The following is a 72,089-nucleotide window of genomic DNA, read 5'->3' as shown; positions in this document are numbered from 1 at the left end:
AATTTGGAAACCTTCTCGTAATTGGAATCCTCGTCGTAGTAGGAATCCTTGCGACATCAACTCTTCAATTTCGTCCATTCCTTTTGCTCCAAGCATAAGCTATCCAATTTGTGCCCAAAAGTGCTCCAAAAGGCTCCAAAATGCATCCTTTCGCCAAATACGTCTCATGAACCTGAAAATACACCAAAGAAGCTTAAAGAACTAAAATAACTAAGAATTAATAACATAAATGCACGAAAACAAGCAAACTAAGTCGCATAAATATGCTCCTATCAGCTAGGAATGTGCTTAACATCTGGAAGAATTAAATCAAGACATTGAAGATAAGGAATCAGCTAAGAAGAAGGAAACATTATCCAAATTACCTTATCTTATCCAAACCTTATCCAACCTTATCTTATCTTATCCTATCCTAATCTTTTCCTACCTTAATTCCAGCTGCAAAGAGGACTCAACTTCACATTAAATCACCTAAGTATCAGGTTCTAGAAGCCTTATCATCTGCCCTTGTTTATTGCCACATATCTTATCTCCTATTCTTCTAGAAATCTGTCACAACACCCTTTCTAGAAGCTCTAGAATCTGCCACACCATCTCCTTATTTTCCTTGGTTTCTACCATGCACCTAACCCTAACCTTTTTCCCCTACAACTCTGCCGTGCCCTATCCTTGTCCTCCAAGGATTGGCGTGAACCCTAGCCCTATATATACCTGTTTTATGCTGCATAATTACACACCAATGGTAGAAATCATACTTTGTGCCACAACAAGGAGGGAAGGAAAGAAGGTGCTTTGTGCCGTGCCTTGCATCCAAGGATTGTGCAATCTGCCATTGGTGTGCTGGAGCGTTTCTTGGTTCTTTCTACCCTTAGTTTTAGTTCTATGTTTAAATTAGATTGGTTTTGTTTAATTGCAAACATGTGGAACTAATTTCTTTTTAGTTAGAGGTGAATTCAAAGCCATGAACATATATGTGATATGAATTGATTTCCTCCAGTTATTGTTTCGTAAAACATGAATGCAATTTACTTATCTATTTGATTGATAACTTATTCTTGTATGTTGACCAAGGATGCATACTTAGTTTGCATGCATGAATTTGATGCTAAAATATAAGGGAATTTCACCTAATCGTTATGAACTTATATTTATAAGTAGTGGAAGTCATGATAGGAGTATACTTATGCAACTTTGTTAGCTTGTTTCTTTGCATTTAGTAAGTTAGTTTCTATTTATTATAGTGTTTTAAGCTATTTTCGTGTGTTTGTTGGTTTAAATGACAAAGTTGGCAAGAAAGTGCAATTTGGAGCATTTTAGAGCAATTTTGGGCTTGGAATGGATTGCATGATGCGAAAATTAACTTAACACACAAATTAACCCTCTTTTGACAATTGTAGCATATAAATAAGTAGGGATCGTTCTTACACCGGGGATTAGGAGGGATTGCTAAACACTCTAAACTTACTCAAATAAATAAAACTGACATTTAAAACACTTAACTCACTTAAAAAAAACTCAAACAAGTTCACAAGACTCAAAATAGGCTAAAAGCACTCAAAACTGCCTAAAAACACAAACTGGGCAGTTTTGAGTCTAAACACAAACTTGGACGAAAATTGGTTCTAACTTGACTCAAAACTCTTACAAACACAATCTAAAACATATTTGAACCAATTAGACACTCTAAGACAATTGGGGATTTGGTTTTGACGAAAATCAAACAAACAAAACAATAATGTAAACTAGGCAGATTTGGGCGAAATTGATAGAATTAAGTGGATGGGGAGATGGCTAGGAGGTTTTTCTCCACACATGGCATACTTGCATACAACACAATCTTCAGTTGCTTATTCAATGAATTATGAACCTCAACACCCCAAGTTAATTAGGTACGCTTAAATTAACTCTCAGATTTCCCTTAGGTCATTGAATTGAATGGAATTAGCGCATTGCAATCAAATTATTCCTTAAAAGTTTTCTATATGAAAGCGCATAATAGAAAGACAATCAAAGATCATTAGGTTCTATGGAAATCATAGGTGTTGACGAGGCATTTGTAACTATGAAAGCGCATGATACTTATGCCAAGAATTTACTTGACATAATTGTGACCAACAATCTTAACTACTCATGAATATAAGTTCCCAACGATTAAGTGAAGTTTCATTATACCCTAGCATCATATTTATGCATGCAAATTCAGTGTGCACTCTCAATTCATATACATAAACAAGTTTTAATTAAAACAAATAAGTAAATTGAATTCATCATTCATGAAATCACAACTGAAAGTAATCAAATCATCATGCAAATATAACCATGGTTTCGAAATTCCCCCTAGCCAAAAGGGGATTAGTTCCTCATGCTTGCAAAACATAGATTATTGAATTTAAACATTGAAATCATAAGAAAGATTACACCTAAACGTTTCAGCAATTCCAAGATGGATTTGATGCACGGCTTGGCTCCTCTTCCTCCTCCTTGCTGCGGCACAAGGTATGTCTGGTGGATTTGGGGGTTTTGGATGGTGTTTCCTTGTTTAGAGGGATGAAGGATGGTTCATTATGGTGGTGAGGTTGCGGCAGATGTGTATGGAGGTGTATAGAGGTGTATGGAGGTTGAAGAATGGATGATAGGGGTTGCGGCACAAAGGTTCTGAATTGCATAGAGGGTGGTACGAATTTTTGGCTGAATTTATGTTTATATAGTCCTAGGGTTAAGTAGATTAGGGTTAGACTTAACAGATTTTATGGATTAGGGCCCTAGAATTCGGCTATAGGTGATCAAATCCACCTAGGAGGGGGTTTGGCCCACTTAGTTTCATAATAGGCTTGTGTAACCCAAATCCAAAAGGGATTAGGCCTTAGAAATCAGAATCCAAAGGGAATTAGGCCTAGGAAGGTGCGGCACAAGTGAGGGAAAGGGTGGATTGGTTTGCAAGGCAAGGCCTTCTAGAAGGGTTTGATGCGCCACTTTTGTAGGGTTTCTAGAAAGAATGGGTTTTGTGGCTGATTTGGGCTTTCTAGAATAGGATGCTTCTAGAAATAGGTTCTAGAATTATCTATTTAGGTCCCTTTGCAATTAGGATTAAGACATGATAAGGTTTGGATAGGATAAGATGAGATAAGGTTTGGATAATGTTTTGGATAATGTTGGATATGGTTTTAGATAAGGTTTTGGATAGGGTTTCCTCTTTGAGCTACTTCCTTATCCACTTTGTCCTTAGCTTAGTTCCTTCCTTTTCTTATCACATTTCTAGCCTCTTGAAGTCCAAATTCGTCCATCCATGTTGGCCCATATGCAAGCTATCCACATAGTGTCCAAAATTGCTCCAAATTGCCCCAAAATGTACTTCCTTGGTACTTTAACCCATAGGACCTACAAACACACGAAATTGAGTTGTAATACGACATTAACTAAGAAATAATAGCACAAATGCACAAGAATAAGCTAATTAAGTCGCCTAAATATGCTCCTATCAAATTCCCCCACACTTATCTTTTGCTAGTCCTCGAGCAAAATAAACAACAAAAAGTAACAAAACAAACAATCTAAACCTTCCAACGTTCGCCTCAGCGATTTCCAGTGAGACATAACATGTCAAAGATCACTACTCACATAGATTTTAGTAATCCTTACCCTCGAGCATACTTAATCATAGTCACCATTTACTCGCTCACATTTCATCAATTAAAGCAATATTTTGAATGTAGTAACATGCCTTAGAGAATTTTCTCAATTCCTCACCGGATATACTCTCTATTTTCACTCAGATTTTCTGACTACACTCCCTACACTAGGTATATGTGAGAAGATTGATGTAAACATGTAGATGAACACTCACATATGTTATAACAAGGAAAGCATTTTCTGGAATTATTAACATGTATATATATGATCTCATGAATGGAATGCCACTACTTAGACGCGAGAACCAGGGATACCATATGCTCAAACCAATTTTAAACTCCACATATTGAAACACATAACAATCAAGATAGAAGTCTAAGGGTTGTAACGGGGCTAAGGTATTGGCTAACAAAGAAAGGTAAGAGGAAACAAACATTCTTAAAGCAATAGTGAGCAAAGTAATGAAATAGGCACTTAGAATTCCCTTTAGAATGCAGAAGTCAACTTTGATCACCCAAGGGGGAATCACACAAAACTTAGGGCCATATTCAAACTTTTTGGACCCTTTCTTCAACAATCACACTTGTGAGTTCATTCTCACTTATTTTCACTCCTTTTCTTTCTTTTCTTCTTCTTTTTCTTCTTTTTCACAATTTTTTTTTTCTTTTCGTTTTTTCTTTCTTTTTCTCATGCCTCTTTTAAGACTTTGGCACACACACACTCACAAAATCAAATTCCCCCACACTTGTTTTCTGCACAAATGCCACTCAAAAGTAATTCCTTCTAAGTTATGCTCCACTATACTTCAAGAACAAGGGTATGGAAAGTCCTATTCTAGGCTAGGTAAGGGTGATGTGGTTAACAAGAAAATAGGCTAAATAAGGCTCAAAGGGGGTTTAAACCGACACTACAAATGACAAGGGTGGATTCGGCTATTTGGCTATGGTGGTGACTACTACACAACTTCATCTTGTTATTTGTTATGCTAATCAATTTCATGCTTTAAATAAAACGGGTATGAGTTCTAGTATTTGGAACTATAGTGATGAAATGCATTCTAAGTAGCAACCAAGCAAAGAATAATGAGATCATCCAACGACTTTAGAAAACAAGAATGCACAGATTAATAACTCTCCAAATAAACGTTTAGGCTCAAGTTTCTCAGGGATGTAGCGTTTGTTTAAGTTCCTTCCTTCAAGCATGTTACAAAAACTGATTTTATCCTTTGTGATTACATGTGAATTCGTAAACTATAACTACAACCAAGCATAAACCAAGGAGCAAATCAAACTTCCATCATTGTTTGTAACTCTCTTTAACAGTCATGCATTAAAAACCAAATCCTCATCATTGTGTTGGAAGGTACCCTAAGACACAAACAAACACACAAAAACAACTCTTTTTGGCTTTTTCAAAACACTTTTTTCAATTTTTTTTCAAATTTCCGGATTTTTACTTCAACACACACCAAAACAGCTTAAAACGCACTAAAACACTTAAAAACAGTGAGAAACAACATTAGAAGTGATAGGTGATAGAATCCCACGAATTTTGCATAAAAACACTTGTTTACCCCCCCCCCCCCCAACACTTAAATCAAACATTGTCCTCAATGTTTCACACAAAGACTCACATAAAAGTAAACAAATAATAAACAACTAAGCATGATAAAATAAACAACAAGGAGAAGGGTTTAGAAACGCAAATCTGGGTTTGGAGTGGAAGTTCCATCTTCTCGTTGTCAAATACATGGGTTGCCTCCCATGAAGTGCTTGCTTTAACATCTTCCAGCCAGACGAATACGCCATGCTAAGCTTCACTAGTACCCACGACATGGAGGGGTACATCATCCACAACATGCTCCTTGAAATTTTCATAGTATGGCTCTATGAATGGAAGGGGATAGTGATCCTCCCTGATTATGGTGTTTTGGTTCCTAAAGTCCATGTAAATGCTCCCACCACCTTGAAATCGATTGGGTACCTGCACCAAAGAAGGTAACAACCTATTAGTTGAAATGGGAATTGGAATTGGGGTTGGAGACTTACAAACATATTGTGATGGAGGCTCGAAAGTGGCAGCCCTATCAACAATGTCACTATGGCTACTCTCAGACAGATTGGATGGTTTTAGGGCAACCACTCCAATTCCCTCTTCAATGGTGGTTCTTGATGCATCCTTCTTGATAGGTGTGGATTGTTCCTGCCCTATATCCTTATGCACATCAATGGCAAAACAAGAACGAACATCATTAGGCTTCTTCATCGAGTCATAAACATTGAATTTAATTATATCACCACCAAACTCCATTGTTAATACTCCCTTGGCCACATCAATCTTTGTTTCAGCTGTTTTCATGAATGGTCTTTCAAGTAGGAGTGGCAAGGGTGGAGAATGAACCGAGTCTTCCATTTCAAGCACATAAAAATCAGCCGGAAAGGTTAAATGATTGACCTGCACTAAAACATCTTCCAAAACACCCTTTGGATAGGCATTAGATCTATCGGCCAATTGAATAATCACACCATCATTTTTTAACTCACCTAGGTTCATAGATGCATAAATTGAGTACGGCATGACATTAATAGATGCACCTAAGTCTAGCATGGCATGTTCAAAACGATTATTGCCAATAACACAAGGAATTGTAAAACTACCCGGATCTTTGCATTTAGGGGGCATTTTACGTTGTAAGATGGCTGAGACATTTTCACTTACCTTTACAACCTCTTTGTCCGAAATTCTCTTCCTAGTAGTGCAAAGTTCTTTTAAAAACTTAGCATACCTTGGAACTTGCTTAATTGCATCCAAAAGTGGTATATTGACTTGTACTTTTCTAGATGTCTCCAAAATGTCCTTTTCAGCCTCCTCCTTCTTCGATTGCATGAATCTACGAGGAAAGGGTGCATTGGGAGGAATAACATTAGAAATAATCGAATTTGGAACATCCTTACCCTTGGAAGCCGAATGGTGTAGTTTGGGTGGCTGCGGCATGGTGTTTTCTACCCTTGCCGTGGCTTGCTCTTGCTCCCACTCCTCAAATTGCAACTTTTCGTCCTCCATTGGGGCTGATTTAGAGGGTTGTGAGGCCGTTCCAACTTGTTTGCCACTTCTCAAGGTGATAGCCTTAGCGGTTTCAAAACCTCCTTTTGGATTGACGATGGTCGAGCTAGGCAACTTGCCTTGCTCTCTGAATTGGCCCATCAACTCCGCAATCTGCCCTACTTGCTTTTCTAATTCATCAACCTTTTTGTCCCTATTTTGCATTCCCTGCGCCATAGAAGTTAGTAATTGAAAAATTTGATCATTATCTATGGACGAACCTGATTTGGGTTGTGTAGGTTGTGCTTGGGGTGGTGTGGGTGCATACGGCCTTTGGTAGAATCCCGGAGGTTGCTGCCTAAATGTGCTTTGTTGTTGGGGTTGTTGTGGCTCCCTCAATTTGAAATTTGGATGATCTCTCCAACCGGGATTGTATGTGTTAGAGAAAGGATCACTCCTTGGTTGGTTTTGGCTCCCATAACCCACGGCAGATTCCCACCCTCCGTTCTCAATCAATTGAGGGCACTTGTCCGTGAGATGTCCATTTATGGAGCACACGCCACAAATAGCCACATGATGTGAAAATTAACTTGACACACAAATTAAACCCTATTTGTGACAATTGTAGTAGATATGTAAGTAGGGATCGTTCTAGACCGGGGATTAACTAGGGATGCTAATCTATGTAAATAAGACTCAACAACACTAAACTAGACTCTATGGACTCAAAACTAACTTTAGACACTTAAAACAACAACCAATACTCAAAAAGACTCACTTTTAGACTCAATAAAGGTTTTGGACGAAAATAGGACTTGACTTGACTCAAACGACTCAAGTTTTGACTCAAATATGAAGACTAAATAACATGGGGATTGTTTTTGACGAATTTTAGACTCAAAACAAAAACTTTGTAGAAAACACTTTTGAAAAAACGAATTTAAGTAAAGTAAATGGGTGGAAGGCTAGTTAGAGGGTCCTTCTCCACACATGATATATGCATACGAACCAATGTCCAATTATTACTCCTTTAGACTATAAATGACAACGCCCCGAATTAGTTGCATCGCAAAACTAACCCTCAAGTTTTCCTTATTTCATTGAATTTAATGAAAACGCATTACAACCAAATTATCTTTTTCAAGTTCTTTATATGAGATGCATAACAAAGATACATATCAAAAGTCATTAAGCTTTGTGAAAACTATAAGCGTTGACAAGGCACTCATCACTATGAAACGCATGAGATTCATACCAAGGATTTACTTAACGCGATTGTGACTAGCAACCTCCACTACTTGTGAATATAAGTGAATAACAATTACGTGAAACCCTCCTATACTCTAGCATCAAGTTTATGCATGCAACTTAAGTGTTAACCCCCAACCCACATACATAAACCAGTTTTAATAACTTAGATAAGCAAAGCACATTCATGTCTTAAGAAATAATAACCAGACGTAATTAATTCATATAAAACATACAATCATGGCTTCAAATTCTCCTCTAACTAAAAAGAAGTTAGTTCCTCATGTTCGCAAAACAAAGATAATTAAATTTAAACATTGAACTAAGACTAAGGATAAAAAGAACCAAGAAAAATGCTCCACACTCCAATTGCATGCACGACACTCCCTTGGATGGCAGATTGCACAAGTCCTCCTCTCCTCGCTTCCTTGCTTGCGGCACTAGGGTGTTGTAGAATGGATTGTGGTGTTTGATGGATGAAAGTATGAATGAATGAATGAGTGAGTGGATGAATGAATGGTGCAGCATTGATAGGAGCATATTTATGCGACTTAAATGGCTTGTTCTCGTACATTTACGTTATGTTTCTTTAGTTATTTTAGTACTTTAAGCTATTTTCGTGTGTTTGTAGGTCCAAAGGGCTAAAGGAGCAAAAAGATGCATTTTGGAGACTTTTGGAGCACTTTTGGGCTAAGGACGGATAGCTTATGCTTGAAGCCAAAGTGTTGGACGAAATTGAAGACCTAATTGGAGCCAAAGTGTTGGAACCTTGTTCTCTTTAGTTTTAGGACATTTAAACCTTTCCTAATCCCAATCATGCCATGCATAACACACATCCATTCTAACACATTGTCATTGCACATGCATTTCCTTCATTAGTTAACCCACATGCACTTATCACTTATCATCACCACATATCATATCACTTAATCACTTATCACTTATCATCACCACTTAACCACTTATCATATCATAACCACATATCATATCACTTATCACTTATCACTTAACATAACATCCACCTACTTCACCTACAACATCCACTTCACCTACAACATCCACCTACTTCACCTACAACATCCACCCACTTCACCTACAACATCCACCTACTTCACCTACAACATCCACCTACTTCACCTACAACATCCACTTCACCTACAACATCCACCTACTTCACCTACAACATCCACCTACTTCACCTACAAATGACATAGCCATATGTTCCCTCCACTACTCCTATAAATACCCTTGCATTCATTCATTAATGGAGATCTCATTTTCATACACAACACATTACAAACACATTCTCCCTTCCCTAGCCGTGAGCTTCCCATCCATTCCCTTATAATCCAAACACCACTCCTCATCCATTTCCATAATCCCCCAAACCTCACCTTAGACCTTGTGCTACAACAACGAGGAAGATAAGAGGGCCTAAACGTTCATACAATTCAAGTGTGAGTTGTTGGAATGTTTAGGTGTTTCTTTGATTTCAAAGTTTAAATTCAATTCTCTTTGTTTTGTACGTATGAGGAATGGAAGAGAAGAGTGCCTAAACGTTCATACAATTCAAGTTTGAGTTGTTGGAATGTTTAGGTGTTTCTTTGATTTCAAAGTTATGAGGAACTAAACCCCCTTTAGCTAGGGGGTGATTCGAAACTATGTTTATATTTGCAATATGAATTGATTAACTTTCGTTGGAATTTCATAAGTTGTGGATTCAATTTGTTTAACCGTTTGATTGATAACTTATTTATGAATGTTTATTAAGAATGCGCGCTTAATTTTCATGCATAAATATGACGCTAGAATATAAGTGAATTTCACCTAATCGTTATGAACTTATATTCACAAGTAGTGGAGGTTGCTTATAAACAATCGCGTTAAATGAATTCTTGGCACGAGTTTCATGCTCATCATAGTAACGAATGCCTCGTCAACACTTATAGTTTTCATAATGCTTAATGATCTTTGATTGTATCTTTATCGTGCTGTTCACGTAAAGGACTTTTGGAGAATGTGGTGAATTGCGTTGCGCTAACCCATCCAATTCATTAACTTAAGGAAAACTTGACGGTTAATTTAAGCGGACCTAATTAACCCGGGGCGTTGAGTTTCATAATTTATCGAAAGACCAATGATACGAGCATTATACGCATACAAATTAAACCCTATTTGTGACAAATGTAGTAATGATGTAAGTAGGGATCGTTCTAACCGGGGATTAACTAGGGATGCTAAACACTTGACTTAAATAAATAAAACTAACTTTTAAAACACTAAGACAAACTTAAAAGACTCAAAACAAGTTCAAAAGACTCCAAATACTTTAAAAACATAAAATAAGACAAATCAAATGATTAAGACTTAACAAAATAAGGGGGGGGAAGTTTGATTTGACGAAAATTGAAATAACAAAACAAGTTAATAAACTAAGCAAATTGTAAAACGAATAAACGTAAATATGAATGTGATGAAAATATGGATGATGGAATAGCCAAGGGGTTCTTCTCCACACATGTTACACTTGTAATACAAGATTGATTTTCGGTTGGTCTTTCGATAAATTATGAAACTCAATGCTCCAAGTTAATTAGGTTCGCTTAAATTAACTTTCAGATTTCCCTAGATTCATTGGATTGAATGGAATACGCATTACAACCAAATTATTCTTTAATCAAAGTCCCTAACTATGGAATACGCATGATAGAGACATTCAACAAAGATCATTAAGTCCAACGGAAATCATAAACATTGACGAGGCATTCGTTACTATGGAATACGCATGAAACTTATGCCAACAATTCGTTTAACGCGATTCTTTATAAGCGTCATATTCATGCATGAAAATTAAGCTTGCAATCTCAATGAACATACATAAATATGTTATCAATCAAACAGTTAAACGAATTGAATCCACAACTTATGAAATTCCAACCAAAAGTAATCAATTCATATTGCAAATATAAACATAGTTTCGAATCACCCCCTAGCTAAAGGGGGTTTAGTTCCTCATAACCTTGAAATCAAAGAGACAACTAAACATTCCAACAACTCAAACTTGAATTGTATGAACGTTTAGGCACTCTTCTCTTCCATTACAAAACAAAGAAAATTGAATTTAAACTTTGAAATCAAAGAAACACCTAAACATTCCAACAACTCAAACTTGAATTGTATGAACGTTTAGGCACTCTTCTTCTTCGTTATTATGGCACAAGGTCTAAGGGATGTTGTTGGTGTGTTGAATGGATTGGGGAATTATGGAAATGGATGAGGAAAGATAGAAAATGGAAAGAAACCCACGGCAAGGCTTGGAATTTCAGGATGTAAAGATGGTGTGTGTTTGTGTTGTGGTGTGAGAAATGGAGAGATATGTAATGGGGAGTGAATGAGAATGAATTGAGGTGTGTTTATGAATGAGAATGCAAGGGTTTTTATAGGAGGAATGGAGGTGTGAATTAGTATTTGTTTAAGCATGCATGTGGATGGTTAATGATGAAAAACAACAAGGGAAGCATGTGAAAATGGAATTGCATGTGAAAGCCACGGCAAGAATGCTTTCTTGCTGAAAAATGCATGTGAATGCATGGCTTTTGCATGTGAAAGCCACGGCAATGATGTTTCCTTGCTGAAAATTCATGTGAATGCATGGCTTTTGCATGTGAAAGCCACGGCAATGAGAGGTTGTGCATGTGGTTGTAATGTTTGTTGGTTAAAGATGCATGTGGATGTATTATACAATGGGAAAGTATGTGTTTGAATTAAAGGATGCAAAGTGAATGAATCATGAATCATTGTGGATGAAAGGTGGAAGTGCATGTGTTGATGACTAGGTTAGTGGGTGGAAATCTGAAAATGGCATATAGGAAATGGGAACCCACGGCAATGAAGTTGTTTTGTGTTGTGAATTATGATGAATGCATGTGAGTTAAAGAGGGAGAATGTGGTGAAATGATGAAGTAGGAAGGTGGAAATGCATGTGAGATGTTTGGAAAGGAATAAAGAATGAATGGTGGAAATGTGAGTGAATGATATGTTAAGTGATAAGTGAATGATATGTGGTGAATGATAAGTGAATGGTTTGATAAGTGATAAATGAACTAGTTTAAAGGGCTAGGGTTTAAGTACATAGAATGGGCCTAAAATAGGTTGGTTTGTATGGCATAATGTGTTATGTGATTGGGCTAGGGCCATTGTTTTGTGTCTTCAAGTGCATACAAGGCCTTCAAATTCGTCCATCCTCTTGGCTCCATGGATAAGCTATCCAATCCATGCCCAAAAATGCTCCAAATGGCCTCAAAATGCACTTTCTTGCTCCCTAGGCCCTTAGAACCTGAAAACACACAAAAGAAGCATAAAGGACTAAAATAACGAGAGAAACATAACGTAAATGCACGAGAACAAGCCATTTAAGTCGCATGAATATGCTCCTATCAAATACCCCCACACTTAGCTTTTGCTAGTCCTCGAGCAAAACAGAATAAAAACAAATAAACAAAACGACACTAAACACGTAAAACACAACCTAAACCTTCCAACAAACGTCTCAGGGATTTCCAAAGCACATGACAAGTTAAAATTCATTATTCCCACAGATTTTAGCCATCTTCACACTTGAGTACATTCTTAATCATAGTAACCACATACTAGTTCACAATTAAGCATTTAAAACCATGATTTGAATGTAGTAACATGCCTTAGAGAATTTGCTCAAATCCTTACAAGATATGCACTCGTTTTTCACACAGATTTTCTGACTACACACCCTACACTAGTTATATGTGAGAAGATTGATGTAAATATGAATTCTAACACTCACATATGTTATATCAAAGAAAGCATTTTCTGGAATGTATATGAATATGATCTCATGAAAGGAATGCTACTAATTAGATGTGAGAACCAGGGACACCATAAGCTCATACCAAATTCAAACTCCACAAATTGAACACATAACATCAAGATAGAAGTTGAGGGTTGTAACGGGGCTAAGGGTAATGGTTTAACAAAGAAAGGTAAAGTAAAACAAAGGTTCTTAAAGTAATAGGAAGCGAAGTATTGAATTAGGCACTTAGAATTTCCTTTAGAACGCAGAAGTCAACTTTGAACACCCAAGGGGAAGTCACACAAAACATAGGGCCATATTCAAACTTTTTGGGCCCTTTCTTCAACAATCACACTTGTGAGTCCATTCTCACTTATTTTCACTCTTTTTCTTTCTTTTCTTCTTCTTTTTCTCACATTTTTTTTTTTTTTTTTTTTCTTTTTCCCGTGCCTCCTTTAAGACTTAGGCACATACATACACACAAAAATCCCTTCCCCCACACTTATTTTCTGCAACATATTAATCAAAAGCAATTCATTTAAGTCATGCTCCCTATACTTCAAGAACAAGGGTATAGGAAAGTCCTACTCTAGGCTAGGTAAGGGGTGATGTGGTTAGCAAAGAAAATAGGCTAAACGAGGCTCAATGGGGTTAAAACTAATATATACGAAATATGGGTAGTAAGGCTATTTGGTTCTGGTGGCAACTACACAACTTCATCTTGATATATATTATGCAATTCAATGTCATGCTTTGAATGAAACGGATATAAGTTCTAGCATTTGGAACTATATGATGAAACGCCTTCTAAGTAGTAACCAAGCAAAGAATAATGAGATCATGCAATGACTTTAGAAAACAAGAAATCACAGATTATACTCTCCAAAGAACGTTATAGGCTCAAGTCTCTCAGGGTTGTAGCGTTTATTTGAGTTCCTTCCTTCAAGCATGTTACAAAAACGAATTTTTCTTTTATGATTGCATGTGAAGTCATACATTATAACCATAACCAAGCATATACCAAGAGTAAATCAAACTTTTCTCCATGTTAATAACTCTCTTTAACAGTCATGTAATTACAAACCAAATCCTTATCATTGTGTTGGAAGGTACCCTAAGACACAAAAACAACTCAAAACACTCTTTTTAGGCTTTTCAAAAAAAAGTTTTTCAAATTTTTATGTGATTTTCGGAGTTATAAAACAAAACACGCTAAAACAGTTTAAAAACACCTTAAAAATATTTAAAACAACAAGGAACAACACTTGAAGTTATGGGTGATAAAATTCAACGAATTTGCATCAACATACTTAGTTACCCCCCCACACTTAAATCAAACATTGTCCTCAATGTTTTAAGCATAGATTCACACAAAGCATAAGTAAATACACAAAAAGCACTTAAACATACTAAACATGGCAGAATGTAATTAACAAAGAGAAGAGTTTAGAGACGCAAATCTGGTTATAGAGTGTAAATTCCATCTTCTCCTTGATAATTGCATTGAGGCTTTATCTTGGTGATTCCACAGGCTTACTCTTGAACTGGTTTCTGCCCATCGTTGATTTTCCTTTGTGCTACTTCTTGAACTGGGCAGCAGGATGGTTCTTTTGGTCTCCCCCGAAGGTCTGAGCTTATCCCTTTTATCTGTTTCTTTGTTCAATCTGTGCAGGAGTGGTCCCTTCTCTGGAAGTGTATCAACCGTTGAAGATGACTACTCGAGAGCAACGCTAGGTAAGCAATCAGGAATAGATTCCAGGCAGTTGGCTCCAGATCGGAAGACTGACTCCAAGTGCCGGCTGATTGCTTCTTTCACTTTGCCATACGAGTAAGAACAAGGACAAAGAAAAGGACAGGGAAAGAGCATGATATGAGATACTTTTGCTTTTGACCTTGATGATATGAGATACCTTTGCTTTTGAAGAAGCGGTGAATGAATCAGCGTATTTCAATCCGCCGTTTCCTCCTGGGTCATCTGTACTCCAGGCATCTGGTATCATCTTTGGGGAAGAAGAAAGAATTGAGTATTTCGAAAGGCTTTGCTGGGAGTGCTCCCTCAGAGGTGAGGAAGAGTTGGGCATTTTCTTCAGGTTTTACTTTGCCAAAAACAAAATGAAGGTCGACATATATAGAGATAATAGCAAGTGGTGGTACTTTTTACCCTTGTCGACAAACGTTTTGATCCCGCAAATCCGTCTTTTTGAAATAGTGGCGCCTCTTCGATCTTTGAATACGCCTCTTCGATTTCTGAGCAGGCGCCCCTTCGATTTCTGAACGACGCCCCTTCGCTTTCTGAAAGACACGTGGTAGTGCAGATGCGGCTCCTTTTTACAAAGCTGCACGCGTTTTCTGAAAAGCAGAGAAAGCGTCGCCGAACTTTGCGCTTGTCGGCTGAAGAGGTGTAGTTGCGATGATGGCCTCCACGTGCGTCTTCTGAAAAGCCGAGAAAGCAACGCCTAAATTACGCCGGAAATTCCGGCTTCTTGAATCGGTGGACGCGTCGCCTTGGCTTTTTATAGAGCTATCGATCACCACAACAAACACACTCTGAAGACTTCCCATTCTTGAAAATCGACTCCGACCCTTTGAAATTTAACTCCATCCCTTCTCTTTGAACACTTTTGAAAAATGGCAAACTCATCGAACCTTAGCTTGGAATTGAGCCTTAGCAGTGATACGGGCGCGCCGCGTCAAGGTAACGTATGGCGCCCTTCTTTCTTTTCTTCTAACGGTCCTCTCACAGGTGAAGACTCCGTGATGCAGGACGCCACAACAGCTACAATAGTAGCTAAGAACCTCCTCACTCCAAAAGATAGTAGACTGCTGTCAGGACGGTCCGATGAGTTGGCCGTTCAAGAGTCCCTCGCACTTAGTGTTCAGTGTGCGAGCTCTGTGTCCAATATGGGCCAACGCCTGCTTGCCCGCTCCCGTCAGGTGGAATCATTGATGGCTGAGGTGGAAAGTCTCAAGCAAGAGATCAAGCAACTGAAGTATGAGAATAGAAGTTTGCATGTGCTTGCAAACAACTATTCGACGGGCATGAAGAGGAAGCTTGATGAGCTGCAAGAATCCAATGTTCGAATGCAAAGTGACCGTCAAAGTGACCGTCAAAGGCTTTCGGCTTACTTCCAGAGGCACATTTTTCCTGGCTCGTCCAGCGTTTGGCCAAGTATTGGGGCCTGGAATGCTCCCGCTCCGATGCCTTCCGCTCTGATGCCTTCCGCTCCGACACCTTCCGCTCCGATGCCTTCCGCTCCGAGAGTTTTTCCCAGTAGTGGGGCTTCAAGTAAACGCCCTTTGTGAAGGCTCCATCTTTCTTTGTTTAGCAGTGCCTATCAATAAACAAAACATTTTCTTAATGTTATAATCATAGACTCACACAATTAATAAACAAACAAACAATAACAACTAAACAACCTAACAAGGCAGAAACGAAATATCAACAAAGAGAAGAGTTTTTAGGAATCTGGAATTGGAGTGCTTTCTAAGTCTTCCTTTGTTGAATGCATGGGTTGCCTCCCAAGTAGCGCTTTCTTTTACGTCTTGCAGCCGGACGGTACCTCCGTTTAAGCTTGACTAGGTTCCACGGCATGGAGGGGTACCTCCTCCACGACATGCTCCTCAAACGTCTCGTAATAGGGCTTCAATCGATGCCCATTCACTTTGAATTCTTGCTGCGTCCTTGAACTTTTGATTTGTACTGCACCATAAGGTAAAACGTTAGTAACAACAAACGGGCCAATCCATTTAGAACGCAACTTACCAGGAAACAAACGTAGGCGAGAGTTGAAAAGTAACACTTTCTGCCCAACTGTGAAGGTCTTGGTTCGAATCATTTTATCATGGAATGCTTTGGTCTTGGCTTTGTACACCCGGGCATTCTCATAGGCTTCATTCCGAATCTCCTCAAGTTCATTCAATTGGAGCTTCCTATGAACTCCCGCTGCATCTATGTCCATGTTGAAAGTCTTCACGGCCCAATGTGCCTTGTGTTCTAACTCTACGGGCAAATGACATGGCTTACCATAGACGAGCCGAAAAGGTGACATCCCAATGGGTGTTTTGTATGCCGTACGATATGCCCACAGTGCATCATCTAAACGTAAGCTCCAATCCCTCCTTGTTGGTCCAACGGTCTTCTCCAAAATTTGTTTGATTTCTCGGTTAGACACCTCGGCTTGGCCATTTGTTTGAGGATGGTAAGGTGTGGAGACCTTATGGTTGACATGGTACTTTCTTAGCAACGCCTCAATGGTCCGATTGCAAAAGTGAGACCCTCCATCACTTATGATTACCCTCGGCACTCCAAACCTAGCAAAAATGTTAGTTTTCACGAAATCTGCAACCACCTTAGAATCGTTAGTACGGGTGGCTTTTGCTTCCACCCATTTAGAAACATAATCAACGGCTAGCAAGATATAAGTGAAACCATAAGATGGAGGGAAAGGGCCCATGAAATCAATGCCCCAAACATCAAAAATTTCAACATTAAAGACAGGGGTTTGCGGCATTTGGTCCTTGGTACCTATGTTACCCATTCGTTGGCAACGATCACAAGACATACAAAAGGTTCTAGCATCCTTAAATATAGTCGGCCAATAAAAACCACACTCTAGAACCTTGAGGGCAGTGCGTTGTGTGCCAAAATGACCACCACATGCATATGTGTGACAAAAGCTTAGAATTGAGTGAAATTCAGAATCATGCACACATCTACGTACAATTTGATCTGAGCAATACTTCCACAAATAAGGGTCATCCCAAACATAGAAACGTGCATCATTTTTAAGCTTATCACGTTGGTGCTTATTTAGTTCATTTGGAAATTGTTTAGCCACCAAGTAATTCACTAAATCTGCATACCATGGTTCACTTACCTCAATGGATAGCAGCTGCTCATCGGGGAAAGTTTCAGGGATAGGTACGGCATGTTCATGCTCCTCGTGGACCATTCGGCTTAAATGGTCAGCCACTACATTCTCGCTTCCTTTCTTATCCCGGATTTCAATATCAAATTCTTGAAGAAGAAGAATCCAACGGATAAGCCTCGGCTTTGCTTCCTTTTTCGTGAGCAAGTACCTCAAAGCTGCATGATCAGAATAAACGATTACTTTAGTACCAATTAAATATGAACGGAATTTATCTAAAGCAAAAACCACAGCTAGAAGTTCTTTTTCCGTCGTGGAGTAGTTCAATTGGGCATCATTGAGAGTCCGAGAGGCATAGTATATGACATGCGGCCGCTTGTCTCTTCTTTGTCCTAGAACAGCTCCTAATGCATAGTCGGATGCATCGCACATGAGCTCGAACGGAAGGCTCCAATCTGGAGGTACAATAATGGGGGCCGAGACTAGCTTCTCCTTGAGTTGGTTAAATGCCGAATTACACTCTTCATCAAACTTGAATGGCACATCTTTTTGAAGCAATCGGCAAAGAGGGTTGGACATCTTGGAGAAGTCCTTGATAAAACACCTATAGAACCCTGCATGGCCAAGAAACGAACGTACCTCTCTAACCGAAGTAGGAGAGGGTAAGTGACGTACAAGGTCTATTTTTGATTTATCTACTTCAATTCCTTTTTCTGAAACAATATGTCCTAAAACTATACCTTGTTTCACCATAAAATGACATATCTCCCAATTCAAGACAAGGTTAGTTTCAACACATCGTTTCAAAATTAAGGTCAGATTATCCAAGCAATTATCAAATGAACTCCCAAATACACTGAAATCATCCATGAAAACCTCAATGATCTTTTCAACAAAATCGGAAAATATACTTACCATACACCTTTGGAAAGTGGCCGATGCGTTGCATAAGCCAAATGGCATGCGACGATAAGCAAATGTTCCAAAGGGACATGTGAATGTGGTCTTCTCTTGATCATCCGGGGCTATCACAATTTGGTTATATCCAGAGTATCCATCAAGAAAACAGTAAAAAGCATGACCGGCTAACCTTTCGAGCATCTGGTCGATGAATGGCAAAGGAAAGTGATCTTTCCTAGTCATGGCATTTAGCTTCCGGTAATCGATACATACCCGCCATCCAGTCTGAATGCGTGTAGGCACGAGCTCATTCTCATCATTCTTGATAACAGTTACTCCGGACTTCTTGGGAACAACTTGAACTGGAGAGACCCAACGGCTATCGGAGATAGGGTAGATCACTCCGCAATCCAAAAGCTTGATTATTTCCTTCTTCACCACTTCCATCATCGGAGGGTTGAGACGGCGTTGAGCCTCTCGGGATGGCTTAGTCCCCTCCTCAAGAAGTATACGGTGCATGCATGTGGTAGGGCTTATTCCTTTAATGTCGGCCAAAGTCCACCCTATGGCCGTTTTGTGCTCTCGCAGCACCCTCACAAGCTTCTCCTCCTCCATTGCCGTGAGACTTGATGAAATGATGACGGGCAATGTTTCGCCTTCTCCCAAAAACACATACTTCAAATGGTCTGGCAACGGCTTAAGTTCAAGCGATGGTGCCTGAACAACAGAAGGTAGCATCTTAGTGGAAACTGAATTTGAAAGTGAGAGTGGAACCTTACCATATTGTTGTGGCAATGACTCAAGGGCTGCCACAACCTCAATTATTTCTTCACTACAACCCATGGCAAAGAATTCCTCCTCCTTGCCATGGCCTTGCATTGACCAAAATCCTTCATTTTTGCGCTCTATGGCCTTAGTGATGGTTGTTTCCAGGGCGTCCTCGTTCAATTCTTCAAGGTATACCTGCGCCAAAGAATCGATAACATCAATGGAAAAACAAGAATGGTCATCAACGGGATATCTCATAGTTTCAGAAATATTAAAATCAATCACTTCCCCATCGAATTCCATTGTTAAAGTGCCTTTAAACACGTCTATCTTAGTTCGGGCCGTCTTCATGAATGGCCTCCCAAGAAGAATCGGCAAGGATGGAGCATGGGTGGTTTCCTCCATTTCAAGGACATAGAAATCCGCCGGAAAGATCAAATCATTCACCTGCACTAAGACATCTTCCAATACGCCCTTTGGATAGGCATTAGATCTATCGGCCAACTGAATAATCACACCATCATTTTTCAATTCACCAAGGTTCATTGAAGCATAAATAGAGTATGGCATGACGTTAATTGAAGCTCCTAAGTCTAACATAGCATGTTCGAACTTAGTTTGACCAATAATACAAGGGATTGTAAAGCTACCTGGATCTTTGCACTTTGGTGGTAACTTTCTTTGTAAAACAGCGGAAACGTTCTCACTTACCCTTACTACCTCTTTATGTGACGCCCTCTTCCTTGTAGTGCATAATTCCTTCAAGAACTTAGCGTATTTGGGCACTTGCTTTATGGCATCTAGGAGCGGAATATTGACTTGAACTTTCCGAAAGGTCTCTAGAATGTCCTTCTCGGCTTCTTCCTTCTTTGATTGTGCAAATCTGCGAGGGAAAGGAACATTGGGCAGATTAGTGTTCGAAATCACAACATTTGGAACAACATTACCTAAGATGGACGGATGGGAAGGTTTAGATGGTTGCGGCTTGGGTGGTGCTACACTCGCCGTGGGGTCGGATTGCTCATCTTCCTTGTTTTGGGCAGATTCATGTGCTTTGCTTCCCGCTTCTTTTCCACTTCTTAGGGTGATAGCTTTTGCAGATTCGAAGCCACCCTTTGGATTGACCTCCGTAGTGCTTGGTAACTTACCATTCTCACGAAATTGTCCCAAAAATTCGGCCATTTGTCCCATTTGTTTCTTTAGTTCATTCACCTCCTTTGCTTGGTTCTGCATTCCCTGCGCCATTGTGGTTAATAATTGATATGTTTTATCATCATTCATTGACGTACCTGAGTTGGTTTGGGATGATTGTGCTTGAGGAGGTGGTTGTGGTGCCATTGGCCTTGGAAAGAAACCCGGAGGTTGTCGGAATCCACTTTGTTGGGCAGGTTGTTGTGCATCTCTCCATCTGAAATTTGGGTGATCTCTCCAACCTGGATTATATGTGTTAGAATATGGATCGTTCCTTGGTTGGTTTTGATTCCCATAGCCCATGGCATTGGCAGATTCCCACCCTCCGTTCTCAATTAATTGAGGGCATGTCTCGGATGGATGCCCTTGAATGGAGCATACACCACAGATTGTAGCTCCTTGCGCTTTGGGGCCCTCCACAAACTGCGACAACATAGATTGAAGGTTAGCCATTTGGGATTGTAATTCGGAAATAGAACTTACCTCATTTACATGATGTGGCCGTGGGGCGTCTCTCTGCCCAACACCTTCATATTGTTGTGCATTTAGAGCACGATTTGCAATTAGGGTCTTGGCTGCCATAGGTGTTTTGTCCACCAATGCACCTCCCGCCGAAGCGTCGAGCATTTGCCTTTCAATGGGAAGGAGGCCCTCATAGAAGTATTGAAGGAGAAGCTCCTCCTTCATTTGATGTTGAGGACATGATGCAACAAGGGCTTTAAAACGCTCGTAGTATGCCGGAAAAGATTCTCCTTGACTTTGTTGGATTCCGCTAATTTTCTTCCTTAAGAGAATGACTTTTGAAGTAGGGAAGAACTTCTCTAAGAACGCTCTCTTCATGCTCTCCCAAGAAGTAACGGTCCCGGGTGCTAATTCATAAAGCCAATCCTTAGCCTTTTCCACAAGAGAGAATGGAAAAGCCTTTATCATCAGAATGTTCCCATCAACATTTATGGGTGTCATGCTCGAACAAACAACCTCGAACTCCTTGAGATGCTTGTTGGGATCTTCCATGGAAAGCCCATGGTATTTCGGAATGTGGTGCAACAAGCTTGACTTCAACTCGAATTCATCAGTCTTGCCTTGGGCAGCCTCGGGGTATTGAATGTAAAGAGGGGCTGCATTGGCCAAACCCGAGGCAGAAAGCTCTTTGATGGTTCGATTGTCCATGGCCATGGTTGGTATTTCTTCTTTAACCCAATCTGGGGCTTCCTCTTCTACTTCAGGTTCGGGACTAGGAGGATTAGACTCTTGCAATTTCTTGTTCCTTCTCAAAGTTCTCTCGAAATCACCGTCAAAGTCGGAGATATGCTCACGAACAGGTTGTGAGCTACGGGTCATAAACTAGCACCTACACACAAAAGTAAACAAGATAAATAACCAACTTAATAGACTTGGCACAAGTAAGAAAACAAGTTGCCACACACGGCACAAAAACAAAACACATACACACGGTGCCAAAAAAATTAAAACAAAATAGAAACTAAACAATTTAAACAAGACTCAAGACAAGGGATTAGCAATTTTGCCAATCCCCGGCAACGGCGCCAAAATTTGATACGAGCATTATACGCATACAAATTAAACCCTATTTGTGACAAATGTAGTAATGATGTAAGTAGGGATCGTTCTAACCGGGGATTAACTAGGGATGCTAAACACTTGACTTAAATAAATAAAACCAACTTTTAAAACACTAAGACAAACTTAAAAGACTCAAAACGAGTTCAAAAGACTCCAAATACTTTAAAAACATAAAATAAGACAAATCAAATGATTAAGACTTAACAAAATAAGGGGGGGGAAGTTTGATTTGACGAAAATTGAAATAACAAAACAAGTTAATAAACTAAGCAAATTGTAAAACGAATAAACGTAAATATGAATGTGATGAAAATATGGATGATGGAATAGCCAAGGGGTTCTTCTCCACACATGTTACACTTGTAATACAAGATTGATTTTCGGTTGGTCTTTCGATAAATTATGAAACTCAATGCTCCAAGTTAATTAGGTTCGCTTAAATTAACTTTCAGATTTCCCTAGATTCATTGGATTGAATGGAATACGCATTACAACCAAATTATTCTTTAATCAAAGTCCCTAACTATGGAATACGCATGATAGAGACATTCAACAAAGATCATTAAGTCCAACGGAAATCATAAACATTGACGAGGCATTCGTTACTATGGAATACGCATGAAACTTATGCCAAGAATTCGTTTAACGCGATTCTTTATAAGCGTCATATTCATGCATGAAAATTAAGCTTGCAATCTCAATGAACATACATAAATACGTTATCAATCAAACAGTTAAACGAATTGAATCCACAACTTATGAAATTCCAACCAAAAGTAATCAATTCATATTGCAAATATAAACATAGTTTCGAATCACCCCCTAGCTAAAGGGGGTTTAGTTCCTCATAACCTTGAAATCAAAGAGACAACTAAACATTCCAACAACTCAAACTTGAATTGTATGAACGTTTAGGCACTCTTCTCTTCCATTACAAAACAAAGAAAATTGAATTTAAACTTTGAAATCAAAGAAACACCTAAACATTCCAACAACTCAAACTTGAATTGTATGAACGTTTAGGCACTCTTCTTCTTCGTTATTATGGCACAAGGTCTAAGGGATGTTGTTGGTGTGTTGAATGGATTGGGGAATTATGGAAATGGATGAGGAAAGATAGAAAATGGAAAGAAACCCACGGCAAGGCTTGGAATTTCAGGATGTAAAGATGGTGTGTGTTTGTGTTGTGGTGTGAGAAATGGAGAGATATGTAATGGGGAGTGAATGAGAATGAATTGAGGTGTGTTTATGAATGAGAATGCAAGGGTTTTTATAGGAGGAATGGAGGTGTGAATTAGTATTTGTTTAAGCATGCATGTGGATGGTTAATGATGAAAAACAACAAGGGAAGCATGTGAAAATGGATTTGCATGTGAAAGCCACGGCAATGATGTTTCCTTGCTGAAAATTCATGTGAATGCATGGCTTTTGCATGTGAAAGCCACGGCAATGAGAGGTTGTGCATGTGGTTGTAATGTTTGTTGGTTAAAGATGCATGTGGATGTATTATACAATGGGAAAGTATGTGTTTGAATTAAAGGATGCAAAGTGAATGAATCATGAATCATTGTGGATGAAAGGTGGAAGTGCATGTGTTGATGACTAGGTTAGTGGGTGGAAATCTGAAAATGGCATATAGGAAATGGGAACCCACGGCAATGAAGTTGTTTTGTGTTGTGAATTATGATGAATGCATGTGAGTTAAAGAGGGAGAATGTGGTGAAATGATGAAGTAGGAAGGTGGAAATGCATGTGAGATGTTTGGAAAGGAATAAAGAATGAATGGTGGAAATGTGAGTGAATGATATGTTAAGTGATAAGTGAATGATATGTGGTGAATGATAAGTGAATGGTTTGATAAGTGATAAATGAACTAGTTTAAAGGGCTAGGGTTTAAGTACATAGAATGGGCCTAAAATAGGTTGGTTTGTATGGCATAATGTGTTATGTGATTGGGCTAGGGCCATTGTTTTGTGTCTTCAAGTGCATACAAGGCCTTCAAATTCGTCCATCCTCTTGGCTCCATGGATAAGCTATCCAATCCATGCCCAAAAATGCTCCAAATGGCCTCAAAATGCACTTTCTTGCTCCCTAGGCCCTTAGAACCTGAAAACACACAAAAGAAGCATAAAGGACTAAAATAACGAGAGAAACATAACGTAAATGCACGAGAACAAGCCATTTAAGTCGCATGAATATGCTCCTATCAACCAACTGAGAATCAATCTTGTATGCAAGTGTAACATGTGTGGAGAAGAACCCCTTGGCTATTCCATCATCCATATTTTATTCACATTCATATTTACATTCTGTTTTAATTGCAATTTGTTCATTTAGTTTAATTTTGTCAAAACCTAAATCCCCCTTTACTTTAATGTCAAATTAGTTAGAAATCAATTTAGTTTGTGTTTTTAAGAGTTTTGAGTCTTTTGAACTTGTTAGAATCTGTTTAGTTTATGTTTTAAAGTATTTTTGAATTCCTTGAGTCTAGTTTAGTGTTTTATATTGTTTTTACGTTTTTAAGTCAGTTTCCAAGAGATTAACAATCCCTCCTAATCCCCGGTCCAGAACGATCCCTACTTGCACCTATACTACAATTTGTCAAAAAGAGGGTTTAATTTATGCGCGTATAATTCTCGCATCAAATTTTGGCGCCGTTGCCGGGGATTAGCAACTTTGCTAATCTCTTGGATTGTTTTATTTTCGTTTGTGTATATATATTTTTTTAACGCAAGACATGGCACTTGATAGTGCTTCTCTTTTGTCACAGCTTATGGAAGAGTACCAAACGCAAAGAGTTGGTACATTTGATCATAATCAATCAAGGAACGACGTGTTTTCCAATACTTACAATTCCGATTGGAGTGATCATTCAAACTCTATATGGGCTTACAAAATCAAGACAATGAGGCTCAACAAGAAGGATATTGTCAGCCGTATGAGGAGTTCTATTCAACGCCTATGCAGCCACCACAACCTGCCCAAAGTAATGTAGGTAATTCAAATGATAATGATACGATTTTTCAATTACTTACTACTCTGGAAAAGCAAATTGGGCAGATAGCGGAATTCGAATGACAATTTTGCGACCAAGGCGAACTCCCTAGTTCAACCATTGCAAATCAGAAGGGAGAATTTGAAACCACCAATGCTATCATGTTGAGAAGTGACAAGGAGGTTGGAACGGACCCTCAACCATCAAAATCAAATCACAAGGAAGAGGAATACACCCAACCCACGGAAAGGGTGGAAACACCTTTACCGGAGGCACCTATTGCTCCTATGCCATCTAATACAGGTATGGTTGTTCCAAATTTCATTATTTTTAATCCCGTTCCAACAAGTATCCCTATTCCTTGTAGATTCATGACTTCCAAGGAAGAAGAAGGTGAGAAAGACATCTTGGAAGTCCTTCCAAAGGTGACAAGTAAGGAATGTCATGAATTCATCAAAGAGGACGTTCTTGAAACCAAAAAATCCAAAGAAGTTAAATTTGATGACATTGGACAAGTCATAACCATCATTTGCAATCTGGCCAAGTCCAATATCCCTGAAACTTTCAAAGGAGTGGTGTTTGTCATTGAGTTCTTGTCGGACAAAACAAGTAAGTTTTCTTTTCCAAATTCCATTAGATTTTATACTAACTTACTATTTTTTTTTAATCAGGCACCTACACTAGAATTCAAACCAATGCCGGTTCACTTCAAGTATCACCTTCCATTCAAGGACCAATTCCATGCCGTTTGATTTTATTTATGTAAAAAAAAAAAAAAAAAAAATAAAAAAAAAAATAAAAAATAAAAAATAAACATGGAGAAAGGTGGAGCTTCACAAAGGATGTTTGCGTGAAGCCCCACTACGAGGCGTCGGAGCGGAAGGCATAGGAGCGGAAGGCATAGGAGCGGAAGGCATAGAAGCGGGAGGCATAGAAGCGGGAGGCATCGGAGCTAGAGCATTCCAGGCCTCAATACTTGGCCAAGCGCTGGATGACCCAGGAAAAATATGCCTCTGGAAGTAAGCCGCAAGCCTTTGACGGTCACTTTGACGGTCACTTTGCATACGACCATTGGATTCTTGCAGCTCATCAAGCTTCCTCTTCATGCCCGTCGAATAGTTGTTTGCAAGCACATGCAAACTTCTATTCTCGTACTTAAGTAGTTTGATCTCTTGCTTAAGACTTTCCACCTCCGCCATCAATGATTCCACCTGACGGGAGCGGGCAAGCAGGCGTTGGCCCATGTTGGACACAGAACTCGCACACTGAACACTAAGTGCGAGGGACTCTTGAACGGCCAACTCATCGGACCGTCCTGACAGCAGCCTACTATCTTTTGGAGTAAGGAGGTTTCTAGCTACTATTGTAGCTGTTGTGGCGTCCTGCATCACGGAGTCTTCACCTGTAAGAAGACCGTTAGAAGATAAGAAAGAAGGACGCCATACATTACCTTGACGGGGCGCAACCGGATCGCTGCTGAGACTCAAATCTAAGCTAAGGTTCGATGGGTTTGCCATTTTCAAAAGTGTTCAAAGAGATGGGGTGGATGGAGTTAATTCTCAAAGGGCCGGAGTCGATTTTCAAAGAATGGGAAATCTTCAGAGTGTGTTTGTTGCGGTGATCGATACATCTATAAGAAGCCAAGGCGACGCGTCCACCGATTCAAAAAGCCGGAATTTCCGGCGTAATTTTGGCGACGCTTTCTCGGCTTTTCAGAAGACGTGTGCAACTTTGTCAAAAGTTCACGTGGAGGTCATCATCGCAGCTACACTTTTGCCGACAAGCGTAAATTTCGGCGACGCTTTCTCTGCTTTTCGGAAAACGCGTGCGACTTTGTCAAAAGAACTCAGACAGAGCCGCGTACGCACTACTACGTGTCGTTCAGAAATCGAAGGGGCGTCGTGCAGAAATCGAAGAGGCGTCCGTTCAAAAATCGAAGAGACGTTTGTCGACACGGGTAAAAGAACAATACCACCACTTGATATTATCTCTATATATGTCGACCTTCGTCTTTTATGGCAAGGCAAACCTGAAGAAAATGCCCAACTCTCCCTCACCTCTGAGGGTGCACTCCCAGCAAAGCCTTTCGAAATACTCAATTCTTTCTTCTTCCCCAAAGATGATACCAGATGCCTGGAGTACAGATGACCCAGGAGGAAATGGCGGATTGAAGTGTGCTGATTCGTTCACCGCTTCTTCAAAAGCAAAGGTATCTCATATCATCAAGGTCAAAAGCAAAAGTATCTCATATCATGCTCTTTCCCTTTCCTTTTCTTTGTCCTTGTTCTTACTCGCATGGCAAAGTGAAAGAAGCAATCAGCCGGCACTTGGAGTCAGTCTTCCGATCTGGATCCGACTGCCTGGAATTTATTCCTGATTGCTTACCTAGCGTTGCTCTCGAGTAGTCATCTTCAACGGTTGATACACTTCCAGAGAAGGGACCACTCCTGCAAAGATTGAACAAAGAAACAGATAAAAGGGGAAAGCTCAGACCTCCGGGGGAGACCAAAAGAAGCCTGTTGCCCAGTCCAAGAGTAGCACAAAGGAAAATCAACGATGGGAGCAGCGCAGTTCAAGAGTAAGCCTGTGGAATCACAAAGATCAAAGCCTCAATGCAATTACCAAGGAGAAGATGGAATTTACACTCTATAACCAGATTTGCGTCTCTAAACTCTTCTCTTTGTTAATTACATTCTGCCATGTTTAATATGTTTAAGTGCTTTTTGTGTGTTTACTTATGTTTTGTGTGAATCTATGCTTAAAACATTGAGGACAATGTTTGATTTAAGTGTGGGGGGGTAACTAATGTTGTTAATACAAATTCGTGGGATTTTATCACCCATTACTTCAAATGTTGTTCCTTACTGTTTTAAGGTGTTTTTAAGTTGTTTTAGAGTGTTTTAGTATGTTTTGTTTTTATAACTCCGAAAATACCATAAAAATTTAAAAAAATTGTTTTGAAAAGCCTAAAAAGAGTGTTTTGAGTCGTTTTTGTGTGTTTGTGTCTTAGGGTACCTTCCAACACAATAATGAGGATTTGGTTTGTAATTGCATGACTGTTAAAAAGAGTTATAAACATGGATGAAAGTTTGATTTACTCTTGGTATATGCTTGGTTATGGTTATAATGTATGACTTCACATGCAATCATAAAAGAAAAATTCGTTTTTTGTAACATGCTTGAAGGAAGGAACTCAAACAAACGCTACAACCTTGAGAGACTTGAGCCTATAACGTTCTTTGGAGAGTATAATCTGTGATTTCTTGTTTTCTAAAGTCGTTGCATGATCTCATTATTCCTTGCTTGGTTACTACTTAGAATGCAATTGTATCATGATAGAACTAAATGCTAGAACTTATATCCATTTCATTCAAAGCATGATATTGATTGCATAACATACAATAAGATGAAGTTGTTAGTCAAGCCAAAGCCAAAAAGCCTATCCCTTTTCACATGTATTGTAGGATTACCCCTTTTGAGCCTTTTCAAGCTTATTTTCTTTGTTAACCCCTTGTTCTTAAAGGATAGTGAAGCATGACTTAGAATGAACTCCTTTTGATCAATATACTGCAGAAAATAAGTGTGGGGGAAGATAATAGGGCACGGCCAAAGAATGAAATAAAGAAAAAAATTGTTGAAAAGAAAGAAAAAAAAAAAAAAAAAAAAAAAGAGTTGAAAAATAAGTGAGAATGATCTCACAAGCATTGGTTATTGAAACTAGGGTCCAAAAGAGTGAATTTGACCCTAGTTGTTGCATGAATCTTCCCTTGTGTTTAAAAGTTGATTTCTGCCATTAAAAGTGAGTTTAAGTGTCAATTTCATTACTTCGCTTTCTATTACCTTTGTTTCACTTTACCTTTCTTTGTTAAACCATTAACCTTAGCCCCGTTACAACCCTCAACTTCTCTCTTGATGTTATGTATTCAATATGTGGAGTTTGGAATTGATATGAGCTTATGGAATCACTAGTTATCATTCTAAGTAGTAGCATTCCATTCATGAGATCATATACATGTTAATAATTCCAGAAAATGCTTTCCTTGTTATAACATATGTGAGTGTTCGTCTACATGTTTACATCAATCTTCTCACATATACATAGTGTAGGGTGTGTAGTCAGAAAATCTGTGTGAAAAACGAGAGTACATCTAGTAAGAAATTGAGGGAATTCTCTAAGGCATGTTACTACATTCAAAACATGGTTTTAAATGCTTAATTGTGAACTAGTATGTGGTGACTATGAGTAAGAATGTACTTAAGTGTAAAGATGGCTCAAATCTGTGAGAATAATGATTTTTAACTTGTCATGTGCATTGGAAGTCCCTGATACGATTGTTGGAAGGTGTAGGTTGTGTTTTGTTCTTTTTGTTTTGTTTTTCTGTTTTGCTCGAGGACTAGCAAAAGCTAAGTGTGGGGGTATTTGATAGGAGCATATTTATGCGACTTAAATGGCTTGTTCTCGTACATTTACGTTATGTTTCTTTAGTTATTTTAGTACTTTAAGCTATTTTCGTGTGTTTGTAGGTCCAAAGGGCTAAAGGAGCAAAAAGATGCATTTTGGAGACTTTTGGAGCACTTTTGGGCTAAGGACGGATAGCTTATGCTTGAAGCCAAAGTGTTGGACGAAATTGAAGACCTAATTGGAGCCAAAGTGTTGGAACCTTGTTCTCTTTAGTTTTAGGACATTTAAACCTTTCCTAATCCCAATCATGCCATGCATAACACACATCCATTCTAACACATTGTCATTGCACATGCATTTCCTTCATTAGTTAACCCACATGCACTTATCACTTATCATCACCACATATCATATCACTTAATCACTTATCACTTATCATCACCACTTAACCACTTATCATATCATAACCACATATCATATCACTTATCACTTATCACTTAACATAACATCCACCTACTTCACCTACAACATCCACTTCACCTACAACATCCACCTACTTCACCTACAACATCCACCCACTTCACCTACAACATCCACCTACTTCACCTACAACATCCACCTACTTCACCTACAACATCCACTTCACCTACAACATCCACCTACTTCACCTACAAATGACATAGCCATATGTTCCCTCCACTACTCCTATAAATACCCTTGCATTCATTCATTAATGGAGATCTCATTTTCATACACAACACATTACAAACACATTCTCCCTTCCCTAGCCGTGAGCTTCCCATCCATTCCCTTATAATCCAAACACCACTCCTCATCCATTTCCATAATCCCCCAAACCTCACCTTAGACCTTGTGCTACAACAACGAGGAAGATAAGAGGGCCTAAACGTTCATACAATTCAAGTGTGAGTTGTTGGAATGTTTAGGTGTTTCTTTGATTTCAAAGTTTAAATTCAATTCTCTTTGTTTTGTACGTATGAGGAATGGAAGAGAAGAGTGCCTAAACGTTCATACAATTCAAGTTTGAGTTGTTGGAATGTTTAGGTGTTTCTTTGATTTCAAAGTTATGAGGAACTAAACCCCCTTTAGCTAGGGGGTGATTCGAAACTATGTTTATATTTGCAATATGAATTGATTAACTTTCGTTGGAATTTCATAAGTTGTGGATTCAATTTGTTTAACCGTTTGATTGATAACTTATTTATGAATGTTTATTAAGAATGCGCGCTTAATTTTCATGCATAAATATGACGCTAGAATATAAGTGAATTTCACCTAATCGTTATGAACTTATATTCACAAGTAGTGGAGGTTGCTTATAAACAATCGCGTTAAATGAATTCTTGGCACGAGTTTCATGCTCATCATAGTAACGAATGCCTCGTCAACACTTATAGTTTTCATAATGCTTAATGATCTTTGATTGTATCTTTATTGTGCTGTTCACGTAAAGGACTTTTGGAGAATGTGGTGAATTGCGTTGCGCTAACCCATCCAATTCATTAACTTAAGGAAAACTTGACGGTTAATTTAAGCGGACCTAATTAACCCGGGGCGTTGAGTTTCATAATTTATCGAAAGACCAACTGAGAATCAATCTTGTATGCAAGTGTAACATGTGTGGAGAAGAACCCCTTGGCTATTCCATCATCCATATTTTATTCACATTCATATTTACATTCTGTTTTAATTGCAATTTGTTCATTTAGTTTAATTTTGTCAAAACCTAAATCCCCCTTTACTTTAATGTCAAATTAGTTAGAAATCAATTTAGTTTGTGTTTTTAAGAGTTTTGAGTCTTTTGAACTTGTTAGAATCTGTTTAGTTTATGTTTTAAAGTATTTTTGAATTCCTTGAGTCTAGTTTAGTGTTTTATATTGTTTTTACGTTTTTAAGTCAGTTTCCAAGAGATTAACAATCCCTCCTAATCCCCGGTCCAGAATGATCCCTACTTGCACCTATACTACAATTTGTCAAAAAGAGGGTTTAATTTATGCGCGTATAATTCTCGCATCAAGCATAGGGCTGTTTATATAGGCTAATTAGGCACACTTAGTGAAGGAGAAGGATTGCACAATCGCATTGAAAAAGGGTTAATTCAAGGCAGAAATCAAATGGGAAATAGAATGGTTAGTGCGGCTAGGACTTGGGGAATTCTAGAAGGTTTTGGTGCGGCATGTTTATAGGAATGAGATAAGGTTTCTAGAAACTGAAATATGTGTTTAAATGTGTAATTAATTCCCTCTAAGTAGCTAAGTTTAAGTCCTAACCTGATTTGGATAGGATAGGATAGGATAATGTTAGAGTTAGGAAAGGATAAGGTTGGTTAGGATAGGATAAGATAAGGTTGGATAAGGTTGGATAAGGTTCCTTGTTTCTTGCTTCTTCCTTATCTTCATTGCATTAGGACTTCTTCCACCAGATTTGTAGCCTTTCCTAGCCCTTCTTGACTTCAATTTCATCCATCCTCTTTGCTCCATGGTTAAGCTATCCAATCCATGCCCAAAAATGCTCCAAATATCCAATCTATTCAATCTCTTTTGATGGGGAAGTTATTGATTTCAATCTTTCTGAAACTATTAAATATCCTATTGACGATCATTCTTGTTTCTCTATTGATATACTTGAGTCATTGGCGCAGGATTTTCTTGATTCATTGGACAAAGACCCACTTGAAACCACAATTGTTGAAGGAATGGGTAGAGAACCAAATCTGGCCGTGCATGGTGATGGCATTGCCGAGATGGTGGCTTCACTTGAATCATCGCCACAATATCAAGGTAAGCCCCCAAACCCAATTTCAATTCCCGTTTCTACTAACAAGTTATTTGTTGGAAATATGCCCTGAAAGTCAATCTTTGGAAGAAACCTTTCAGGACAATGTAATGATGTATATATGACTCTTATACATCGGAAGGCAAAGATACTAATTAGGACTATCTCAATGAACGAAATATGTCCTAAATAATGAATCCATGGATAATGGATTGATGGAAGAAGTAATCTAATGATGATTAGACTACAGAGACCTTATTCTCATAACCATTATGTCCAAAAAGGTTCCTGGTCATAGGATTGTCGGAGGGATACTGACAATGCATAGACCGGTACATACTATGTCTGCTTCAAATGGAAGGATGTAAAGTCTCATCCCATTCGTGTAGTGACACTAAGACAAGTATGTAGGTGCTCATTAAGGGAATGAGTTCACTGAACCCAATCGAACGAGAGTACTTGCATGGAGGTCTACTCACATGTCAAGCAAGTAACTCTGAAGGTTGGAATAATGTAAGTAATCCTTTGACCTGAGACATCATAGATGTCTAATGGTTAGGTCCTTGATCTTTGATCATGTCAAACGACATTCCATTGGAGTGTCCACGGCATTGTTGGGGTTAAGGTATCTAAACATGTAGGCATGTGAATGATCAACAAGGAATCTCTAATCCTCGTTATGAGAGGAAGAATACTCTGAGATATGATTCGGGAATCTTCGACCGAAGTCTCGAGCGTAATAAAGGAAAACGTTCCTATGCGACTCAATTGAATCATATAAGAAAGCATAATCACATTAGGGGTTTGACATAGTATATCCATACCCTAGTGATGTGATTGAGAGTATTGTTTTAGAGAAGGATCGAATTACATTGTAATTCCAACTGAATAGGTTCTCCGAATGAACTTCTACATTAGCTTGGGTAGCCATGATATATGTTTAGATGTCACTCATGGCTTGTGAGTTCTTCTAGATGATTAAATGTAGTCATCAAAGAAGAAGGTGAATTAAAAGTAAGTTTTAATTCACTAAGTGGATGGATTAAATATAATCAATTGGATTGGTGCCAATCACCTCACTGCCTTGCTAATTAGAACCTAAAAGATTGTTCACCAATACACTCTTGTAGTGAGTAACTAATGGATGATGGAAATAATTAATTGGATTAATTAATGTTGTGATTAATTTAGAAAGTCTAAAGAAATCATAAAAGCGATAAAAGATCGTTTTGGGCTTAAAGAAATGTTCGGGTTTAATTGGGCCCTTTGGGCCTAAACCCATTGGGCTTTTATTCAAGCATTGGATGACTTGAAATAATAAAAGCCCAAGGCCCAAACAACACTAAGAAGGCCGGCCAAAGAGAGGGAGAGAGAAGGTCAATTGTTGACTTGTTTCTTTATGTTATAAAAAAAACTTTATAATGAAAGTTTCATAAGGGGTTTTTGTGTGTTCAAAACAACAAAAGAGAAAAGAAAATAACTCTCTCTAACACTCAAAGGGCCGGCCACCATAGGGGGATTTTAGCTAATCATTTTATCACCCCTTTGGTTATTCCTTCATCCTTCTCACTACACTAGTGGGTGAGGATCTTTAGAGGTTTTCAATTTTGGAAACTTGAAGAGGACCTAGGAGCACTCATTCTCAACAAAGTGGAGGAGGCAAGGAGGGAGGCTAGGCTCAAGGAGTTCAAGGAGCAAAGAGCTTGGAGGTGGTCCATCCTTGGTCTAAGATCCAGATCAAGAGGTATAAAACTACTCCTAAACTTTGTTCTTCAATAAATTGTTTTTGATGCATCATAAATAAACCTATGATACTTGAAGGGGATTTTCATGACTAGAGCTTTGATATTAATTGATGACATGCTTCCGTTGTTTTCGTATATAAATTTTGAATTGTATATGCATGCTAGTCAATAGAAATCCCACATAAATCTCATATTTTCCCTTCAAGTGGTATCAGAGCCAAAGGTTTATATTTGATGTGTCCTTTTGGATTTTATGCATATGGGTATTAATTTTATGTTTGACATATTAGTTCTTCATTCAAAGTATGTTTATCTTTTGTTTTTCAAATGTTGAAAAATTGTGAATCAATAGTTGAAAAAGATATGTATGCAAAAGGTGTTTTGGATGCATGAATGAAGAGTGAGTTTAGAACAAATTTTGGGGTTTTGAATCATAGGGAGGGCACGGCAAAAGGGGATTTTTTGGCTATGTGTTTGTGTTTTGTTTTGAACCTCACACACACACTTTGAAGCTAGAAAAATGTGTTCTTGAAGTTCTTGGTTATGTTCTTGGTGTTCATGGTTTTGTTTTTTGAAAATAGTTTTATTTAAGTTCATAAATTGTTTTATGGATTTGGATGATATTCTTATCATCAATATTTATTACAAAAGGTTTTTTCAATCCTAGACTTCTTTAGGATATTTTAAAACTTTTTCCCTAATTTCCTTAAAGCAAAATCAAGTGCAAGCATAATTTGAATTCTTTTTCTTCTTTATGTTGAAATAATGCAAGGTGGGTGAGACCTACCCACCTCCCCCTTCATATGGCCGGCCAAACTCAATGGATTTCCCACTTGAGGGTCCTTTTGTAATCATGAAAAGTTTGGTTTTACTTTTAGTATTTATGGTTTGACCCCTAACGTTTTCATATTTGCATTTAGACCCCTACTATTTAAAAATTGAAATGTTTGATTTTAATTTTGTTTAATGTTTAAACACATCATTTAATTATGCCCATATGCACTAAATCTAATTGATTATGTTGCATTCCATTTAATCATTTAATGTGATTAAGTAATTAGAAAATGGGTGACTATGGATGTGACATCCCGTCCCGGAACTTTCGAAACGCACGTGTGAAATTACGATTTTTGCCCCTAGTTCGTTTTTTTTGTCACGTTGTGGGTTGTTTGTGTGGGGTGGTAGGTGTTGGACCACTCACACACACACACTGTCACACTCTCCCTCTCCCTCTGCCTCTGTCCCGTGTCTCTCTCTCTCTCTCTTCCTTTCTTCTTCTTCTCCCTTCGAAGTACGGACAAACATCAAAAACACTCAAACCACCACAGATCGAAGGAACCAACTACACCATTCGACTCGTGAGGTCGAGACGAGCTCAGCCATACCCTTTTCAGGTGAGAAACACTTCGTTTTCACGTCGTTTCATCAATGGCCGAATTGAGTACTGTTCATGCAAGATTTGTACATTGAGTTTTTGGGCTTTTGAAGCTTGTAGATGTGTTGGTGAGGTCCCAAGGAGCCTCGGGGTGCTTCGTTGGACAAAATTGGACGTCGGGATCGTCCTGTTCGAAGTTGGCTGGTTTTGAAGAATTTGCACAGGTATAATCTCTTAGTTTTAGCCCTTAAAACTTGTTGGGACATGTTCTACTAGTCTAGGGCTTTCATTTGGTCCAAGAATCACGAAAAACGGATGAAAATTGAGCGAGAAAACCCAAGTTGCAGGTTTTCCCAGTTTCCGGCGCCGGCGACGTCGCCGGCGATCGAATGAAGAAGGCGACGGAATATTCCGTCAATTCTGACGGAATATTCCTAACGCCGTTAACGGATCCGGTTAGTTTTGACGGAATATTCCGTCAGTTTAACGGAATATTCCTGACGGCGTCTGTTGACACCGTCAGTGTGCCTGGCACGTGGCCGCGCGTGGGGGCGCGTGGGTCCGTGCCTGTCCTGGCGCGTGGGGGCGCGTGCGGGGTCCAAAAATTATTTTAAAAATATGGTTGTGATCCTGAGGTTGTGTAGAGCACGTTGGTATATTCATTTGTCCATTTTGAGTAATGTATGAGAAGTTTTTACGAGAATTGGGTTATGTGCTTTAAAGTTAACGTTTTTATAGTTGTTTCGCATTTAGGTGACACGTACCCCGAGGACGAGCGTGCACACGCGAGACAGGGGGGCTACGACCCTTCTACATACCAGTGAGTGGGCTTTTGTTTTCCGTATATACCTATATACATTTATATTCCCAGAAATTGATTTAAAAAGGGTTATTTGCCTTATGCCATGCATGTTATTATTATCGTTTATGCATCATTGCACGCATTAGTAGTGGCATACATATATATATGCATATTGGGTGCTGTGGACGCACAGGTAAGTGCCAGGTAAGTGGTATTCGCATTTACTTTCAGCAGTTGTTTGAGATGCCTAGAGAGCTCATAACCTGTACCCCCGGTGTTAGTGCTCCCGCCCTGAGCAGGGCACAGGCCTTCACGTGATGTTCACCTCCCGCACCTTAGGCTCAGCTTGGATCCAAGCTAGGTGCACAGGCCTGTCGTACAGACCACATTAGGTGGTTCCGACTCGTAGGTGACCCGCGATTATTCGCCCAGGCTTCACGTGATCGTAGCACTTATTTACACCCAGTCCTGTCGTACAGACCACTTTAGGTGGTTCCGACTCGTGGTCAGGTTCAGATATTGAGATTGAGATTAGAGCTCTATAGGCAGTCGTACAGGTCACGTTAGGTGACTCCGGCTGCCAGATTACACGATATGGATATGATTATACCTGAGCACTTGCATATCTTTATGAGATGTCGGCATGGCATATTATCGAGCATATGGCATATATTTGAGCATGCTTAACACATGTACTATGCGTATATATATTTTCTGGGAAGTATACAGGTTTTACGGCGAGGGGTTAGAATGTATTTTGCTAAATGATTTTCAAAGAGCTTTGTTTTTGCCCACTCACGCTTTTGTTTTGCGCCCCTCCAGGTTCTAGTTGCTTAGCCGTTGCGGTGGTTTCCCCAAAGGGTTTTTCGGCGTTTCTGACAGACACTCACCATTGTAGGGTCGCCTTCGAGCGTACCACTATTGTCGTTTCATTTGGACTGCTATAGACCTGCTCTGAATTATTGTACCGCACATACTAGCACTTATTCTAGTACTTTGTATGCTAGTTTTTAATTATTCGTACCTTTTATTACTACCTTATTAGCTTCCGCACGTGCACATGGCTACGTCACCTTCGTGTGACGGCCAGCACGCTCCGATCTCGGTCGGGGTGTGTCAGTTTGGTATCAGAGCCTAGGTTTGGCAGTCCTGTGTCCTTGTGAGTATTCTAATGATTTTGGTGTCTTCTGTCAGAATTATGCCTCCTCGTCGGGAACCACGTCGTACTTCCGAGTCTAACTTCCCCGATGTCGCTCAGTTGGGGGAAGTCTTCGCTACAGCCCTTCAGTCAGTGATGCGCCCTCCCCAGAGGACTCCTCTGGAGACTATGTATAATCTGAAGTTGGATAAGTTTAAGGGCAGTGAGGGGCATGAGAATGCAGAGCGCTGGCTAGAACACGTTGAGAAGACCTTCCGTGTATTGCATAACCAGGGAAATCTCCCTATGGAGAGGTGGGTCGAGACGACCACATGGTTCCTGGATACTGAGTCTGCAGCTTGGTGGGAGCAGGCGCTTCGTAGGTTGACTCCAGAGCAGAGGACGGATTGGAATGTTTTTACAGATTTGTTCAAAAGGAGGTATGTGCCCCCTGAGTACATCGATAGAAAGAAACAGGAGTTTACTGAACTGAAGCAGCGGAAGATGTCGGCGAATGAGTACTACCGCAAGTTTACGGATTTGTCTCGTTATCATCCTGATGTCGCTGGTAATCCGGCGGAGATGCTCCGTCTCTTCCGCCAAGGTACTAAGAAGAAATGGCGTTCGATGGCGACTGCTGTCCACAGCGGGACTTACCAGGACTTCTATGAGATATTGTTGAGGATCGAAGACTCTGAGAATATGTCGAGCGATAGTGATGAAGGGAAAGACGGCAATTCGAAGAAAGACGACAAAGGTAAAGGTCAGGTATCGCTCGGGCCCCGTCAGACTCAGAACTTCAAGAGGGGTGGTGCTAGCTCGAGTTCTTCGAGTGGTGGCTTCAGTGCCACTGGACAGGGCCGTGGAGGTAGATTTTCTGGTGGCGCTAGAGGCCAGAGGCAGGGCGATGGTGGGCGAGGCAGAGCCCCAGTTTGTCGCAGGTGTAACAACCGGCATTTCGGCGAGTGTAGACGTGGTAGCAGTGGTTGCTTCACGTGTGGACAGGTGGGACATAGAGCGGCGAATTGTCCCCAGGGCCAGCAGCAGCAGAAACCGCAGCAGACCTTTATGCCACCACCTGCACCACTTCAGCAGATCCAGGGTCCTAGTAGTTACGGCCAGGCGGGCCGAGGTGGTGCTTACCACTATCAGGGTGATGCTGTCCCTTATGCTCCGGGGCAGTATCAGTACCCCCAGGATCCCTATTCCCAGGGTGGCTATCCTCAGTATTCGGGCGGCTATATGCCGTATCCTCCAGCTCCAGTAGGTGGTTCTCAGTGGTATCAGGGAGGACGGTATCAGCAGGGTGAGATTGCCACTAGCAGTGCAGGGTCTTCGAGACAGTCGGGTCAGCCCAGTCAAGGGCGTGGTGCTCAGGGACGCGGCGTTCAAGCGAGTAGAGGCCGCGGCGGGCGTCAGCAGGGACAGGGGCGTCTTCACAATATTTCTCTGCAGGACGCACAGAACAACCCAGACTTGATTATGGGTACGTTGAACATTCTTGGTTGTTTTGCTAGAGTCTTAATTGATTGTGGAGCTACACATTCCGTAATTTCTCATACTTTTGCTCAAGTGACGCAACCTCGCCCCACACCTCTAGGGTACGATTTAGAGTTCGCTATGCCTAGAGGAGAGAGATGTGTTGTAGATTGTGTTTACCCAGGGTGTCCAGTGATCGTAGAGGGTGTTGCCTTGTCAGCTGATCTTATCCCGTTAGATATTGTGGATTTTGATGTGATTCTGGGCACGGATTGGTTACACTTCTATCGTGCCAACATTGACTGTTACGGGAAAGTAGTTACGTTTCACCGACCTGGACTACCTGAGGTTACTTTTGTGGGTGAGCAAAGTGGGGTGAGACATGGTGTTATTTCGGCGCTGCGAGCGAAAAAGTTATTGTCTAAAGGTTGCCAGGGGTACCTAGCACATGTGGTGTTGGATGAGGCCGCTCCTAGTAGAGTTGAGGATGTGAGAGTGGTCAGACACTTTCCTGACGTTTTTCCGGAGGATTTACCTGGTCTACCCCCGGATCGAGACGTAGAGTTCACCATTGAGTTACTTCCAGGTACTAATCCTATTTCTCTAACTCCATATCGTATGGCTCCCGCGGAGTTAAGGGAATTGAAAGTTCAGCTGCAGGAGTTAGTGGATAAGGGATTTATTCAGCCTAGTACTTCGCCTTGGGGTGCTCCAGTTCTGTTTGTGAGGAAGAAGGATGGAACTTTGAGACTGTGCATCGACTACAGGCAACTGAATCGGGTGACGATTAAAAACCGTTATCCATTGCCTCGTATCGATGACTTGTTTGATCAGCTGAGAGGTGCTTGTGTATTTTCCAAGATAGACTTGAGGTCTGGTTATTATCAGCTGAAGATCAGTAGGGATGATGTCCCTAAGACGGCGTTCAGAACTCGTTACGGTCATTACGAGTTTCTGGTTATGCCATTTGGTTTGACGAATGCACCAGCCGCCTTTATGGATTTGATGAACCGGGTGTTCCAACCTTACTTGGATAGATTTGTTATTGTCTTCATTGACGATATTCTGGTGTATTCTAAGTCGAAAGCGGAGCATGTTCGACATCTTACTTTGGTGTTGAAGAGGTTGAGGGAACACCAGCTATATGCTAAGTTTAGCAAGTGCCAGTTTTGGTTAGATCAAGTTGCGTTCTTGGGGCACATCATTTCTGCTCAGGGTATTTTGGTCGACCCTCAGAAGGTTGCAGCTGTAGAAAGTTGGGAGCAACCGCGAACCGTCACCGAGGTGAGAAGTTTCCTTGGATTGGCGGGGTACTATCGGAGATTTGTTAAGAATTTTCGGTGATTGCCTTGCCGTTGACGAGGTTAACGAGGAAGGATATTAAATTTGAGTGGGATGATAGGTGTGAGCAGAGTTTCCAGCAGTTGAAGCATTGCCTCACTCATGCACCTGTTTTGGCACTCCCAGACGATAGTGGTGATTTTGAGGTTTACAGCGATGCTTCTTTGAATGGTCTGGGATGTGTATTGATGCAGCATGGTAGGGTGATTGCTTATGCCTCGCGGCAGTTGAAACCTCATGAGTCGAATTACCCTACCCATGATTTGGAGTTGGCTGCTATCATCTTTGCGTTGAAATTGTGGAGACACTATCTTTACGGAGAGAAGTGCAGGATCTTTACAGATCACAAGAGTCTCCAATATCTCTTTACTCAGAAGGAACTTAATCTTCGCCAGCGGAGGTGGTTGGAGTTGCTCAGCGATTACGATTGCACGATTGATTATCATCCTGGTCGTGCGAACGTAGTGGCTGATGCACTTAGCAGGAAGTCTCAGGGTCGCATTAATGCGTTGTACGCTAGTCGTATTCCTCTATTGGCGGACTTGCGTGCTACGGGAGTGAGGTTAGAAACCGAAGATCGAGATGTGGCGTTACTTGCTAATTTTCAAGTTAGGCCAATACTTGTTGATCGGGTGCTTGAGATTCAGGTAGCTGATCTGGAGACTCAAGAACTTATTCAAGCTCGAGAGCAAGGAAAGAGGCGAGATCTCAGAGTTCGAGATTCGGATGGCATGTTAATGCTAGAAGGTAGAATGTTCGTGCCTAATAGTGTGGAGTTGAAGAAGGAAATTCTCGATGAAGCACATATCTCGGCTTATGCCATGCATCCAGGAGCTACTAAAATGTACCATACCATTCGACCATTTTATTATTGGCCGGGTATGAAGAGGGAGATAGCCGAGTATGTGAGCAGGTGTGCTGTTTGTCAGCAGGTTAAAGCAGAGAGGAAGAAGCCGTTTGGATTGTTGCAGCCACTTCCCGTTCCAGAGTGGAAATGGGAAAATATCACAATGGATTTTGTGTACAAGTTGCTGCGTACACAAAATGGCTTTGACGGTATTTGGGTGATAGTTGATCGACTCACTAAGTCGGCTCATTTTATTCCAGTGAGAGAGAAGTATTCTTTGAGCCGTTTAGCGGAGTTGTTCATCTCGAAGGTGGTGAAGTATCATGGTGTCCCAGTGAGTATTGTCTCGGATCGTGACCCACGGTTCACATCCAAGTTTTGGGTGGCTTTTCAGGAAGCTTTGGGCACGAGATTACTTTATAGTACGGCGTATCATCCCCAGACTGATGGACAGTCAGAGAGAACTATTCAGACTTTGGAGGATATGCTGCGAGCTTCGGTGTTGCAGTTTGGTGATGCTTGGCACCAGCGGTTAGATTTGATGGAATTTGCTTACAACAATAGTTTTCATTCGAGCATTGGCATGGCGCCATTTGAGGCCTTGTATGGCAGAGCTTGTCGCACACCGTTGTGTTGGTCAGAGGTTGGAGAAAGAGTTTTAGTGGGTCCGGAGATTGTCGAGGAGACTACTCGGAATGTTCAGGTAATCAAGTCTAACTTGAAAGCAGCTCAGGACAGGCATGCTACAGACAGAACATATGAGGTTGGAGATTGGGTATTTCTGAAGCTTTCACCGTGGAGAGGTGTTGTGCGGTTCGGAAAGAAAGGGAAGTTGAGCCCCCGGTACATTGGACCATACGTGGTCACAGAACGAGTCGGTGAGGTAGCTTACAGGTTGGAGTTACCTCCAGAGTTGGCTAGAGTGCATAATGTTTTTCACGTGTCTATGCTCCGACACTATGTTGCTGATCCATCTCATGTGATACCTCCTCAACCGCTTGAGATTAACCCAGATTTGACGTATGATGAGGAACCGGTGACGATCATTGATTGGAAAGAGAAGAGTTTGAGGAACAAGACGGTGAATTTGGTGAAGGTTTTGTGGAGGAACCATTCAGTTGAGGAAGCAACGTGGGAGACAGAAGATCGAATGAGGGATTTGTATCCTCGTTTGTTCTTTGACCACTAGGGGCTGTTACTTGGTTATTTTGAATTTCGGGACGAAATTCTATTAAGGTGGGAAGGTTGTGACATCCCGTCCCGGAACTTTCGAAACGCACGTGTGAAATTACGATTTTTGCCCCTAGTTCGTTTTTTTTGTCACGTTGTGGGTTGTTTGTGTGGGGTGGTAGGTGTTGGACCACTCACACACACACACTGTCACACTCTCCCTCTCCCTCTGCCTCTGTCCCGTGTCTCTCTCTCTCTCTCTTCCTTTCTTCTTCTTCTCCCTTCGAAGTACGGACAAACATCAAAAACGCTCAAACCACCACAGATCGAAGGAACCAACTACACCATTCGACTCGTGAGGTCGAGACGAGCTCAGCCATACCCTTTTCAGGTGAGAGACACTTCGTTTTCACGTCGTTTCATCAATGGCCGAATTGAGTACTGTTCATGCAAGATTTGTACATTGATTTTTTGGGCTTTTGAAGCTTGTAGATGTGTTGGTGAGGTCCCAAGGAGCCTCGGGGTGCTTCGTTGGACAAAATTGGACGTCGGGATCGTCCTGTTCGAAGTTGGCCGGTTTTGAAGAATTTGCACAGGTATAATCTCTTAGTTTTAGCCCTTAAAACTTGTTGGGACATGTTCTACTAGTCTAGGGCTTTCATTTGGTCCAAGAATCACGAAAAACGGATGAAAATTGAGCGAGAAAACCCAAGTTGCAGGTTTTCCCAGTTTCCGGCGCCGGCGACGTCGCCGGCGATCGAATGAAGAAGGCGACGGAATATTCCGTCAATTCTGACGGAATATTCCTAACGCCGTTAACGGATCCGGTTAGTTTTGACGGAATATTCCGTCAGTTTAACGGAATATTCCTGACGGCGTCTGTTGACACCGTCAGTGTGCCTGGCACGTGGCCGCGTTTGGGGGCGCGTGGGTCCGTGCCTGTCCTGGCGCGTGGGGGCGCGTGCGGGGTCCAAAAATTATTTTAAAAATATGGTTGTGATCCTGAGGTTGTGTAGAGCACGTTGGTATATTCATTTGTCCATTTTGAGTAATGTATGAGAAGTTTTTACGAGAATTGGGTTATGTGCTTTAAAGTTAACGTTTTTATAGTTGTTTCGCATTTAGGTGACATGTACCCCGAGGACGAGCGTGCACACGCGAGACAGGGGGGCTACGACCCTTCTACATACCAGTGAGTGGGCTTTTGTTTTCCGTATATACCTATATACATTTATATTCCCAGAAATTGATTTAAAAAGGGTTATTTGCCTTATGCCATGCATGTTATTATTATCGTTTATGCATCATTGCACGCATTAGTAGTGGCATACATATATATATGCATATTGGGTGCTGTGGACGCACAGGTAAGTGCCAGGTAAGTGGTATTCGCATTTACTTTCAGCAGTTGTTTGAGATGCCTAGAGAGCTCATAACCTGTACCCCCGGTGTTAGTGCTCCCGCCCTGAGCAGGGCACAGGCCTTCACGTGATGTTCACCTCCCGCACCTTAGGCTCAGCTTGGATCCAAGCTAGGTGCACAGGCCTGTCGTACAGACCACATTAGGTGGTTCCGACTCGTAGGTGACCCGCGATTATTCGCCCAGGCTTCACGTGATCGTAGCACTTATTTACACCCAGTCCTGTCGTACAGACCACTTTAGGTGGTTCCGACTCGTGGTCAGGTTCAGATATTGAGATTGAGATTAGAGCTCTATAGGCAGCCGTACAGGTCACGTTAGGTGACTCCGGCTGCCAGATTACACGATATGGATATGATTATACCTGAGCACTTGCATATCTTTATGAGATGTCGGCATGGCATATTATCGAGCATATGGCATATATTTGAGCATGCTTAACACATGTACTATGCGTATATATATTTTCTGGGAAGTATACAGGTTTTACGGCGAGGGGTTAGAATGTATTTTGCTAAATGATTTTCAAAGAGCTTTGTTTTTGCCCACTCACGCTTTTGTTTTGCGCCCCTCCAGGTTCTAGTTGCTTAGCCGTTGCGGTGGTTTCCCCAAAGGGTTTTTCGGCGTTTCTGACAGACACTCACCATTGTAGGGTCGCCTTCGAGCGTACCACTATTGTCGTTTCATTTGGACTGCTATAGACCTGCTCTGAATTATTGTACCGCACATACTAGCACTTATTCTAGTACTTTGTATGCTAGTTTTTAATTATTCGTACCTTTTATTACTACCTTATTAGCTTCCGCACGTGCACATGGCTACGTCACCTTCGTGTGACGGCCAGCACGCTCCGATCTCGGTCGGGGTGTGTCAATGGACTTATGCCTTAAACGATAATTGAGCTACGAGAATAAGGCGCTAAACTCAAATTGTTTGAACCTTGGGAATGTGTTTTAATTTCTATTTCAATTGGACCTTATCATGTTTGACATTAATCTATCTCTCCCTCTTAGTATGTGTAATTTGTAGGAATTTGTACAAATCGGTTTGTAATTCTTATTACTTCTTAATCTCTTTTAGTTAGTTGATTCCCTCTAGTACTAGACTAGAGTTTCTTTAACTATTGGTAAGGAGACATATTTAAAAGAGGGTTTTGACATGAGATAAAAAAGATTAAATGGGTCCAACGCCCTAATTAGCAATGAATCATTGTCTTTCATTTCTAATGGCTCAATCAAAAATGTTTTAATTGAATTGAAAGCACGTAATTAAATTGACACAACCTCCCCGAGATCTTATTCAACAATGTTGGCTCGTTGTTGAATTAACCAATAAGTCTATGGTCATCCAAGAGCCTAAGATGACTATAAAGTCCAATTTCAAGGGAATGCAAAAACCGTAGTAGTAGTAGTTACTTCCAATATTTGAAAAATTAGTTTTTGATATTGATTTGTTTTTTCTCAAAAAAAATAGTGGGAGTATCATACGCTACTAAACTATAATGAATACAATTAGTAGTTATATGTATCTCCAATATTTTGAAAAATGTTTTGATATTGATTTGTTTTATGAAAATGAATAGTGGGGATATTGTATGCTACTAATTTCATTAAACTTTGGACTAGTAGTTATAATAGGACACAATTTATTTGAATGTGTTTAAATAAATAAAATTGATGAGACCTTAAAATCCCTCAATCAAATACAATATTAAGTTGAAAGCGTAAGAGTGCTTTGAACACTTTTTTCGTGGCCTTCCACCATGGTAGGCTCCAATCGTTTATGACTTGTACACCGCCTTCACCCTATCATGGGGGAGTGCAAAGTGCATGCTTATACTCAGGAGGAATCTATTTAAAGACATTTGATGTGGTGAAAATAGGCAACGAGTGTAACCAACATCGTATCATCGTGAGGTTATACTTGGACCCCTATCTAAACCGGCATGGTGGGTAAGAACTTAACTAAGAAGAAATGGTGCCAACATCGTATCATCGTGAGGCATTATTCTCTAGAGCCCAATAAGATAGGTAATCACAAGAGGTTGTTGTGAATGGGTAAGTATACCCTCTCATTATTATTTTTGCTAGCCGACATCGTATCATCGTGAGGTGGGCTTGGTAATAGTGAGCCTCCTATAACCTGCTAGGAGCTTTCTTTGAAATCTCCCGGATTCCATCTTGAGGGATATGGAATTTGCCAAAAATGGTGGGTGGTGTCATTCGGTTCAAAGACCCGAATCGTGTGACTTAATCAACAATCAAACTAATTTATTTTATTGTTTATGTATTTAGATATGGTTGGAAGCACACTCACGAAAATACTCGACAAACATTGCCTAGAGGGGCACAATTTCCCATCATGGTATCGTAATGTCAAGATTCTCCTAACATTGGAGAAGATTGTTTACGTACTAGACAAAGCTCCACCTCACATACCTCTTGGCCCTTCAGCCACTGAGGATGAACGTGCTAAGTTTGACAAGCACATTGAGGATGACACACAAGCCAAGTGCTATCTGTTGGCTTCCATGAATGAGGAGCTATAGAGACAGCACGAGGGCATGGACAGTGCATTTTCCATAATACTCCATCTTACGGAGTTATATGGTGAAGGGACGCTCAACCGTCGTTTTAGCACTGTCTGTGAACTTGTGAAGACCAAGATGGTCAAGGGGGCTCCAGTGCATCTACATGCACTGAAGATGATAGGATTCATTGAACAACTGGAGAACCTAGGTACTCCACTTGACAGGGAATTGGCCCAGGACTTTATATTGGCTTCTCTTTCTGATTCATTCTCACAGTTCGTAATGAACTACAATATGAATAAAATGGATAGTACTCTCTCTGAGTTACTAAACATGTTAGTAACTGCTGAGAAAACTATGATGAAAGAGAACGTTGTAGGGACTTCTGCAGTAGCCTACAACAAGCCATCCTCTTCTAAGTCTAAGCTGCAAGGCAAAGGCAAAGGGAAGGAGAAGAAGTCACCCACTCTTAAGCCGAAAGGGGGAGTGAAGAAAAAGAAGGCAATGGAGCCCAAGGGGGCTTGCCACCACTGTGGAAAGGAGGGGCATTGGAAGAGGAATTGCAGGTTATACCTTGCAACTCTTAAGGACAAGCCACAAGGTATGGTTTATGTTCTTATCTTCAATTCTAATTGTTAGATCTTCTAAATATTTATATTTGATATAAAGTGCTAATCACTTGTATAATTGTATATAGGTGGAGGAGCTAAGTAGAAGAGGAACAAGCAAAGAAAAGAGTGGAGAAGGGTTCGGTCACCATGTTTTTGCTTACTACTTGGGAAGTTTGTTTAGGCATTTAAAGATTGTCTTTAAACTTTCTTATTGTGTTAAGAACTTATTATGTGGCTTCATATGATGGAAGACCACTATTAATGCCTAAATGTTTGAAGGTACTTAAATAAGTCTCTAAATGTTTAGAGCTAATTCCTTTTAAGTTAAACATTGTGAATGTTTGTGTTATCATATTAATGTAATGTGATGAATGCCTTCTAATAAATAAAATATTTCCTTAAAGTAATGTTATGAATTGAATATTGTCTTGTTGTATCCTAGATGAGATACATGATTATAATGATATTAGAAATAAGAAAAACGTTTCTTATATGGTTATCACTTAAACCACAATAATCAAGATCACTCTTGATTCAATTAGTAGTTTTGAACAATTAATTGGACATTCTTAAAATTGTTTTAAAATGTCAAGTGTGTTAGTGATTAAACCAAAAATGAAGTGTCTAAATCAATAAAATGTTTAAAGATTTTAGTCACTTAATAACAAGACATCAACTTAGTGAAGAGTGAAACAAATGAGCTTGAAAGGTTTTAAAGCTACTACACAATGTCCTCAACCCGTATACTCCACGTTTATACATTTTTTTGAATGTATGAAATGATTTCTCATTAAAGTCATGAGAAATAGTGGGAGGTGAGAAATTGGATATAAACTTGAATATGATTGGTTTATAGTTGTCTAAAGAATAATAGTACTTGACTATTATTGAGAGTTTATAATTTTAATTGTTAAAAGACTCAAGCTCTACAAAACGTTAATATTCTATGTTGTGTAACATTCTAAAGAATAGTCTTTGAATGTAGGTTTCGTCAACCTAGCATAAAATGGTTATATGTTGGGAGTTGTCCATCATTCTCTTTTATGAGAACAAGCTAAATAACAAAGCATATGGACAAGTTGATGAAACAAAAGGGAATAGTTTCAAAATGAGTCACAACATATAGTTTAACAACAAGACAATCCGAATTCGTCACCTTATGTAACTATAACGCTCTATGTAGTTTTGATAAAGAATTATATCAACCACCTGGAAGGAATGGTTGAGTTTCTATATCCTTAGTAGAAGCCATGCTTTCACTAAAGACTTGGATAATTCTTATATGACTACATTAAAGTCTTAGTATGACTAAAACTTGAAGTATGGTGTATGACACCATTTAAATGATTCATTTAAATAACTTGCGTTAGCTAGCGTTGTTGATAGTCTCAAAATTGTTGAGACATCATTAATAAGCTAATGGATCTCAATGATTGTCAATAGATCCAAAACAAGTTAGTGGGAGCAATATGCATTCAAATCAAGAAAATTTAAGTGTTAAGTTTTTGAATGAATGCTAAGTTACAACAAGCCCAATGGGAGTGATGTCATAATTTGAGCAACAAGATATGAATAAAGTCTATTTGATAGACTTCATCAAACCTAGATGTTACTCGAAAAATGACAAGACATGACACGGTTAATTTTAAGTATAGACTTGAAATTGGACTTATTGATATAACAAAGGCTATCTCAAGGAAGTTATATGGGGAAATTAAATCTCAAATGTTGAAGATTTAAGAAAGCATTTTACTATATGATAGAAAATCACTTTCATAACCCTTATAATAAATGTGTCATAAAATCACAAAAGGGACACATGTATGGACTTGTGAGTAAATATCAAAAGGTGAAAAACCACATGGGTTGTCACTTTAAGATATTACTATATCCCAGGATCAGAACCATAGCAACTGAAAGAGTATTATTGCCTTTAAGAAAGGAACATCAGAGTGGGACTCTAGAAGCGTGCATTCACTTAGGTTATGAACCAAAGTGAAAATAATCCATTTTAAACAAATGGAACTTCATAATGAATGAAGTACTAATCGTATGAATATATTGATAGTATTGTACTACAATGGTCTCAAGGATTGGAGCAAAGTTTGTATAAAGTATACAAACGAAATATATGTCGATATATTGTTTTAGAAACTGCTTCAAAAGGTGTTTTGAATGGAAGGGGTTCTTTTAGAACCAATGATTGAATCCAAACCATAAGGACGTTAGTAGGATACTACGACGTAATGGGGCGATAGCTCAAGCCATGGAATCAAGGTCTCATCAAAGTATTCGAACACAAGAAAGAGAGATCATCAAAATGTTTTAGAAACATTTGATAAGTAAATCCCTTTTAAATTAAAAGGTGATTAAATACATAACCAAGTTAACCTACGAGCATAAGCTCACTCAACTAGCATGTATAAGTTACACTAGTGATTGACTTTAGTGCAAGTGGGAGATTGTTGGAAATATGCCCTGAAAGTCAATCTTTGGAAGAAACCTTTCAGGACAATGTAATGATGTATATATGACTCTTATACATCGGAAGGCAAAGATACTAATTAGGACTATCTCAATGAACGAAATATGTCCTAAATAATGAATCCATGGATAATGGATTGATGGAAGAAGTAATCTAATGATGATTAGACTACAGAGACCTTCTTCTCATAACCATTATGTCCAAAAAGGTTCCTGGTCATAGGATTGTCGGAGGGATACTGACAATGCATAGACCGGTACATACTATGTCTGCTTCAAATGGAAGGATGGAAAGTCTCATCCCATTCGTGTAGTGACACTAAGACAAATATGTAGGTGCCCATTAAGGGAATGAGTTCACTAAACACAATCGAACGAGAGTACTTGCATGGAAGTCTACTCACATGTCAAGCAAGTAACTCTGAAGGTTGGAATAATGTAAGTAATCCTTTGACCTGAGACATCATAGATGTCTAATGGTTAGGTCCTTGATCTTTGATCATGTCAAACGACATTCCATTGGAGTGTCCACGGCATTGTTGGGGTTAAGGTATCTAAACATGTAGGCATGTGAATGATCAACAAGGAATCTCTAATCCTCGTTATGAGAGGAAGAATACTCTGAGATATGATTCGGGAATCTTCGGCCGAAGTCTCGAGCGTAATAAAGGAAAACGTTCCTATGCGACTCAATTGAATCATATAAGAAAGCATAATCACATTAGGGGTTTGACATAGTATATCCATACCCTAGTGATGTGATTGAGAGTATTGTTTTAGAGAAGGATCGAATTACATTGTAATTCCAACTGAATAGGTTCTCCGAATGAACTTCTACATTAGCTTGGGTAGCCATGATATATGTTTAGATGTCACTCATGGCTTGTGAGTTCTTCTAGATGATTAAATGTAGTCATCAAAGAAGAAGGTGAATTAAAAGTAAGTTTTAATTCACTAAGTGGATGGATTAAATATAATCAATTGGATTGGTGCTAATCACCTCACTGCCTTGCTAATTAGAACCTAAAAGATTGTTCACCAATACACTCTTGTAGTGAGTAACTAATGGATGATGGAAATAATTAATTGGATTAATTAATGTTGTGATTAATTTAGAAAGTCTAAAGAAATCATAAAAGCGATAAAAGATCGTTTTGGGCTTAAAGAAATGTTCGGGTTTAATTGGGCCCATTGGGCCTAAACCCATTGGGCTTTTATTCAAGCATTGGATGACTTGAAATAATAAAAGCCCAAGGCCCAAACAACACTAAGAAGGCCGGCCAAAGAGAGGGAGATAGAAGGTCAATTGTTGACTTGTTTCTTTATGTTATAAAAAAAACTTTATAATGAAAGTTTCATAAGGGGTTTTTGTGTGTTCAAAACAACAAAAGAGAAAAGAAAATAACTCTCTCTAACACTCAAAGGGCCGGCCACCATAGGGGGATTTTAGCTAATCATTTTATCACCCCTTTGGTTATTCCTTCATCCTTCTCACTACACTAGTGGGTGAGGATCTTTATAGGTTTTCAATTTTGGAAACTTGAAGAGGACCTAGGAGCACTCATTCTCAACAAAGTGGAGGAGGCAAGGAGGGAGGCTAGGCTCAAGGAGTTCAAGGAGCAAAGAGCTTGGAGGTGGTCCATCCTTGGTCTAAGATCTAGATCAAGAGGTATAAAACTACTCCTAAACTTTGTTCTTCAATAAATTGTTTTTGATGCATCATAAATAAACCTATGAATCTTGAAGGGGATTTTCATGACTAGAGCTTTGATATTAATTGATGACATGCTTCCGCTGTTTTCGTATATAAATTTTGAATTGTATATGCATGCTAGTCAATAGAAATCCCACATAAATCTCATATTTTCCCTTCATTATTACCTTCAGTGATTCAGGCACCCGTTCTTGAACTTAAACCATTGCCAAGTCACTTGAAGTATGTCCATTTGGGAGACAAAGAAAGGTTGCCCGTCATTGTTTCTTCATCACTCACGGCAATGGAGGAGGAGAAATTGGTTCGCGTGTTGAAAGAGCACAAAACAGCCATAGGATGGACCTTGGCCTATATTAAGGGAATTAGCCCTACAACATGCATGCATCGCATACTTCTAGACGAGGGGGCTAAACCAACTCGAGAGGCTTAACGTCGGCTCAACCCTCCAATGATGGAAGTTGTGAAGAAAGAGGTTATCAAATTACTTGATTGCGGAGTGATTTATCCTATCTCGGATAGCCGTTGGGTTTCACCAATTCAAGTAGTGCCAAAGAAATCCGGAGTGACGGTGGTGAAGAATGCTGAGAATGAGCTTGTGCCAACACGCATCCAAATGGGTTGGAGAGTTTGCATCGATTATAGGAAGCTCAACGCCACCACAAGGAAGGACCACTTCCCTTTGCCGTTCATTGATCAAATGCTTGAAAGGTTAGCCGGTCATTCTTTTTATTGTTTTCTTGATGGATATTCGGGATATAATCAAATTGTCATAGCTCCGGATGACCAAGAAAATACCACTTTCGCGTGCCCTTTTTGTACTTTTGCTTATCGTCGCATGTCATTCGGTTTATGCAATGCACCGGCCACCTTTCAAAGATGCATGGTAAGTATATTTTCAGATTTTGTGGAGAAAATAATTGAAGTTTTTATGGATGATTTTAGTGTATTTGGAGACTCGTTTGTCGATTGCTTACATAATCTCACTTTAATCTTAGAACGATGCATTGAAACTAACCTTATTTTAAATTGGGAAAAATGTCATTTCATGGTAAAACAAGGTACAGTTTTAGTGCATATAATTAGGGCATATAATTTCGGCCAAAGCAAGAAACAAGGAACCTTATCTTATCCTATCCTAACCAACCTTATCCTTTCCTAACTCTAACATTATCCTATCCTATCCTATCCAAATCAGGTTAGGACTTAAACTTAGCTACTTAGAGGGAATTAATTACACATTTAAACACCTATTTCAGTTTCTAGAAACCTTATCTCATCCATATAAACATGCCGCACCAAAACCTTCAAGAATTCCCTAAGTCCTAGCCGCACTAACCATTCCATTTCCCATTTGATTTCTGCCTTGAATTAACCCTTTTTCAATGGGATTGTGCAATCCTTCTCCTTCACTAAGTGTGCCTAATTAGCCTATATAAACAGCCCTATGCCGCACCATTCATTCATCCACTCACTCATTCATTCATTCATACTTTCATCCATCAAACGCCACAATCCATTCTACAACACCCTAGTGCCGCAAGCAAGGAAGCAAGGACATGAGGACTTGTGCAATCTGCCATCCAAGGGAGTGTCGTGCATGCCATTGGAGTGTGGAGCGTTTTTCTTGGTTCTTTCTATCCTTAGTCTTAGTTCAATGTTTAAATTTAATTATCTTTGTTTTGCGAACATGAGGAACTAACTTCTTTTTAGTTAGAGGAGAATTTGAAGCCATGATTATATGTTTTATATGAATTAATTACGTCTGGTTATTATTTCATAAGACATGAATGTGATTTGCTTATCTAAGTTATTAAAACTGGTTTATGTATGTGGGTTGGGGGTTAACACTTAAGTTGTATGCATAAACTTGATGCTAGAGTATAGGAGGGTTTCACGTAATTGTTATTCACTTATATTCACAAGTAGTGGAGGTTGCTAGTCACAATCGCGTTAAGTAAATCCTTGGTATGAATCTCATGCGTTTCATAGTGATAAGTGCCTTGTCAACGCTTATAGTTATGAGTGCCTTGTCAACGCTTATAGTTTTCACAAAGCTTAATGACTTTTGATATGTATCTTTTTATGCATCTCATATAAAGAACTTGAAAAAGATAATTTGGTTGTAATGCGTTTTCATTCAATTCAATGAAATAAGGAAAACTTGAGGGTTAGTTGTGCGATGCAACTAATTGGGGGCGTTGTCATTTATAGTCTAAAGGAGTAATAACTGGACATTGGTTCATATGCATATATCATGTGTGGAGAAGGACCCTCTAACTAGCCTTCCACCCATTTACTTTACTTAAATTCGTTTTTTCAAAAGTGTTTTCTACAAAGTTTTTGTTTTGAGTCTAAAATTCGTCAAAAACAATCCCCATGTTATTTAGTCTTCATATTTGAGTCAAAACTTGAGTCGTTTGAGTCAAGTCAAGTCCTATTTTCGTCCAAAACCTTTATTGAGTCCAAAAGTGAGTCTTTTTGAGTATTGGTTTATGTTTTAAGTGTCTAAAGTTAGTTTTGAGTCCATAGAGTCTAGTTTAGTGTTTTTGAGTCTTATTTACATAGATTAGCATCACTAGTTAATCCCCGGTCTAGAACGATCCCTATTTACATATCTACTACAATTGTCACAAATAGGGTTTAATTTGTGTGTCAAGTTAATTTTCACATCAAATTTTGGCGGCATTGTCGGGGATTAGCAAACTTGCTAATCCCTTTTGTTTGTGTAGTGTCTTTTTAGTGTCTTTGTGTTTTCTTTTAAGTGTGCCATGCATTTTGAATAGATTGCTGATTTGGTTGAGTTCTTTATTTTCAGGTACTAGTTTATGACTCGTCGTTCTCAACCTATTCGTGCAAACATATTGGATTTTGACGACGATTTTGAACGAAGTTTGGGAAGAGAGAGGAAACAACCGGAACCTTATCCACCTAGTTCAAGTTCAAATTCCGAATTTGAATTTGAAGAAGAAGAAAGCATGGCGGCGGACAATAGAACAATCAAAGAACTTTCGGCCTCGGGACTAGACAATGCCGTACCTTTGTGCATTCAATATCCTATGGCTGCCCAAGGCAAGACCGATGATTTCGAATTGAAGGCTAGCTTGTTGCATCACATTCCCAAATACCATGGGTTGTCCATGGAAGATCTAAACAAGCATCTTAAGGAGTTTGAAGTGGTATGTTCGAGTATGACACCCATCAATGTCGATGGGAACATTTTGAAGATGAAGGCCTTTCCATTCTCTCTTTTAGAAAAGGCTAAAGATTGGCTATACGAATTGGCACCTGGAACCGTCACTTCTTGGGAAAGCATGAAGCGGGCATTCTTAGAGAAATTCTTCCCAACTTCAAGAGTGATTCTTTTGAGGAAGAAAATAAGTGGCATTCAACAAAACCAAGGAGAGTCTTTTCCGGCATATTATGAACATTTCAAGACTCTAGTTGCATCATGCCCTCAACATCAAATGAAGGAAGAACTTTTAATTCAATATTTCTACGAGGGGCTTCTTCCAATAGAGAGACAAATGCTAGATGCCTCGGCGGGAGGTGCTTTGGTTGACAAAACGCCCGTGGCTGCCAAGGTTTTAATTGCAAATAGAGCGTTGAATGCACAACAATATGAAGGTGTTGGTCAAAGAGACACCTCACGGCAGCAAGTGAATGAGGTAAGTTCCCAATCCGACATTCAATCTCAATTAGCTAATCTTACTTCTATTGTGTCTCAGATGGCCGAAGGAATGAGGATACAAGGACCAATTGTATGTGGCGTATGTTCTATCCAAGGACATCCTTCGGACAAGTGCCCTCAATTGATTGAGAATGGGGGATGGGAAAGTGCAAATGCCATTGGATTTCCAAGCCAAAATCAGCCAAGGAATGATCCATATTCCAACACATACAATCCGGGTTGGAGAGATGATAGGGGCATATTTATGCACCTTAGTTTAGCTTGTTCTTGTGCATTTATAGTATTTTTCCTTAGTAAAGTAGTCTTTTAAGCTAGTTTTATGTATTTTCAGGATTTAAGGGCAAAGTATGCAAAAGGATGCATTTTGGAGCCTTTTGGAGCAAGTTAGAGCTTGGAATGGATATCATATGCTTGGAGCCAAGAGGATGGACGAAATTGAAGACTTGAAGATGATGATTCCTACTTGAGCAAGGTTTCCTAGTTGAAGTAGGAAAGTCCCTAATGGAAGATGGTTTCCTAGTTGAAATAGGATTCCTAGTTAAAATGGGTTTCCTAGTTGAAATAGGATTCCTAGAAGAACAAAGTTTCCTACTCAAATAAGGTTTCCTACTTGATGAAGGAAAGTCAAAATCCAAATGGTCTCAAGTGAAGCAACAAAGAAGTTTTCCAAGTCCAAGAAGGAAAAGGAGTCCAGGATGAAGAAGGAATGACGAAGACAAGGTTTCCTAATCCTAATAGGCAAAGTTTCCAAGTGCAATGAGGAGTCCTTATCCATTTAGGGCACTTTATCCATTTAGGATACCTTATCCTTGTTCTAGAAACCTTATCCATCCTTGCCGTGAGTTTTCCTTGCATTAGAGGGTTTCTAGAAGCCCTAATCTACCCTATCCTTTAGTGCCGCACCTATCCCTTCTAGAAGGCTGCTTTCCCTTGCCTTGCAAGGCATTCTAGAAGCCTTATCACCTCATCTCCTTACCTGCCGCACCTAGGAAGCATTATCCCTTTTTATTTCTGATTTCTAAGCCTATTTCCTTGTGGATTTGGGTTATTCAAGTCAATATCTGATTACCCTAGGGTTTTAAGTGCCTATATATACTCATATTAACCCCTAGATCAGAATACCACCTCTCATACACATTCATTCATTCCAGAAATTCGTCCAACCCTCTCCACACCTTTGCCGCAGCCACCAAACACCTTTCTCCTTAGTTTTAAAGCTTTGCCGCACCATCCCCTTCCCCTAAACACTACTACATCCCTCCATGACCATGCATCCATACACCTAAGGCCCTAAACTTGTCCCTAGACCTTTGCCGCACCAAGGAGGAAGAGAAGGAAGCTCGGAAGTTCATGCAATTCGAGTTCGCGTCGCTGGAATTTCTAGGTGTTTCTTTTCCTTTGAATTCAATGTTTAATTTCAATTCTCTTTGTTTTGTGCGTATGAGGAACTAAACCCCCCCCTTGGCTAGGGGGGGATTCGAAATACATGTTTATGCTTGCGATATGATTTGATTACTTCTAATTGCGTTTCATAAGTTGTGAATTCAATTTACTTATCTATGTGAATTACATTGATTTGTGTGTGTTGGTTGAGAGTGCACGCTTAATTATCATGCATAAATTGGATGGTAGGATATAAGGAAATTTCACCTAATCGTTATGGAATTATATTCACAAGTAGTAAAAGTTGATGATCTCAATTGCGTTAAGTAAATTCTTGGCATAAGTTTCATGCAATTCATAGTAACGAGTGCTTCGTCAATGCTTATGGTTTTCAAAGAACTTAATGATTCTTGCTTGTATCTCTATTATGCAATTCATGTAGGGAACTTGTGGGGAATGCTTTGGGTTGTCGTATGCAATCATCCAATTCAATAACGTTAGGAAAATCTGAGGGTTAATTAGTGCAATTCACGGTTAATCTGGGGCGTTGAGAATTCATGGGTTATTGAAAAGCAATTGGAAATCGTTTTATATGCAAGTATAACATGTGTGGAGATGAACCCCTTAGCTAGCTTTCCATCCATTCAGTTCCATCAAATTCGTTTTTACAATCTGTTCTAATTTAAAAAGTTTGTTTTGTTTTTAATTTCGTCTAAAACCAATCCCCCTTTACTTTGTTGAGTCATAGTAGTTAGAAATCACTTTAGTTTGTGTTTTTAAGTGTCTTAGGTCAAGTTAAAACCAATTTTCGTCCAAGTTGTGTCTAGTGTTCAAAACTGCCCAGATTGTGTTTTTAAGGTAGTTTTGAGTGTTTTGGTGCTGTTTTGAGTCTTTTGGTTTGTTTTGGTGTTTTAAAGTTTAGTTTTGCATTCTTTGAGTCTAGTATAGTGTTTTATATTGTGTTTTTACGTTTTTGAGTCAAATCCAAGTGATTAACAATCCCTCCTAATCCCCGGTCCAGAACGATCCCTACTTACATTCTTCACTACAATTGATAAAAAGAGGGTTTAATTTGTGTGCGTATAAATCTCGCATCAAGAGACCATCCAAACTTCAAGTGGAGGGAGCCTCAACAACCTCAACAACAAGGAGGCTTTAGGCAACAACGCCCGGGGTTTTACACCAAAACCTACGGCAATGATCCAATACCACCCCAATCTGCCCAAAACAATCAAGGTACGTCTTTAGATAATGCTACACTTCTTAAGTTACTTACCAATTTGTCTCAGGGGCAAGAAAATCAAACCAAAGCGATGCTAAACCAAGACAAAAGGGTGGACCACTTAGAGAAACAAATTGGGCAGATTGCAGAGTTTGTAGGACAATTCTGAGACCAAGGCAAGCTCCCTAGCTTAACCATTTGTTGGAAATGTGCCCTAAAACCAATCATATGATGATACTTTACGGACATTTCACAAAGTTAAACTAATGCAGTTTAAATGTAAAGGGCAAAGATTATTGTTTGAGCCGTCTCATATAAATGTTATATGCTTAAACGATAAGGTCCAAGGAATATGTGATTGGAAGAATGCGATCTAAAAAAGTTAGATTCATGAGACCATTCTTTCGTTGACACATCCTAAACGTTCCTGATCATAGGATTGTCAATTGGGCATTGACAGTCCGTTAAGATCAGTACGTGCTATGTCTTCTCTCAGGGAAAGTGACTAGTCTCGAGTCATTGGTGTGTGTGACATCAAGACAAGTACGTAGGTGCTCAATAGAGAATGAGTTCACTGAACACGATCAACGAAGAGTTCTCATATTCATGTCACATGAGAACTCATGGTTGGGATAATGCAAATTAGTCTTTTGACCTGAGGCATCACAATTGTCTTGTGGTTAGGTCCTTAATCTTTGATTATGTCAAAGTCACTCTATCAGGAGGGTGTCCACGGCATCGTTGGGGTTAAGCCACTTAGCCATGGAGGCAAGTGAATGCGCAACAAGGGATCTCTAACCTTCAAACTGTTTGAGGGAGAATACTCTATGATATGATTAAGAATCTTTGGCCAAAGTATGAATGAGATTTAGGAATGTGTTCCAAATCACATTCAAGGTAATCATATAAGCACAAGACTCACATTGGATAGTAGACATGAATAAACTATCAAACCAAACAATGTGGTCAAGAGTATTGTATTAGAGAAAGACCGTATTGCATTTGTAATCCTAAAACTGAATAGGTTCTCCACCTCTTCTGATTAGCTTGGGTAACCATGACATGCTGCTAGGCGTCAACCATGGTTTGTGGAAGCCCTAAAAGTGTATTATCACTAACGGGGGAATTGAAAGTAAGTTTCAATTCACAATCGATTTGAAAGAGTTTGAATCGCCCACTGCCTCGCTAAAAGGAACCTAATGGATCGTACACCGTGTAAGGTAGAGATTGAAGATTCAACGGAGATGAGTAAGAATAATTAAATGGTTTAATTATTTATGGCAAGGATTAATTAATATGATTATTAATCAAACGAATAAGTTCGTTAAAAGACCTCGGGATAGTTTTGGACCTTAAGGCCCAATGGGCTTCGAACGTCAAGTCCATTGACTTAAGTTGTGTGACAACTTAATGAATAATGATTCACAAAGGCCCAAATAGCCCAATAAATCCCCTTAGGCCGGCCATTTAGAGGAGGGTAGTGAACTTGGCTTAATTGCAAGTTTGCCACTCCATTGTGAGGTGGTATAAAGACATCTTTATAGCCATTTCATAATTAGGGTTTTCTTAGGAGTAAAGATGAGAACACAAACCTCCCTTTGCTCTCAAAGAGGCCGGCCAATCTAGAGGGGAAAAGCTAGCAATCTTACTTCCTCTAGGTCACTCATTTCTTCTTCAATATGCCTTGGTGTGGAGACTTAGAGGTTCTCAATTTTGGGAACTTGGATAAACCTTTTCATCCATCCAAATCCATGGATCTAAGATGCAAGGAATGAAGGCCCTCTCTTTGGGTGATTAGCCTTTGCTTATGCAAAGAGGAATCTACAAAGGTATTGATTTCTCAACTCACTTTGTTTTGAGTTGAGTCTTGGTTCACCTATCTACTAGGCTTTGAAGTTCATGGGTTAATGATAGGAGCATATTCATGCGACTTAAATGGCTTGTTCTCGTACATTTACGTTATGTTTCTTTAGTTATTTTAGTCCTTTATGCTTCTTTTGTGTGTTTTCAGGATCATAAGATGTGTTTGTCGAAAGGATGCATTTTGGAGTAGTTTGGGGCATTAAATGGATTGCATATGCTTAACGCCAAGTAGATGGACGAAATTGAAGACCAAATTATCATCACCACCTATCATACAATTATACACTTATCATCACCACATATCATTCACTTATCACCACATATCATTCACTTATCACTTAACATATCATTCACTTATCACTTATCATAACCATACACTTATCAATTATCATACCCATAAATATCAACACATTTCAACCATTTAAACACATGCATTTCATCTCACATGCACACCCACCTCTTTCCACCTAATCCACATGTTGTCCCAACAATATAATTGAGCCAACACATGCACCCATCACCTAACACAAATCCTTGGCCGTGCCTTTCCATCAATTTCAGCATCTACACACCTTGCCACATGCTTTCCAACTTTCCACCTTCATCATTAAGCCACATTCACTCCCATTTCTATCCCATTAATCACTTAGCCGTGCATCACACTTCCATTTTCCATATTTTCTCCCATCTTGGCAGCAACACATCCACTCTTTTCCTAGCTGTTTTTCCATCATTATTTCAACCTAACATTCACCCACATGCACCCTTTAAACAAACCCATGCATTGCAGCCACATATTCCACCCTTTGCCGTGCAAAACATCTCCATTTCAGCACACTCCACATGCAATTCCAACTTTCCAACCTAGCCACATTCACATACATTCACTCATAATCATTCACTAACATTGCAGCCACATTTCCACCCACCTCCTAGCTGTCATGTTCCCTCTTATTTACCTATAAATAAGCATGCATTGCAGCCACAATTCATTCATTCCATTCACAACACAACTCACAACAAAAACACTTCCTTGCCGTGCACATCCCCTTCCATTTCTACACCATTTCTTCTCCTCCATTGCAGCCACTCCAACCATTCCCCACTCCATTCCACATCCACCTAAAGCCCTAAACATCTCCTTAGACCTTGTGCTACAACAACGAGGAAGAAAAGAGTGCCTAAACGTTCATACAATTCAAGTATGAGTTGTTGGAATGTTTAGGTGTTTCTTTGATTTCAATGTTTTAAATTCAATTCTCTTTGTTTTGTACGTATGAGGAATGGAAGAGAAGAGTGCCTAAACGTTCATACAATTCAAGTTTGAGTTGTTGGAATGTTTAGGTGTTTCTTTGATTTCAAAGTTATGAGGAACTAAACCCCCTTTAGCTAGGGGGTGATTCGAAACTATGTTTATATTTGCAATATGAATTGATTAACTTTCGTTGGAATTTCATAAGTTATGGATTCAATTTGTTTAACCGTTTGATTGATAACTTATTTATGAATGTTTATTAAGAATGCGCGCTTAATTTTCATGCATGAATGTGACGCTAGAATATAAGTGAGTTTCACCTAATAGTTACGAACTTATATTCACAAGTAGTGGAGGTTGCTTATAAACAATTGCGTTAAACGAATTCTTGGCATAAGTTTCATGCGTATTCCATAGTAACGAATGCCTCGTCAACACTTATAGTTTTCATAATGCTTAATGATCTTTGATTGTATCTTTATTGTGCTTTTCACGTAAAGGACTTTTGGAGAATGTTGTGAATTGCGTTGCGCAAACCCATCCAATTCATTGACTTAAGGAAAACTTGACGGTTAATTTAAGCGGACCTAATTGACCCGGGGCGTTGAGTTTCATAATTTATCGAAAGACCAACTGAGAATCAATCTTGTATGCAAGTGTAACATGTCTGGAGAAGAACCCCTTGGCTATTCCATCATCCATATTTTCATCGCATTCATATTTACGTTTTGCCTTTAATTACAATTTGTGCATTTTATTCTCGTCAAATCAAACTCAATCCCCCCCATCTTTTGTTAAGTCTTAATCATTTGATTTGTTTTAAGTATTTTACGTTTGTTTAGTTTTGCATTCTTTGAGTTTAGTTTAAGTGTTTTAAACTTTATATTACGTTGTTAAGTTTTGCATACTTTGAGTCTAGTATAGTGTTTTATATTATGTTTTTACGTTTTTGAGTCAGTTTCCAAGTGATTTGCAATCCCTCCTAATCCCCGGTCCAGAACGATCCCTACTTATACTTATACTACAATTGTCAAAAAGAGGGTTTAATTTGTGTGCGTATAAATCTCGCATCAGTTAAGTTTTGTTTTTGAGTGCATATAAACATGATTCCGCCTTTTAATTGTTAATTGCATGTTGTTGATGTTGCTCAAATGAACTTGTTTTTCACAAATCTTCCTTCAAGTGGTATCAAGAGCCTAAGTCTAGTAGTTGGTGAATCCTTTTAGGTTTTGTAGTTCATAGTTTGTGATTTGAATGTTGTAATTGTTACAAGCTTTATTCTTGCTTCTTTGAATGTAAATTTTGTTAGAAAATTTGCCATCTCAAATGTTGTAGATGTAGTTCATATGAGCATGAATTTTGGAGCTAAATTTTGGTGCCATGTTTTTGGGGAAATTCGGCCAAATCCAAAGGGTGGATTTTTGGGTTCTTGTTTGACTTGTTAAAAGTGTTTTAAAGTGACTTTTGGAACCCCTATATACCCTAGTATGGTTGTATGTTATTTCCCTTAAGTTTGAGTGGTTTTGGGATGTTTTTGGGTGAAGAATGTTCATGGAGCTCTTATGGGTTTTTCATGAATGTTCTTCATTGTTCTTGATATGTTCTTGCCAAGAACAAAAGGTTTGGTGTTTTGATTCAAAGTTTTGATTTATTTCATAAAGTTTTTGTTTTGAAATATTTCTTATGTTTAAATATATTAGATATTTATTTTGAAAAATTAAAGAAATTTTAGTGGGTAGGTGTGTAATGATTTATTCCATTTCACACACCCCACTTACAAAAACTTTGAAATTTTTTTTTATTACTTTGCTTCAAAACCGGCCACCCTACTCAATTAGGGTCCTTGTGGGGCTTTTATGCAATTACATAAAGTTTTGATACTTTTGTGTATTTGTACTTTGACCCAAAAGTTTACGTTTTTACGTAAAGGTCCAAAATCACTAAAAGGACAAATTGTTTTGCTCCTTTAATGAAGTTTTAGCTTTGATGGAAATTTTTGGGTTCTAGTTGTAATTACATGAAGTAGTGGACTTTTGTGTTTTTACAAAGTGACCCCAAAAGTTTAAGTTTTTGCAAAATAGCCCAAAAGTTGAGGTTAATTGCACTATGGCTCAAACAAGTTGAGGTCATAGCATTTTGGCCCAAATTAGGTAGAGAACAAAATTGTTTTGTCTCTTTAAATGAGAATTGGATTTTCATTTCATTTAGCTCCATTTAAATCAATTCTATGGATACAAAAACCAAATGAAAATGTTGCATTCAAGTTTAATTAGTTAAAGCGTTAATTAATTAAAGAAAGGCTGATTATGAACCTAAGCCTACTATAATTGAGCTATGTGAAAGGCCGTTTCAAATTTATTTGAACCATGGGAATGTGTAGATTAAATTTTGGTTGTAATTTGATATGATCAATTGTTGTAAAAGAGCATAAGCTCTTCTTTACTTTAAAGTAATTTGATTTGATCAATTGTTGTAAAAGAGCATAAACTCTTATTTACTTTGAAGTACTCCTTTCTTGTTTTATTCGATATGCATGAAATTGGAGTAGTTGGGTCCAACGCCCAATAAGACAACACGCCTTAATGTGATTAAACGCGTAACTAAAATCAATCACCATCCCTAGACCGAGATTCAACACTAGGCTCGTGTTGAATCGAATCAAAGGTTCATAGTCATCCTAAGGCCCTAAGGCAACTATATAGTCCATCAATGAATGCAAATCTTATGTTAGTAGTACCATATAGTGTTGCTTTAAAAACCGTTTTAAAAGCATAGTGGGAGTATTATATACTACTAAATCAATCATATGGACCAATAGTTGTAATAGGACCAAAATGTTTTAATTGGATTAAAATGTATATTTATGTGATGAGACCTAAAACCCTCAACCAAACCATTATTAAGTTGATAAGCGAGAGATGCTTTGAACATTTCTTCGTAGGCCTTCCACCGTGGTGGGCTCCAATCGTTTGTGACTTGTACACCGGCTTCACCCTATAATGGGGAAGTTCAAAGTATGTGCTTACATCCAGGAGGAGTCCATAAACATATGATGAGGTGAGTGTAGACAACGAGTATGACCAACATGATATAATTCTGAGGTTATGCTTGAACCTCTACATAAACTAAGCATGGTGGGAATAACTTAACTAAGTGCAATGGTGCCAACATGATATAATTCTGAGGCATTCATTCTCTAGAGGCCAAACTAGATGGGTAATTACAAGAGTTGTAAATGACTAAAGTGTTATTCTCTCATCATTATTTTTGCTAACCAACATGATATAATTCTGAGGTGGGCTTGGTAATGGTGAGTCTCCCATACCCATCTAAGAGTTCAACAAAACTCTCGAATTCCGATGAGGGATATGGAATTTGCCAAAAATAGTGGGTGGTGCTATTTGATTTAAAGACCCGAATCAAATGGCTTAAAATCAATCAATTTATATTCGTTATGTATTTGTTTACCAATATATTTGCAAACGCTATCCAAAACTTGACGAAGAAAAGCCGAATGCTTTAATTTCCGGACTTAGTTCTACAATCCCATAGATTGTCTTTAATGGCTTGTAGATGTAACTAAGTAGTCTCATCCTCACAATCTTCCTATTGATGTATCATTGGAAGAATATGTTAGATAAGTCTAACATGAGAAGGACAACACTTTTAATGTCATAATTCTTCAAATACAAATTGTTGTATGAAGAAATAAGAGTTGCTTTGAACAACCCTTAATCAACACAAACTTTAGTGCTTGTTTCTTTGTTACATAAACAAGGAACTTTTGAAGTAAGCACAAGGGCATGGACGCTTTATGTGCCATGATTCTTCACTTACAAATTGTTGTATGAAGAAATGAGAGTTGCCTTGAACAACTCTTGAAAGTTTGTAATTATGTTCAGAACATAATGGTTGGTTGACAAAAATAGTCCATCAACATGGACTTATGATGATTTTGAATCATTGAGTGTTGAAGTGTTAAACCACTTAACGAGACGGAAATTAGGCAAGGACTTCACCTTTGTGTCCCTATCCTAATGGTTCACTAAGTTTATTGTAAACTATACAGTGAACAATAACCACACACTCTCCAAATTGTTTGATGTGTATAAACACAATTGAAATAAGTTTGAAGAGAGATAGTGGGAGTTTAGGGACCATGACTATTGTAGTCAAAGGAGAAGTCAAATGAAGAAGGCAAAATAACTCCAAGGGAACAAACTTTCTTTATGAAAGGATGGACATTGGAAGGGGTATTTGCAAGAAATGTCTTGCAAGTGTCAAGAACACACCTTTCGAAGGTGTTGTAATATGTTCTTGAAATAGTTTAAAACAGTTGGTTCTTCTACTTGAATGCTTGATTCCGTATTAGTAACTATGTTTTACAATTGTTGTAAAAGTGTGCTAATAAAAAGTAGAAGATTAATGAGAGAAGAGAAAGTACTTCACATTCGGAAAGTGAATAAAATAAAAATCTCTGCGAAAGCGGATTGTACTTACTTCCTCATATGAACTACCAAAGAAATTGGAAAATACTAAAGATTGTCTTTACATTCCAATTTTAAGGAACTTAAATCCGTCACTATAGTAGAGATGGATAAATGTTTTGTTTGACAAAACATTGTTCTTTATTAATCAATAATTAGATTATTGTAATTTAATTGGTTGTCTCTATAGTAGAGATGATGTGGTAGTTTAACTGTTTAGAATACGATTATGCTTAAAACCCAAAAGGTTGCAAGGTAGTGACTAATCCCAACTGAGTTGTGATACCTCTAAAACATAAGTTACGAGTTGGTCATAGATGGATGCTTTGGATCGTTAGATCCGGATCCAATACCTTCTTGTTAAAATTGTATAGAGGCGAAATGTTCGAATCTTTATTCTTTTGGAAAGAAGAAAGAATCACAAAGTTGTTGAAGTTAATTCACTTAGATGTTAGTGGCACTTGTCCACAACATAATACTGCTCATGTTGTATGACATTCACCGAAGATCACTCTCGGTTGGACTATAGTTTATTTACTTTGCAAAAGGTTTCAAAGAATTCAAGAAATGTAAGTTGATGAGTAAGACGTCTAAAGTATTTACCTCCTTGGATTTGATCCAAGGAAAGATAACACTTTAGATGAGTTTCCTTGAAAGATATCAAGGAAAATAGCATCATAAGATAATGAATTTCTCCATTAGGAGAAGAACGAACTTGAATAAAATTTAGTTCGTTGGATGTTATCTATTACCCATATATAGGATATATATACTTCTAAAACAATATGATTGTCAATTAGAAGATCTTCCAAAATTTTCATAACTCCATAAGATGTAGTTGGAAAGAAAGAAAAATCTTAAACATGTTAAGATTTGGGGTTGTGTGCTAATAAGCAATATTTGTTTGATATGATCAACAAATATAACAACCTAGTTCCTACACCACAAGCTCCAAGGTAGTCGAGAAGGATTTATAAATCGTCTCAGTTGAATGGTTTGAACTTTATGACTATGTCATAGAGTTACACCTCTTAATTCGAAAGAAATAAGAATGAAAATCCTTATGACTACACTGAGTGTATATATATGACATATACTCAAGGAAATGGTAAAGTACCATTTGAATCGAAATAATGAAACCTTAATAGCTAGTCGGTAGCTTAAGGTGACTACACTCAAAGAAAATGGTTGACTTTGAAGAAACCGTCTTTGACATAGTCTTAGTTTCAATTAATTCGAAGATTGCTAGAAACAACTAAATGGTGATTTAATGTTTGGACATAATATGGGTTTCCGAAACCATTATTAAGATAGTCTTGATAATATATGTCTAAAACTATAAATCACAAGACAGGTTAGTTGTAGAGATCCATCCATCATGGATCTTAGCAAGCTAGTGGGAGCTATAAGCGTCTTATGAGAAAAGATCAATTGTTTGATTTCTCATAAAGATGTAAATGAATGTTTTGTTTACTAGGTTTACAAAAGATTAGTGGGAGTTAATCATATTCCTAAATTTGAATATATATACATGATATATATTAATTTTGAAAATGAAAGGAATTCTTCATCGTTAAAGTTATGACTTTAAACATTCTATAATGATAGAATGTATATGGGAGATATAGTCTATATAATGGAATGGAAATCTATAATGATATATTTCAAGATTTAATTGGATTATATCAATCCCTAAAATAGACAAGAGATGCTAGGAAGTTTCTCATATGATGATAAACTTCAATTAGAATGACAATTCTAGTGAGACTAGGAAGTTGTTCTTCTCCAAGGGAATGTACCCTTTGACTCCCAAAGAAATAATGCGCAAATAGAATACTTTATGCATACGCAGAAAGGTGATTTATGTATTTCATATTGTATGAAAACATTGATATAAGTTGTACCTAGAACGGTACAAGATGATATCAGTGCAAGCCCAGGATCAGAACCATGGCAACTGTCAAGTGAATCCTTAGGTATTTAAGAAATACTAAGGATGGATTCCTCAAGAATGAGGAAGAATTAGAGTAACGTAATGGAAGCGTAAATGTATTAGATTATGAATCTAATCCATCATAAAATATCTCTTCATTATGAATGAAGTGATAATGAGATATCTCTTTATTATGACTAAAGAGATATTGGGGTGGAAACGTTAAAAGTAATGACTTTAATGTGTTCCGTCATGTATGCAAAATATATTGCCATATAGAAGCTTACAACATTGTTGTTTGGATGGGAAAGTTCATTTATGAACTCTCCATTCGGTTCTAACCAGAAAGTGTATGACACTAATGGGGCGATAGCTCAAGCCAGGGAATCAAGGTCTCATCAAGGTCCGAACTCAAATGAGAGATTGAACCACATGATTAGGAATCATGAATAATGGTGACGTCGTTATTCTCAAGGTTGCTTCTATGGATAACATATAGATACCCATCTTGTTTAGGCCTACTACTCAGCCATTTATGAAATGAATTACAGAAGAGGTATCATCACTGATAACCAAGCTGATTGGCTCTAGTGCAAGTGGGAGATTGTTGGAAATGTGCCCTAAAACCAATCATATGATGATACTTTACGGACATTTCACAAAGTTAAACTAATGTAGTTTAAATGTAAAGGGCAAAGATTATTGTTTGAGCCGTCTCATATAAATGTTATATGCTTAAACGATAAGGTCCAAGGAATATGTGATTGGAAGAATGCGATCTAAAAAAGTTAGATTCATGAGACCATTCTTTCGTTGACACATCCTAAACGTTCCTGATCATAGGATTGTCAATTGGGCATTGACAGTCCGTTAAGATCAGTACGTGCTATGTCTTCTCTCAGGGAAAGTGACTAGTCTCGAGTCATTGGTGTGTGTGACATCAAGACAAGTACGTAGGTGCTCAATAGAGAATGAGTTCACTGAACACGATCAACGAAGAGTTCTCATATTCATGTCACATTAGAACTCATGGTTGGGATAATGCAAATTAGTCTTTTGACCTGAGGCATCACAATTGTCTTGTGGTTAGGTCCTTAATCTTTGATTATGTCAAAGTCACTCTATCAGGAGGGTGTCCACGGCATCGTTGGGGTTAAGCCACTTAGCCATGGAGGCAAGTGAATGCGCAACAAGGGATCTCTAACCTTCAAACTGTTTGAGGGAGAATACTCTATGATATGATTAAGAATCTTTGGCCAAAGTATGAATGAGATTTAGGAATGTGTTCCAAATCACATTCAAGGTAATCATATAAGCACAAGACTCACATTGGATAGTAGACATGAATAAACTATCAAACCAAACAATGTGGTCAAGAGTATTGTATTAGAGAAAGACCGTATTGCATTTGTAATCCTAAAACTGAATAGGTTCTCCACCTCTTCTGATTAGCTTGGGTAACCATGACATGCTGCTAGGCGTCAACCATGGTTTGTGGAAGCCCTAAAAGTGTATTATCACTAACGGGAGAATTGAAAGTAAGTTTCAATTCACAATCGATTAGAAAGAGTTTTAATCGCCCACTGCCTCGCTAAAAGGAACCTAATGGATCGTTCACCGAGTAAGGTAGAGTTTGAAGAAACAACGGAGATGAGTAAGAATAATTAAATGGTTTAATTATTTATCTAAGGCTAGGATTAATTAATATGTTAATTAATCAAACGAATAAGTTCGTTAAAGACCTCGGGTTAGTTTTGGGCCGCAAGGCCCAATGGGATTTGAATGTCAAGCCCATTAACTCAAGTTGTATGACAACTTGAATAAACAAAGGGCTTGAAAGCCCAATAAACCCTATAGGCCGGCCATGTTAGAAGAATAGGGCTTTTGGTCCATTAGGTCACTTATTTGAAGGGACTATATAAAGGACTTTATAGCCTAAAATTCATTAAGGGTTGTTTTTGGGGAAAGGATGAGAACACAAGCTCTCCTTTCTCTCTAAAATTTCGGCCACCTTGGAGGGATCATCTAGCAATCAAACTCCTCCAAGGTCACTCATTTCTTCTTCATTATGCCTTGGTGATGAATCATTAGAGGTTCTCAATTTTGGGAACTTTGGAGAAACCTTTTTTCATCCATCCAAATCCGTAGATCTAAGATGCAAGGAATGAAGGCCCTCTCTTTGGGTGATTAGCCTTTGTTTAAATACAAAGAGGAATCTACAAAGGTATATATTTCAACTCACTTTGTTTTGAGTTGATTATTGGTTCACCATTTTACTAGGCTTTGAACATTCATGGGTAATGTTTTGTTTTTAAGTGCATGCTAGCATGATTCCGCCTTTAATTTGTTAATTGCATGCTAATGATGTTGCTTAAATGAACATGTCATCTTCCAAAATAATCCTTCAATAGGTTCTCCACCTCTTCTGATTAGCTTGGGTAACCATGACATGCTGCTAGGCGTCAACCATGGTTTGTGGAAGCCCTAAAAGTGTATTATCACTAACGGGAGAATTGAAAGTAAGTTTCAATTCACAATCGATTTGAAAGAGTTTGAATCGCCCACTTCCTCGCTAAAAGGAACCTAATGGATCGTACACCGTGTAAGGTAGAGATTGAAGATTCAACGGAGATGAGTAAGAATAATTAAATGGTTTAATTATTTATGGCAAGGATTAATTAATATGATTATTAATCAAACGAATAAGTTCGTTAAAAGACCTCAGGATAGTTTTGGACCTTAAGGCCCAATGGGCTTCGAACGTCAAGTCCATTGACTTAAGTTGTGTGACAACTTAATGAATAATGATTCACAAAGGCCCAAATAGCCCAATAAATCCCCTTAGGCCGGCCATTTAGAGGAGGGTAGTGAACTTGGCTTAATTGCAAGTTTGCCACTCCATTGTGAGGTGGTATAAAGACATCTTTATAGCCATTTCATAATTAGGGTTTTCTTAGGAGTAAAGATGAGAACACAAACCTCCCTTTGCTCTCAAAGAGGCCGGCCAATCTAGAGGGGAAAAGCTAGCAATCTTACTTCCTCTAGGTCACTCATTTCTTCTTCAATATGCCTTGGTGTGGAGACTTAGAGGTTCTCAATTTTGGGAACTTGGAGAAACCTTTTCGTCCATCCAAATCCATGGATCTAAGATGCAAGGAATGAAGGCCCTCTCTTTGGGTGATTAGCCTTTGCTTATGCAAAGAGGAATCTACAAAGGTATTGATTTCTCAACTCACTTTGTTTTGAGTTGAGTCTTGGTTCACCTATCTACTAGGCTTTGAAGTTCATGGGTTAAGTTTTGTTTTTGAGTGCATATAAACATGATTCCGCCTTTTAATTGTTAATTGCATGTTGTTGATGTTGCTCAAATGAACTTGTTTTTCACAAATCTTCCTTCACCATTGTCAATCCAAAGGGAAGGTTCGAATCTGCCAAGGCAATCACGTTGAGAAGTGGTAAGGAAGTTGGAACCACCCTAAAACCGTCCAAAACAAGTCAAGAAGAGGACATGTTGCTGCAAGAAGAGAATCAACAAGGCACAAAGGCCACGGCAAGGGTGGAACCAACCTTGCCGCAGTCATCCACCACCCCAAAATCGTCCAACACCCTTAAGGTAAGTCCAAATTCGACTTTGTCAAGTTCTATTCCACTAAATGTGCCCTTCCCTAGCAGATTTAGGGAATCAAAGAAAGAAGAAAATGAGAAGGACATTCTGGAAACCTTTAGGAAAGTTCAAGTCAATATTCCGCTCCTTGATGCAATTAAGCAAGTTCCGAAGTATGCGAAATTTTTGAAAGAGCTTTGCACCACAAGGAAGAGGATTTCAAACAAAGAAGTGGTCCAGTTAAGTGAGAATGTTTCGGCAGTGTTACAAAGAAAACTACCACCTAAATGCAAAGATCCGAGTAGTTTTACAATTCCTTGTGTTATTGGAAATACTAAATTTGAACATGCTATGCTAGATTTAGGAGCTTCAATTAATGTCGTGCCTTACTGAATTTATGCATCTATGAACTTGGGAGAACTTAAAAACGATGGTGTGATTATTCAATTGGGTTTTGACGAAATTAAATTAAATGGACAGATTGCAAATAAAACAAAATGTAAATATGAAATTGATGAAATGGAATGATGAAAAACTAATTAGAGGGTTCCTTATCCACACATGAACATATACATATAATTTGATTCCCAGTTATGACTTCAACAAACGATGAATGACAATGCTCCAAGTTAATTAGGTCCGCTTAAACTAACTTTCAGATTTCCCTAGATTCATTGGATTGAATGGGATACGCATTACAACCAAATTATTCTTAATCAAAGTCCCTAACTATGGAATACGCATGATAGAGACATTCAACAAAGATCATTAAGTTCAACGGAAATCATAAACATCGACTAGGCATTCATAACTATGGAATACGCATGTTAATCCCGCCTAGGGTTTACTAAACACAATCGTGACTAGTGATCTTTACTACTCATGAATATAAGTTCATAACGATTAGGTGAAATTCCCTTATATCCTAGCATCAAGTTTTAGGCATGCAAATTAAGTGTCGACCCTCAACCCACATACATAAACAAGTTCTTAATCAAAACAGAAAAGTAAACCACATCTAAAGTTCATGAATTCATAACTGGAGTAAATCAAATCATAACCAACATATGTTCATGGCTTCAAATTCGCCTCTAACTAAAAAGAAATTAATGAAAACAAAAAAAGAAGAAGAAAGAACTCATGAAGTTAAAGATGAAATTGATGGAATTGAATGGATGAATGCTAGCTAAGGGGTTCATCTCCACATATGTTATACTTGCATAATAAAACGATTTCCAATTGCATTTCAATAAACCATGAAACTCAACGCCCCGGGTCAATTAGGTCCGCTTAAATTAACCGTCAAGTTTTCCTTAAGTTAATGAATTGGATGGGTTAGCGCAATGCAATTCACAACATTCTCCAAAAGTCCTTTACGTGAAAAGCACAATAAAGATACAATCAAAGATCATTAAGCAACATGAAAACTATAAGTGTTGACGAGGCATTCGTTACTATGGAATACGCATGAAACTTATGCCAAGAATTCATTTAACGCGATTGTTTATAAGCAACCTCCACTACTTGTGAATATAAGTTCGTAACTATTAGGTGAAACTCACTTATATTCTAGCGTCATATTCATGCATGAAAATTAAGTGTGCACTCTCAATAAACATACATAAATAAGTTATCAATCAAACGGTTAAACAAATTGAATCCACAACTTATGAAACGCAATTAGAAGTAATCAAATCAAAATGCAAGCATAAACATATATTTCGAATCACCCCCTAGCTAAAGGGG

At 38.8% G+C, this 72,089-nt stretch overlaps 1 protein-coding gene and 1 pseudogene across 1 annotated transcript; both read left to right on the top strand.

Moving 5' to 3' along the window:
* The first annotated feature begins 37,149 nt into the window (after positions 1-37,149).
* Positions 37,150-43,345, top strand: LOC148696354 (uncharacterized). Its single transcript, XM_088696207.1, has 2 exons — positions 37,150-38,798; positions 43,275-43,345. Exons 1-2 carry the CDS (start codon positions 37,346-37,348, stop codon positions 43,343-43,345), a joined length of 1,524 nt encoding a protein of 507 aa, XP_088552333.1. The 5' UTR covers positions 37,150-37,345.
* Positions 43,346-46,099: 2,754 nt separating this feature from the next.
* Positions 46,100-46,813, top strand: LOC148696353 (uncharacterized; annotated as a pseudogene).
* Positions 46,814-72,089: the final 25,276 nt, after the last annotated feature.

This window comes from Pyrus communis, chromosome 6, assembly GCF_041283825.1.
Source record: "Pyrus communis isolate YQ-2024b chromosome 6, ASM4128382v1, whole genome shotgun sequence".
NCBI classification, from domain to species: domain Eukaryota; kingdom Viridiplantae; phylum Streptophyta; class Magnoliopsida; order Rosales; family Rosaceae; genus Pyrus; species Pyrus communis.
This window is presented reverse-complemented; position numbering and strand designations above follow the sequence as displayed.

What these genes read in the sequence shown, in the direction of transcription:
- LOC148696354 (XM_088696207.1), top strand. Translation starts at nt 37,346, where the DNA reads ATGATTTTGGTGTCTTCTGTCAGAATTATGCCTCCTCGTCGGGAACCA. An exon ending in CAACCCAGACTTGATTATGG is followed by an intron (nt 38,799 to 43,274) that starts GTACGTTGAACA and finishes TTTCGCATTTAG; the next exon opens with GTGACATGTACCCCGAGGAC.